This window comes from Coenobita brevimanus, chromosome 117 (assembly GCF_032717465.1).
Source record: "Coenobita brevimanus isolate Jiangsu-jjx chromosome 117, ASM3271746v2, whole genome shotgun sequence".
NCBI classification, from domain to species: Eukaryota; Metazoa; Arthropoda; class Malacostraca; order Decapoda; family Coenobitidae; genus Coenobita; species Coenobita brevimanus.
Genome location: NC_137070.1, coordinates 4,526,197 through 4,597,307, shown reverse-complemented (window position 1 = coordinate 4,597,307; position 71,111 = coordinate 4,526,197). Strand labels below are relative to the sequence as shown.

At 52.3% G+C, this 71,111-nt stretch overlaps 5 protein-coding genes across 5 annotated transcripts; 3 read left to right on the top strand and 2 right to left on the bottom strand.

Moving 5' to 3' along the window:
- The first annotated feature begins 1,617 nt into the window (after positions 1-1,617).
- Positions 1,618-2,889, top strand: LOC145419172 (Y-box-binding protein 2-like). Its single transcript, XM_080287412.1, has 2 exons — positions 1,618-2,028; positions 2,806-2,889. Exons 1-2 carry the CDS (start codon positions 1,618-1,620, stop codon positions 2,887-2,889), a joined length of 495 nt encoding a protein of 164 aa, XP_080143538.1.
- A 9,435-nt stretch (positions 2,890-12,324) lies between these two features.
- Positions 12,325-12,636, bottom strand: LOC145418982 (histone H4). Its single transcript, XM_080287233.1, has one exon. It carries the CDS (start codon positions 12,634-12,636, stop codon positions 12,325-12,327), a length of 312 nt encoding a protein of 103 aa, XP_080143359.1.
- Positions 12,637-27,535: 14,899 nt separating this feature from the next.
- On the top strand, positions 27,536-27,946 carry LOC145419102 (histone H3-like). Its single transcript, XM_080287342.1, has one exon. It carries the CDS (start codon positions 27,536-27,538, stop codon positions 27,944-27,946), a length of 411 nt encoding a protein of 136 aa, XP_080143468.1.
- A 2,821-nt stretch (positions 27,947-30,767) lies between these two features.
- On the bottom strand, positions 30,768-31,139 carry LOC145418903 (histone H2B). The gene has a single exon (XM_080287161.1). The coding sequence runs from the start codon at positions 31,137-31,139 to the stop codon at positions 30,768-30,770; it is 372 nt and encodes a 123-aa protein (XP_080143287.1).
- Positions 31,140-47,250: 16,111 nt separating this feature from the next.
- LOC145419171 (uncharacterized) lies at positions 47,251-49,608 on the top strand. Its single transcript, XM_080287411.1, has one exon. It carries the CDS (start codon positions 47,251-47,253, stop codon positions 49,606-49,608), a length of 2,358 nt encoding a protein of 785 aa, XP_080143537.1.
- The last annotated feature ends 21,503 nt before the right edge of the window (positions 49,609-71,111 follow it).

Genomic DNA, 71,111 nt, shown 5'->3' with positions numbered 1-71,111 from the left:
TTGCCATGTACGGTATCTGAGGGAGCGTGCTTCCACCCGAATGGCTGCTCTCAGATACCTCTCCAGGCGGAGTTTGGGGGCATCTTTTTCTGTCCTCCGGACCTTTTATATTCACGCCATCCGATCCTTAGTAGACTACAGCGCCATCTGCTTGACGGGCCTTGCTCCGCCAGTCGCTAGATCTCTGGAGGTCATCCAGAATGATGCCCTCCGCATTATGCTGGGTGCTCCACGCTGGACCCGACTGGTCAATCTGCATATGGAGGGTGGGCTGCCATCTCTGGCCCATCGCATTGTGTTACGAGCAGCAATTGTCACCCTGAAGCTGATCCAGTGCCTGCCTCACCTGCCTGTCTCTGCCCTCCTAAAACGCCTTCTCTGCCGCCCACCCGAGCCGGCCCCTCAGCGTGACTGGGCCCGCACCACAGCCGCTGCCATCCATGGATTGGGAGCTGCTGCGAGCCTCTGTCAAGATCCCGACTCTCCCTTTCCTGGATACGTTGATCCACCGCCATGGGATCCTCCTCTTTTTAATATTATTGGTCCATCGGAGGCTAAACCCCGCTCCTTGATTCCAGCACTCCTTCGCCAGGAGGGTCTCAGTAGGGTGGCAGCTCTGGCCTCACCAGACTCAGCCATCTACTACACTGATGGCTCTGTTTCCCCTAATGGCGCAGCTGGAGCGGCCTTTGTCTCTGGGCAACTAGTGGAAGCTTGGCGACTCTCTTCAGGCATATCTGCTTTCCAGGCGGAACTTGCGGCCATCCTGGGTGCATTGCGCCATGCTCACCACCATCGTCGCAGTCGAGTCATAATCCACACAGACTCTCTTTCCTCCATTCAGAGATTACGATCCTTCTCGCTGCATGACAACGTCTTTCTCCTAACAGCGATTCATACATTTGCATCACTCCTTGTCCATAGGGGCGCAACGATTAATCTTCACTGGCTCCCGGGACATGTGGGAATTAGCGGCAACGAGCGTGCTGATGACGCGGCGCGCTCAGCTTGCGATCTCCCAGACATCACATTCCCATTACGCCCTAGTCCTTCGCACCTCATCCGCACTCTTACTGCCACCATAGGAAGACTATCCCAAGAGGACCATCAACTCTGGGTCACGGAGGGCTCTTGCTCTGCAAAATGGTATGCTACTGCCACGTTGTATTCCCTTCTGTCGCTCCCCCCAGGACTACCTAACTTTATTGTAGTCCGACTTCGAAGATTGCGTCTTGGGTTTCCTTGCTACAAGCAAATTAGGGGTATGGAGCCAGACCCGTGTGAACATTGCTTGGCCAGCTGTGAGGAGCCCCTTTTGCATTATCTTCTGGACTGCCCAGCCACCACCAGGCTCAGGTCTGAGCTCGACTTGGCGCTAGCCCGTACTGGTGATGTTTTTCGGGACGCTGCTGGCATTGTTGCCAATGCTCCATTTAATATATTACTTACTACGGTAAGGAATTACCCTCCACCTCGATAAAGCAAGTTCGCACAAGTAGTGCGCACCTCTGACGGGCTCTCTGTTTGCCCGTGTCCCAGGAAACTGGGACGAATATCTCACAAACAAACAAAACGGCGGGTGACATTCCACTGTGCTTGGCCTGGCCAGTCGCCACTATGCCCGAGCCGACCGAGACACCTGCTTCACCTGCTCACTGCTTCGACCCGTTGAGGGGGGCACCCAGTAGCAGATCCGAGCCGTCAGGAGCCTCCACCATCCGGGAAACCGTGAAGTGGTACAACGTGAGAGCGTGTTACGGGTTCATCAGGCGCCAGGACACTGGCTCTGATGTATTCGTCCACGTCTCTGGGATCGCTGTACCTAATCCACGGTTTTTCCAGCGCTCTCTTGGCGATGGGGAGACAGTGGAGTTTCGTATCGTTCAGGCTGCCAAGGGTCCCGAGGCTACGGATGTCACTGGACCGGGTGGTGTTGCCGTGCAGGGCTCTGCTCATGCACGGCGCCGCCCCCCGGCCCCGAGACGCCAGCCTAGGGGTCCTGGGAGTTCTGGCGATACTAACACACTCGTTGCGATGTGTATCGCGACGGCTGAAGCTTTTAGTGGGGGTAGTAAGGCGGTTCTGGCTGTTCTCCTTCCTCAAATCTTTAAGGAGAACGGCCTTCCACGCCTTACTATCCCCCAGAGCTTCACCCGCGATCCTCGTCACCCCCCTCGTCAGGAGCGTCAGGCCCGGCGGCCGCAGCCTCCACCTCCCCGCACAACACCGCGGAAACGGCTGAGGCTGGATGCCCCTCTCAACAGGGCGACTGGCACCACCACTACCGAACCACTCCTTACCGACCCGGAACCGATACAGGCCATGGAACTAGAGCATGGAGAGACAGTCGTGGAGGTTCACCTCCCTTCGTCAGGAGCTGAGGGGGAGCGTGTCTCTTCTCCCGTCCCTTCCGTCCATCTGGACGAAGCAGAGCCGCCCTCCTTGACTTCTCCATCTGCTCCTGACGAAGAGGAGGTGCCTCTTCCTCTTCCTCCTCCACCACCGCCTGCTGCCATTGCTCGCCCCTCTTCTCCCCCTCCACCTAAGGAGAAGAGGAAAAAATCGAAGAAGAAAGGGGGGAAGGACAAGGCTGACCCCTCCACTGTCGCACGCCGCCTCAAGGCTCTTCTACCGCCCCTTTCTGACATCCCTACACTCGACGCCCGCACGGATACGGACTTAGAAGAACTTTTATACAACCTCACGGATCCTATTAACGACCAGGACACATTGCCACATGTCTATCGGCAATTGTACAAGGATTTCCGTGAGGTGTATCTTTCCAACTCCCTTTCTCCATCTCAGGAAGCCGTGATCCGTGAGGGCGTCGAGTTTGATCCACCTAGGGCTGCATTGGTCCACTACATCGCAGTCAGACTGCTATCTTAATCCTGCTGCCTTCCATCAGTCACTGCCCACTTCCATCCTCTGCAGTTGCCCCTTGCCTGTTTGCCGCCCTTGCCTCGTCTTTATTCTGGCTGCCGTTTCTGCTCTACTTTACTTTTTTTTTTTTTTTTTTTTTTCTCTGCTTTTTTTATTTTGCTTTTTACCGTGACGGGCTCTTTGTTTGCCCGTTCCCCACCATGTGTGGGGAGAATATTACACAACAAGGCGGGTGACGACACTCCTAGCTCAGACTCTGTCAGGTGAGGAGGTCTGGCCGATTTCGCTCGAGCTCTGAACTCTGGTTCATTTACTCTTGACGATTTTCGCCTGTTTTGCTCGTTTTTTTGCCTCTTTTAGACTTTGTCTCTGGCACTGAGGAAGAATTTTGCCCGTTTTCCAGGTTTTTTCCGAGACTTAGTCTCAGATTGCCTGGGTGTGAGTGGGAGTGTGTGTGTGTTGGTGACTGTGTGTGTGGGTGTTTTTTTTTTTCTTTCTTTTTTTTTTTTTTTTTTTTTTGGCCTGCCGTTAGTGTACCTCACCGTAGTACGACGCCGAACCCTGAAGGGGTGCCGTTAGGGCACTTCCATGACGGGGGGCCTTTAGGGCCTGGTTATAGGAGGCGGTGAGGGCGGCTCTGTTAGAGTAGGGAAGACCCGAAAGGGGCAGTGGCGGGGCCTCCCATCGCCCTTTAGAGGGCGGGGAGCATAGGTTGCCCGTCACTGTAGGGACCTGGCCACTTTTGCTGTTTTTTGTTTGCTTGTGCTTTTTTGAGTGGTTGTGTGTGTGAGGTGTGTGTGTGTGTGTTTTTGACAGAGTTTTTTGGCCTGCTCCGGTGAGCATGAAGGGATCCAGCATCCCTAGGCCCCAGGGGCATTCCCGCCTCCCGCTTCCTCAGTCGAGGCCCTCCATCCCGTGCCCTGCCACAGGCACAAAGAGGGAGCGTCACTGCTCTGACTCGAGCTCCCTCTCGTCAGCTCACGAGGCCGCGGGTGCTAACCCCTCTACCCCAACATCCACGAGAGTGGCACCTCGCTTGCGTGGTGACTCTACCCGCTCTGCCAAGGCGGCCCGCCGACATGAGGCTATGGAGGAGGTTACACCTGCTCCACCATCTCTCTCTTCCACCAGGGGCACTTCGGAGGCTCCTGCTGCTACTCAGCTCCCCCCCTCTGCTGATCCCGCTCTGCAGGGAGATGAGGGTATCACCCCCGTGACACGCCAGGGATCGAAGCGTGCTCGCCAGGGAAACGGCCCTTCTCCGGCAGTGTGCACTGGGCCTCCCCTCAGGGATCCCTCTGCTGCTCGTCCCTCCGTGTCGGTAGCTGTGCGTCCGCCTCCCCGCTCTGCATTTCCAGCTTTCCGTGTGCCGGTCCAGGACGGGCATGCGATGAGCTACGACGCCGTGGCTGCACTAGAGCATCACCTGCCAGGGCTACGCTGCTCCAATCTCATGGGTCGGGATGGAAGCTCAGTGTTGGTGCCAAAGGACGAGGGAGCCTACGACCTCTTAAGAACAGCCCTGCAGGACGAGGCCTGCCCTGTAAAGCTAGTAGAGCTGATGCCTGGTCAACAGTCTACGAAGGCAGTGGTCATGGGCTATCCCTTGAGAATGCCCATAGAGATTCTCCTTCACCACCCTCAAGTCGAGGAGGCAACCCGATGCCAAAACACGCGGACCCGAGAGGAGACTCGACAGGTCATTGTCACCCTGCGGGGTCCTCTGATCCCTGCCATAGACCTGGGGAACTGGGGAACATATCACCTTCGCCCCTTCACCCCAGAGCCTCTCCGTTGCTACCGCTGCCAGCGCTACGGGCACCACCGTGCCAACTGCAACCGCCCCGTCATCTGCGGCATGTGCAGTGGCGGCCACGACACGGCCGAGTGTCTCCAGCGGTACAAGGCGAAGCAACCAGTTGCGGCCAAGTGCCCCAACTGCTCCGGACGACACCACGCCTGGCACCCCAGCTGCCCCGCACGGGTTCACCGAGTGAACCAGGGTCGAGAGAGGCAGGTTGCTTTTGTAAAGGAAAGCCAGGCCACCAGCGCCACTCCAGCTCCCCCCGGCACTTTCATCTGGGGCCAACAGCGCCGCCCTCTCATCCAGCGCCCACCACCTCTCAGCGACCAGGAGTTCCCTCCATTGCCCTCAGCCCTGACTGTGGTCCAGACCACAGCCGAGGTCCACCGCCAGCAGCCGCCTGTCTCGCCAGCACTTCCACCTGTAGAGACCAGCCAGCCACTGCCTGTTCCACCACCAGTGCCTGGCTCCACACCCAGTCCACCAACCGCTCCTGCTCCTCCGGTGATCTCATTCACAACGGAGGAGCTCAGGACCTTTGCCACGGAACTGGCGCTGACCCTCGCCAAAACAGTCGCCTTAACCCTCGACATCCCTCTCCCAACAGAGCCCCTTGCCGAAGCTGCCAATCGCCTAGTGGACCAGGCGATCGAAAGGAAGATGGCGAGCCTAGGTGCTCCTCTGTCCCCTCGCCGCCCAGCTCGTTCGGCAGGGCGACCCCGTCCCACACTGCACAGGACAGCTCGCCCGTCCAAGAGGGTAAAGCCACGACCTCCCAATGCGCTGTCTTCCACCGCACAGCTGCCTCGTCAGCGTCATCGTTTGGGGCAAACCCTACCACCATCAGGGTCCAAAGTGATGGACAGGGCCTCACCACTGCTGCAGGAGAACGACTGTCCGCAACTGTCGCCGGATGGCCAGTAGACCGCTCTCTCAGGCTCCTCCAGTGGAATTGCTTGGGAGCACGGAGCAAGCTCCCCCTTTTGCAGGAGGCGGCCGCACGGGACCGCCCTCATGTCATTCTCCTGCAGGAGACCCTGCTCCCAGGCAATTCCACTTTCCATCTCTCGGGATACACCACCCATCTCCTCCCGTATATTCGTGGCGTTACACGGGGATGTGCCGTTCTGGTCCAGGACCACATCGCGTGCACGGATTGTGAGTCCCCTCCTTTCTGTGGACCTGATGTGGAGGTTCAGGGCGTGGTTCTCCATCTGGCGACGTCGCCCCTAACGGTATACAATGTATACCGAAGCCAGAGGAGCACCCTGGAGTTGGGGGAACTTTTCTCCCAAGCTGCCAGGGGGGCAGTGTACATTGGGGGCGACTTCAATGCCCACCACGCCCTTCTGTCATCCCCTCTTCAGTCCAATGAAGCAGGACGGCACGTTTCCTTACTTCTGGAGGAGATGGGTGGTGTCTCCCTCCTAAACAACACGACAGAGCCCACTCATATTGGAGGAGGTCGCCTCGACCTCTCCTTTGTCTCAACCCCTCTGTCAGGCCTGGCGTCATGGTCACTCCACCCACACCTTGCGAGTGACCACTTCGCTACTCTTGTTGGCTTGCCTCTCGCCCCCCTCCCCCCTCCCCCGCCTCCCACACCACGATGGGATCTACGCAAGGCGGATTGGGCGGCCTTTGACCGTGCTCTCACGGCGGCCTTTGCGACATCCTCTCCCGCCTCAGACCTCGAGAGCCGGGCAAATCAAGCAGCAAATATCTTTTCGCACGCTGCCTCTCTTGCCATTCCTTTGCAGCGGCGCTCGGCGAGATGCTACCGGGATGGCTGGTTTTACTGCGACAGGGTCAGGGAATTGAACCATAGGCTGAATGCAGCACGCAAGCAGTACCGGCGGCGCCGAACATCTCCGCACCGCCGGTACCTGGTTGCTGTGACTCGGCATGTGGTTACTGAAAAGCGTCGCCTTAAAGAGGAGGCGTGGATCGGATGGTGTCGCACCCTAGATTCTCACTCCACACTCCGTGAGATGTGGGGGAGAATCAGGTCCATCTCCGATCCACGTCCTCCTCGTCCGCCCTCCCACCCTGACCCTGCCGCTGAGGCCAGCCGTCTTGCCCAGCATTTCGCTGACCGCTCAGCCTCTTCCAATCTCCCGCAGTCTGTCCGAGCCTTACAAGTGCAGCTGTCCGCCTCTCGCATTGCGGCCATTCAGACGGCGTGTAATACATCTGACCCCGCTGACTGTCCCATCACCAGCGGAGAGCTTCAAAAAGCGCTGAGGCGCCGGGAGGACACTGCACCGGGGCTTGATGGGGTCACGTACTCCATTTTAAGTCATGCTGGAGATTGCGGTAGAGAACGTCTGCTTGATTTGCTCAACCTCTCGTGGTCTGAGGGGCGTCTGCCGAGGTCGTGGAAGATGGCGGTCATCCACCCGATTCCGAAACCTCGCGATCCCACTGCCATGCGCCCCATCTCCCTGCTCAGTTGCTTTGCAAAGACAGCTGAGAGGGTTGTGCGGGCTCGTCTTGCTTGGCGGCTGGGACCGCTGCACCCAAGGATTTATGCATATCACCCAGGCAGGAGTGCCACCCACTGCCTTGCATCATTCCTTGGGGAGCTGAGGGGCGGACGGGGGATGGCCATCTTCCTCGACCTCGAGAAGGCATTCGAACTGGCGAACCCCACCGTTATCTTGGCAGCTCTAGCAGCCAGGGGAGTAGGGGGCAGGCTCATATCCTGGGTCCGGGATTTTTTTAGTGACCGCACTGCGGGCGTCCGCTTTCAGGGGCACCTCTCCCCTTTTCACCCGCATACCAATGGCACCCCCCAGGGAAGCGTTTTGAGCCCTATCCTGTTCAATGTCCTGATGGAGGAGCTCCTTTTTGTTGAATATGGGCCTGGCATAACTCTACTCTGTTACGCTGACGATCTGGCCCTCGTGTTTACACGGAGAGACTGTTTTCAACAGGCAGACTTGGCCCTTTCTCGGTTACACGCAAAGTGCAACGAGCTAGGGCTTAAAATCAACTTTGCTAAGACGAAGTGTCTGCCTTTTGGCCTCCGCCCCCCCGACTTTCCACTGCTGCTTGGAGGTCATCAGCTCTCAATGGTCACCGTCCACCAGTATCTGGGGGTTTGGCTAGATGGGGGCCTCACCTTTGCTTGCCATGTACGGTATCTGAGGGAACGTGCTTCCACCCGAATGGCTGCTCTCAGATACCTCTCCAGGCGGAGTTTGGGGGCATCATTTTCTGTCCTCCGGACCTTTTATATTCACGCAATCCGGTCTCTGGTGGACTACAGTGCCATCTGTCTAACTGGTCTCACTCCACCAGTGTCTCGATCTCTGGAGGTCATCCAGAACGATGCACTCCGCATCATGCTGGGTGCTCCATGCTGGACCCGGCTTGAAAATCTGCGTATGGAGGGCGGGGTGCCGTCTCTGGCCCATCGCATTATGTTACGAGCGGCAATCGTCACACTGAAGATGATCCAGTGCCTGCCTCACCTGCCCGTCACTGCCCTCCTAAAACGCCTTCTCGGCCGCCCACCCGAGCCGGCCCCTCAGCGTGACTGGGCTCGCAACACGGCCGCTGTCATCCATGGACTGGGAGCTGCGGCGAGCCTCTGTCAAGACCCCGACTCCCCCTTTTCCGGATATGTTGATCCACCGCCATGGGATCCTCCTCTTTTTAATATTTTTTGTCCATCGGAGGCTAAACCCCGCTCCTCGATTCCAGCACTCCTTCGCCAGGAGGGTCTCAGTAGGGTGGCAGCTCTGGCCTTACCAGACTCAGCCATCTATTACACTGATGGCTCTGTTTCCCCCAATGGCGCAGCTGGAGCAGCCTTTGTCACTGGGCAAATAGTGGAAGCTTGGCGACTCTCCTCAGGTGTATCCGCTTTCCAGGCGGAACTTGCGGCCATCCTGGGTGCTTTGCGCCATGCTCACCACCATCGTCGCAACCGAGTCATAATCCACACAGACTCTCTTTCCTCGATTCAGAGATTACGATCTTTCTCGCTGCATGACAACGTCTTCCTCCTAACAGCGATCCATACATTCGCATCACTTCTTGTCCATAGGGGTGCAACGATTAACCTGCACTGGCTCCCGGGACATGTGGGAATCAGTGGCAACGAGCGTGCTGATCACGCTGCGCGCTCAGCTTGTGATCTTCCAGACATCACATTTCCACTACGACCTAGTCCCTCGCACCTCATCCGCACTCTCACTGCCGCCATAGGAAGACTATCCCTAGAGGACCATCAGCTCTGGGTCACGGAGGGCTCTTGCTCTGCAAAATGGTATGCTACTGCCACGTCCTATTCCCTCCTGCTGCCCCCCCAGGTCTACCTAATTTTATTGTAGTCCGACTTCGAAGATTGCGTCTTGGGTTTCTCTGCTACAAGCAAATTAGGGGTATGGAGCCAGACCCGTGTGAACATTGCTTGGCCAGCTGTGAGGAGCCCCTTTTGCATTATCTTCTGGACTGCCCAGCCACCACCAGGCTCAGGTCTGAGCTCGACTCGGCCCTTGCCCGAACTGGTGATGTCTTTAGGGACGCTGCTGGCATTGTTGCCCATGCTCCATTAAATATATTACTTACTACGGTAAGGGATTACCCTCCACCTCGATAAAGCAAGCTCGCGCAAGTAGTGCGCACCTCTGACGGGCTCTCTGTTTGCCCGTGTCCCAGGAAACTGGGACGAATATCTCACAAACAAACAAAACACAAACAAGGCGGGTGACACTCGCAGTCCACCTCTCGCCGAGGCAACACCTCCACCGCTGTTCCCGGCGGGACCAGCTCTCTACAGCAGCGGTACCAGCCGAGGGACGGGCCTGTCCTTCCATCATAGGGAGTGCCCTGGTCGGTCCATCAGGAGATCGAGGCTCCTTCGCCCTTTATACCCGGTGTACGACCCTCTCTCCATCACCATCAGGACCGGGGTTGTGCCCTTTTGACCACCAGGACCGGGCCTACCCTCCACGCTTCCACCTTCTGCTGTGGAGAGCTGGAGTGAGTCAGATGGGGGTTGAGGGCAGAGTTCGGGACTTTCGACCTGAGCTTCGGCGCCCTATCCACCGGCGCCGTTTTGTCCATCGCTCTCTCGTCCCTCTCTGCCCTCTGTTAACATCGGAGATTCCGGCCGCGAACCACCACCGAGACGTTTGGGGCTGTCCACCTGAGCATGCCGGCACCCTCTCCATCGGCGCCGTCCTGTCTACCGCTCTCCCCCTCGCCTCCTTGATCATCGGGTTGCCTCTACCATCGCCTTGTTCCCTTCCTCTGCCGCCCTTGCCCTGTCTGCCAGTCTTCGTCCCTGCTATGCTCCATTTTGGAGCCATATTTGCCTATCTCCCTGACGGGCTCTTTTGTTTACCCGTTCCCCACCATGCTGTGGGGAGAATATCCCACAAACAAAGGCGGGTGACGCATTAGTCTTCTCCTGAAGGTCTTCCTACTCCAGTGACGACGAAGACGATACTACTACCATGTCCGGACGTGGCAAGGGAGGCAAGGTGAAGGGAAAGTCCAAGTCCCGATCTAGCAGGGCTGGGCTCCAGTTCCCCGTCGGCAGGATCCACAGTCTCCTTCGTAAAGGCAATTACGCCGAGCGTGTGGGTGCTGGTGCCCCCGTCTACTTGGCTGCAGTCATGGAGTACCTAGCAGCTGAAGTGCTTGAGCTGGCTGGCAACGCAGCCTGTGACAACAAGAAGACTCGTATCATTCCCCGTCACCTGCAGTTGGCTATCCGCAATGACGAGGAGCTCAACAAGCTCCTCTCTGGCGTCACCATCGCCCAGGGAGGTGTCCTGCCTAACATCCAGGCTGTGCTGCTCCCCAAGAAGACGGAGAAGAAGTAAACACTTCCAAGAAATCCTTCTTCTTCTTCACCTCCATCGGCTTCTTTAGGAGCCACATTCGTTTCTTGAGAGAGAATAGACTTTGCCCAACATCATCATCTTTGTGTATGGATGAATGTGTTGGTATACTGTAATGTATGTGTCTGTCTGTATGTATGTGCGTATAATGTGGTATGTGTTGAATGCTGGCATATGTCTGTGGCTATATTTATTTACGTTCGGTTGCATGTAAGAAGATACTGACATCAGTGAAGGTCGATGAATAATAATAATAATAATAATAATAATATTCCCATTACTACATAGCGTCTTGTCCCGTTGCCAACTGCACCTACATAATAATACTGTACTGTATAATTATGCCTCCTAAATAACTGCCTGGCCGGGTGGATGAATGAAAACATAGGTGATGATCATGGCTATTCTCCCACCATCGAAGGAATGGACAAAGTCGTTCAGTGACAGAGGATATGGTGATGTATTCAACAGTATATATATATATCTATATATATATATATATATATATATATATATATATATATATATATATTATCCGTGTGGTGACGACCATGGTGGATTTAACACCCCCAAATAAGAGGAATAATTAAGAAAATACTATTCATTCATTTCTCTCGTCATTAGGAGTAGTATTACAACAACTAGTTCCTATAAAATCAAAAACCACAATCTATCTATTCATCCATCCATTCATTCATCATCATCATCATCATCATCATCAAGATTAATAATAATAATAATAATCATCATCATCATCATCAACAGCAGCAGCAGCAGCAGCAGCCATCGAACTGCGAGCTCCGGTGTAGGCCTGCTTAGTGAAGCTGTTGGGAGGCGAGTGTCAGCCACCTTGTCGACCACCTCTTCTATGTAATGCACTAGCGGTCGTGCAAGTACCAACCGGATCCATTTAAATTTGATTTCAGGCCTCAGCGGTTGTATGGCGGTTGATGCAATGCTTGTACGATGGGTGATTGGTGGGTTTTGGCACTTAGAGAAAACGGCCGTGACAGCGACAAATTCAAGGGATAACTTGTTCATATGCAGACATTCTGTCTGTCTAACACTTAGGCATTCATATCATGCACTGTGTGTGTGGTGCCTCACTGACGTGACTGACTATGTCTTCTATTCTCTAGGTGCATTCTTCAAGTTTGCTGCTTGTGCATATGAAGGCAGAAATACCTTGGAATAGTGGGATTTGCCTTCACGATTTATGGAGGCGACTCCCGGAGCACAGCAGAGGAGATGCTCTCGCAACAGGATGGAAATTGCCCTGGTAGGTATGGAGAAAGCTTTCCTGAAATGGGGGGGGGGGAGATCAGAGGGACAGAGAAAGCAATGGCCCAGCAAAATAAGTGATAATGTATATGTATGCAGACGTCCATTAAAATTAGAAGATGTAGAGGCAAAATTGACAGTTGCCTAACCCCCCCTTTTTTTTTTTTTTTAAACTGCCAGAGAGAGAGAGAGAGAGAGAGAGAGGGAGGTTTGGTATGGTTCAGTTAGGTTAGGGTTGGTTATGTTAGGTGTGGTAAGAGTTGGTTGGGTTGCATTACATGTCTTCCTATCCGTTACCTTAAAAAAAAAAAAAAAAAAAAAAGTGCTAGCTAACCTGCTCAACGTCTGCATTTACTTATACTACTATGCCTTCATTCATTCTCTTTCACAGAAATTAGGTGTGGACCTCTAAAAGAGGTTCGGTGGTGGTTGTTGTTGTTGTTGTGTGCTTTGCCGTGGCCAGGTGGAATAGTGCCATGCAGTTAGGCACGCACCCTCTTAACCGCCGAAGCCGTAAAGGGTGCGCCCTTGTCGCTTCAGGGCGTACACCACGTCCATCGCGGTCACGGTCTTGCGCTTGGCGTGCTCAGTGTAGGTGACAGCATCGCGAATCACGTTCTCGAGGAACACCTTGAGAACACCGCGGGTCTCCTCGTAGATCAGGCCCGAGATACGCTTCACGCCACCACGACGAGCCAGACGACGGATGGCAGGCTTGGTGATGCCCTGGATGTTGTCACGAAGCACCTTGCGGTGTCGCTTGGCGCCTCCCTTGCCCAGACCCTTGCCGCCTTTGCCTCGACCAGTCATAGTGTCTACAGCTGCTGCTCAGACCCAGTAGTAGTGAGTGTCCACTCCGCTCCCAGCACCAACAATGATGACGACCCCGCGTTCGTTCGTTCGTTCGTTTTAAGATTTCCTCCACCTATAGTGGAGGCCGGGCCATACATTAGCCCGGTCGGTGGAGTTAGGCTTTGGTGTGAATGGGGAAGACAGGCCGTGTGAACAGCGCGGACGTGCCGCCCTGTACACAGTCTGTTTCTTCGGCTTTATAAAAAAAAAAATAAATAGATAAAAAAAATAAAATAAAAATAAATAAAAAAATAAAAATAAGTAAATATAGATACAAACATATGTATATATATTGTTACGGAACAGAGAAAGATAATGTACACTTTAAGTGAGAATGCTAAAAATCACTACTGTCCCGTAAAGTTCCAGGTCCAAAACAAAAGAGTTAGGTAAAATTACAAGTTAAAGTTTAATGCTCAAACTAACAACAAAACATTCAGGACTCATAAGGATAATGTAATGGCAAATAAACAGGTTAAATATATGGTTAACTGCAATAGCCTCTATTAACACGAAATTAGCAAGAGTAAATTTATCTAAGTCAGCCCTGATAAAATGAGATACCAGATAATACTCAGTGAATGCCAGATAAATTATTACAGATACAAACTATTATCAAAAATGACTGACAAAGAACCCTACATAAATTACAAACTTCACTAGGCCTACAAATTAAACTTATGCTATACAGTACAAGAACAAAATGCAACAACGGTTATACTCAGATTACACACAGCTGCTAGATGTTTGGAGATTTCTTGAGCACTCACAATAATAATATCTGTACAGGGGAGGACAGAGATGTGAACAAAATGAGGAGCAGATCTAAGTGGCAATGATGCAGAGACTGAGCTCATTATATAGGGGCCAGCAGAGCTTGATACAACTTGTAATAAGGACGCGCAAATGAAGCGATGGGGACAAACGGTCGACAATCCCGCACTGAATAACAGAAAGGACGACTTACTCTACTATAACGGTAGAAGGGGGGGACTGAGGCAGAACACGCTCGTGATCAAACATGCAGCATACTGTGCGTTAAAATTACACAAAGGATGATGAAATCATAGGCTATGTAACACCTCCCCACAAAGAAAAAGAAATTTACAAAGGAAATTTCTTATTACTCTAAAACAATCTGTCTAAAGTCTAGATAAGCAATCTGCAATAACATTTTCTTTCCCCTTGACATGTTGTATGTCTAATGAATACTCCTGAAGAAGTAGACTCCATCTTGTCAATCTCTGATTTTTATCTTTAAACTTACTAAGGAATTTCAGTGGGTTATGATCGGTATGACTATGGGGTCAAAACCAGAACACGAATAAAATGAAAAATGCTGTAAACCCAAAATCAAGGCCAAAAGCTCTTTCTCAATAGTTGAGTAGTTCTTTTGAGGTGGAGTGAACTTCTTACTGTAATAAGATACAGGATGTTCAATACCCTGATCATCCTCTTGCAGCAAAACAGCCCCAGCTCCTGTATCACTTGCATCAACAGCCATCTTAAAAGGCTTAGCAAAATTTGGAGTAGCGAGCACTGGCTGACTTAATAGAATAGCTTTAAGTTTGTTGAAAGAGGATTCACAGTTATCGGTCCAGACGAATTCAACTCCCTTTTTCAGTAGGTCTGTAAGTGGTGATACAAGAATAGAAAAGTTAAGAACAAATCTCCGGTAATAACCTACCATTCCCAAAAATCTTTGTAGCTCTTTCCTACTTTTAGGTCTGGGAAGATCACTTATAACCTGAACCTTAGCTCCTGGTGGTGCAACATGTCCATCACCAATTACATACCCAAGGTACTGAACTTCAGCTTGACCAAACTCACACTTTGATAAATTAGCTACAAGATTAGCCTGAACTAAACGGTCAAGAAATTTACTGACATGGCATAGATGATCTTTCCAGTTGTCACTGAAGATTAATACATCATCAATATAAACAACACACCCTGCCAAACCCTCTGTTACAACATTCATGAGCTTCTGAAATGTGGCTGGTGCATTCTTCATACCATACGGAATTACAGAACATGCAAAAGCCTTTCCTAGTGTTACAAAACATGAGATCTCCCTAGCACGTTCAGTCATAGGTACTTGCCAGTATCCCTTTAACAAATCAAACTTACTTATGTACCTAGCCTTTCCGATCTTGTCTATGCAATCTTCCACACGAGGGAGAGGGTAAGTGTCTGTTTTGGTTATCTGATTAACACGTCTGTAGTCGATGCAAAGCCTCTGTGACCCACCTGGCTTAGGGACTAGAGTGACAGGAGAACTCCACTCGCTCTGACAGGGCTCAATCATCTTGTGGTCCAACAGGTAGCCAAGCTCCTTCTGGATGAGAGGAACTTTCACTGGGTTCACACGGTAAGGAGGCAATTTAATTGGCTTTGCGTCTTCAACATCGACATCATGCATCAACACAGTGGTTCTTCCTGGAGTGGCACGGAACACTTGCGGGTACTCCTGCAGTAATGCCGAAAACTCCTGCCTTTCCTTGGGTGGTAGATGAGAAAGCTTAGTCTGGAGATCATTCATGATATCAGGATTCTTCCCCAAACTATCACTCAGGCTCATACTGCATGGGAGAGCTTCACTTGCAGACTCGGGTGGAACAGCTACAGTGCAGACTGGATTATTTTCGTCCCGCCTGTGATATAACTTTAGCATGTTGATGTGACATAGTTGCTTGCTCTTTCTACGATCTGGTGTGGCGATGACATAGCTGACATCACTGAGTTTCTTCTCCACGAAATAAGGGCCACTAAACTTGGCTTGAAGAGGTTGCCCATGAACTGGTAGCAGAATCAAAACCTGATCTCCTGGCTGAAAGTGGCGTAACCTGGACTTCTTATCATACCAAGTCTTCATCTTCTCCTGAGCAGCTCCTAAATTCTCTCTCGCCAGCTGTAAAGCAGTGGACAGCCGTTCTTTGAAATTCATCACATACTCCAGCAGGTTGACGTCATCTTCCTCCGACAGCCAGCATTCCTTGAGTAGCTTAAGGGGTCCTCTTACTTCATGGCCAAACAGTAGTTCAAAAGGTGAGAAGCCCAGTGATTCATTTGGAGATTCTCTTGCAGCAAACACAACGAATGGAAGACCTTTATCCCAGTCTTTCTGATGTTCCAAACAGTATTTCTTGAGCATCGATTTGAGTGTTTGATGATATCTCTCCAACGCTCCTTGGGTCTGGGGATGGTAAGCTGAAGACGTGATCTGGGTGATGCCCAACTCTTTCAGAGACTGTTTGAAAACGTTTGACATGAAATTACTTCCCCGGTCTGACTGTACCTCCTTGGGCAGACCAAACTTTGTGAAGAACCCTAGCATTTCCTTAACCACGTTCTTTGCTGAGATATTTCTAAGTGGAATGGCTTCAGGATAACGAGTAGCCATATCAATCATGGTCAACACATAAGAAAATCCTGAAGAAGTCTTAGGAAGAGGGCCCACAATATCCACCAACACACGGGTGAAAGGCGCCTCAAAAGGAGGAATGGGAACTAGAGGTGCAACCTTTTCGGTCTGATTACACTTCCCCACAACTTGACAGGTGTGACAAGACTTACAATACCAGGAAACATCCCTGAAGATACCTGGCCAGTAGAAGTGTTTCAAAATGCGTGCCACAGTCTTCCTCACTCCAAGGTGTCCTGCCAAACTGGAATCATGAGCCACTCTAATGATATCCTGCCTACAAACACGAGGGATGACAAATTGATGTACAACCTCCCATTCACAGTCGGCTGATGCTGTTGAGGGTCTCCACTTCCTCATAAGTACTCCTGACTTTACATAATAACAAGTAGAAGCACCGGCTGACTCTTCTTCACTGCAAGCAGAGTTAGCTAGACCTTTCAACTCAGGGTCAGCAACCTGCAACTCAACCAACTCTTGACGAGACAAATTATCAACACTACGGGGTACTGCCTCATCTGGTGAATGGTCCAGATTAGCAAGAAAAGTGTCAGCTAGGATAACATCATCATCATCATTATCCTCTAAATCACCAGTAACTTTAGACTTAGCCCTAGTGACAGCACATGCAGGGAACACATCAGGGACATCACAATCCTGGGCCGCAGCCACTGGCTCTCTAGACAACTGAGGAGCTGGACACACTTGACTTCCACCAATATCATTTCCAAGTAAGAAAGTTACACCTGACATTGGGAGTGTCTCAACCAACCCAACCATAACGGAACCATTAACAAAACCAGACTCTAAATTCACTCTGCACAGAGGGACAGAGAAGTAATTATTCCCTACACCTTGTAAGATTACAGTTTCATCAGAGGAATTAACATTAGAGCCTAGAACACTGGTCAGCATAAGGGATTGGCAAGCACCTGTATCACGATATATTTTAACTGATTTCCTGTCATTACTGTCCAGAGGACTGACAAAACCATCAGACAGGAAATTAGCACATGAACTCTTGAGAGTGTCACCCACGTTACTGCTCAAAAGAGGAGCTCCATCATGAGAATTTAAGTTACCCCTCAAAGCAGGTTCAGTTAACTCAGTTAAAGAATTCTGGGAACTCTCAAGAGTGGACACTAGACCAATTGACTGAATATTTAAAGACTCCTTTTTGTTCACATCACGCTGTCTCCTGAAACATCTCTCCGTAGTATGACCAAGCTTACTACAATAAGTACATTTACTTTTCTGAAATCTAGAGGTGAAGCTGGTATTTACTTCCTGAGAAACATCATCCTTATTCTCTTTCCTGTTACCTGTACTCTGAGTAGAGGCAACGTACTTACTCTCAGCTTTCCCTTTTTCTCTAGAATATCTCTTGTGAGTGAGAACATATTCATCAGCTAAAACTGCAGCATCAGACAAATTATCTATTCTTTTCTCATCGAGATATAGGCTTACATCTTTATAAATACACCTCTTGAAGTCCTCCAGCAAAATCATCTGCTTAAATTTACCAAAATCAGAATCCACATTCTTAGAATTTAACCACTGCTCTAACAGATCTTCTTTGATTTTTGCATACTCAACATGGGATTGCTTATCTTGCTTGTAAGTTGTCCTAAATTTTACTCTATAGGCTTCAGGAACAAGCTCATAGGCCTTAAGAATCAAGCTCTTAACTACATCATAATTATCAGATTGATCCTGAGGCAAAGATGCATAAGTTACTTGAGCTTTACCGGTGAGAACAGTTTGAAGGAGTACTGGCCAATACTCCTTAGGCCAATTAAAACCTGTAGCTACCCTCTCAAACAACTGAAAATACTTCGTTAAATCAGATTCATTAAAAGGAGGGACAAGTTTAACATTTTTAGCAACATCAAAATCATCAGAGCTAGATGATCCAGTTCCACCTTGTTTCATACGATACTCATGGTCTGCCTGAATCCTGGCAAGTTCAACTTGTGCCTGAGCCTGTATCTGTGCCTCCTGAATCCGAACCTGAGATTCCGCCTCCTTAGCCTGAGACTCAGCCTCCTTAGCACGTGCTTGAAATTCAGCCTCCTTAACACGAGACTCCGCCTCCTTAGCACAAGCCTCCTGCAGGGCTAGCTGTAACTTAGCTATTTCAATCTGCGTTTGCTCATTTGGAGGAGTCACATTAAACAAGCTCTTATTAATCATGCCAACAATTTGATCTTTAGAATGATGAGAGCGAACAGCAATTCCCAATTGTTGAGCAACAAGCTTAAGTTCATTCTTTGTTCTGTGTTCTATATCACACACTGTTTGCACATTTGACAAAAAATCTTTGGCTTCATCAAGTGTAGTAATAGTAGACATAATTAATAAGTAACAGTCACAAAATATCAAGCAATATCCTTATGATAATATCCTGATTATCCTGATATGAGGTCGCCAAATTTATGTTACGGAACAGAGAAAGATAATGTACACTTTAAGTGAGAATGCTAAAAATCACTACTGTCCCGTAAAGTTCCAGGTCCAAAACAAAAGAGTTAGGTAAAATTACAAGTTAAAGTTTAATGCTCAAACTAACAACAAAACATTCAGGACTCATAAGGATAATGTAATGGCAAATAAACAGGTTAAATATATGGTTAACTGCAATAGCCTCTATTAACACGAAATTAGCAAGAGTAAATTTATCTAAGTCAGCCCTGATAAAATGAGATACCAGATAATACTCAGTGAATGCCAGATAAATTATTACAGATACAAACTATTATCAAAAATAACTGACAAAGAACCCTACATAAATTACAAACTTCACTAGGCCTACAAATTAAACTTATGCTATACAGTACAAGAACAAAATGCAACAACGGTTATACTCAAATTACACACAGCTGCTAGATGTTTGGAGATTTCTTGAGCACTCACAATAATAATATCTGTACAGGGGAGGACAGAGATGTGAACAAAATGAGGAGCAGATCTAAGTGGCAATGATGCAGAGACTGAGCTCATTATATAGGGGCCAGCAGAGCTTGATACAACTTGTAATAAGGACGCGCAAATGAAGCGATGGGGACAAACGGTCGACAATCCCGCACTGAATAACAGAAAGGACGACTTACTCTACTATAACGGTAGAAGGGGGGGACTGAGGCAGAACACGCTCGTGATCAAACATGCAGCATACTGTGCGTTAAAATTACACAAAGGATGATGAAATCATAGGCTATGTAACAATATACACATATACATATATATATATATATATATATATATATATATATATATATATATAATATATATACATATATATACATACACATACATATATATACATATACATAAATTATATAAATAAATAAATTAAAATTAGGGTGGAGGGTGCGTGCTGTGCACCACTTGAAGGAGGGCACTGAATGTGGCGGTGGCAACGATGCTGGCTGCGGTCTTTCGGAGGGTGCTGAGTGGGATTGCTGCAGTGTGGGCTCTAGGAATGTCAGGATTAGGGTAGGTGGATTTTGCCCTGAGGCGGGAGGTGACTGGGCAGCGAAGAAAGTAATGGAGCAGTGGGTAAGGGGTGTCGACTTGGCAGTGCTCGCATTCTGTGGGAGGGGGGTCGCTTGCTGTTTCTAGTTCAGAGAGGCTGGGGTATCCCAATCTGAGGTGCCGGAGTTGGTTAAGCAAGCGATTGTCTTTTGGCAGAGGTGGTTTGAGTGGCGCGTATTGGGTGGCCTGGGCAAACCACATTGCAGAAGGAGAGCCGAGCTGTACTTCCTGATTGTGGTCTTCTCGACTGAGGGCTTTTGCGCGGTGTTGAATTTGCCTCTTGATGTTTGAGAAGCTCTGTGCTGTCTCTATGTCAATGGTGGGGCGTAGTGTTGCTTGTCTCGCAGTGTCATCTGCCTTTTCATTACCCCTGATGCCTACATGACTGGGGATCCAATGTATAATGACTGATCCCCCTGCATCCTGTATTTGCTGGGTTGTAGCAAGTAGGTCTGTGACGATGAAGATGTTGTCGTTGGGAAGAGGCTGTCTAAGGGTGTGGATGGCTGCCATAGAGTCAGAGTGAATGATGATAGTTGATGAAGGGTTATGGAGCAGGGCATCCTTTAGTGCAGCCGCTATTGCCACCAGTTCCGCTTGTAGTGTGGAAGCTCCGTTGGTTAGGCGGAAACCCTGTGCTCTTTGTTCACAGACAAAGGCTGCAGCTGCTCAACCATCAGAGACAGAGCCATCAGTATAGTAGGTGACTGCATCCTTTGGGGTGATGGTGTGGATGTGCTGTAGGCCTTCTTGGCGGAGTTGCTGGGTGGGGGTGTGTGATTTAGGAGGTGTGTTGGTGATGATTGTTTTGCACAAAGGGGGGTCCCAAGGGGCTTGGGGGCGATAGTGGGGGCAAGGGAGTCAGGGGCTTGATTTACGAATGAGGATGTCTCGAGGGCGTGGATGGCTCTGGCTGTGCTGTGGAGCCAGCTACCCGTGAGTATATCAGGGTGGAGGTCTACTGATGTTTTGATTCGTGATAAAAGGGGGAGTGGAGATGCACTGCGGGCTAGTTTGGTGGCAAGGGTAGCAACACGAGTTTGGATGCGGAGGTAAGGCTAATGAGGTCACACTCGAGGCGGAGGTTGGCAAGCTTTGTCCACCTCGGAGAGCCGGACGTGATCCTCATGGCTTCATTCTGAATGACTTCTAGTTTTTGGGAGTGTCCTGCATCGATTGCTGGGAGAACAGGTGCGGAATAGTCTATGACTGATCTGATGGTCTGCATATAAAAGAGGCGGAGGACCTTAAAGGTGGCTCCGCCCCCTTTACCTGCTAGAGCTCTCAGTGCCGAGATCCTGGTTTTGGTTTTATCTCTCAGGCGTGCAACTTCGGGTCTGAAAGAGAAGTGGGAATCGATGGTCACGCCCAGGTATTTGTGTGTTGTAACGTATGCAATGGGCGTTTGACCGAGGCTCAGTTGGTTGATGGGAGGTCTGATGTTGATAGGGAGGGCCTTTGTTTTGGAGGCGTTAATTTTGAGGCCGAGTTCTTGGCACGCTGAGTGTATTTTAGAGAGGGCTTTCTGGCCTTGAGCATGGTAAGGACCTCTGTGGATGGCGAGGGCTAGATCATCTGCATAACACAGCAGTCTGATCCCAGGTCCAAAGTCGATGTGTAGGAGGCACTCCACAAGGGCATTGAATAGGGTTGGACAGAGAATGCTGCCTTGTGGAGTGCCATTTTGGTGTTTGTGGGGGGAAGAGGTGAATCCTTGGAAGCGGACAGCAGCTTCACGATCTCGGAAGAAGTCCTCGAGCCAGCAAAGGAGGCGACCCCTCACTCCCCTGCGTGCCAGGGTTGCGAAGATAGCCTCTGGGCATGCTAGCTCGAAGGCCTTCTCGAGATCTATGAAGACAGCTAGACCTCTGCCTCCTCGGAATTCAGACAGGAAGGAGTTGAGGCATTCTGAGGCACCTTTGCCCTTGATGTAGGCGAAGATGTGGCTGTGTGGGGGAGGCAGTGACCAAGTCAGACGGTGGAGAACCATTCGCTCCGCAGTTTTGCCAAGGCAACTGAGAAGGGAGATAGGACGGGGGTTGTTGGGGTCGTTTTGTTTAGGGATGGGGTGGATTACAGCACGCTTCCACTGCGAGGGTATACGTCCGAGGGTCCAGGAGTGGTTGAAGAGGTCAAGGAAGGCCTTCCTAGTCACTGGACCCGCATGTGAAAGCATGCTGTAAGTAATCCCATCTGAACCTGGAGCGGTGTCGGTGCTAGTTTTGTAGGTGTGTGTTAGTTCGTGTATGGTGAAAGGGCAGTCTGACTCGGCTGGGGTGTTTTTATTAATGTGGATCAGGTGTGCTCTGTGTTGGTATAGGTCATCTTGTTTGCGTCTGGTGGAGAGCGGGAGTTGTTGGGGGGAGGTTCTAAGGGCAAAGGCCTCAGCCATGTCATCAGCTTTCCCACGGGGGTTGGGGTGGGTTGGGGGGTGGGCAGTGGGAGGGCTAGAGACTACTTTTAGTTTCCTCCAAATAGATCCGAGATTGGTGTGAGCTCCCAGAGATTGGCACCACTCCAGCCATTTCTGCTCTTTTATGCTGTTCTTCTCCGCTATAGAGTGCCTGATAACACTTTGGAGATAATCTTAGTGCATCGGGGGTGGTGTTGGAGCGGTAGATCTTTTTAGCTCTGTTTAGATGGTGGTTGAGCTCTTTGACCCTGGGGTTATAATACCAATGGTCTTTGTGGAAGTGTTTTGGAGGACCGGTGATGGGGATTGCTGTGTCTGCCGTCGCCTGGAAGGCCTCCGTGATTTGGTTGGCATGGCTGTCAAGGTCAGGTGAGGGGTCTAGGGTAAGGAGGTGGTGGTCTAGGGTGTCTGTAAATAAGCCCCAGTTTGCTTGTTTCGTGTTCCATCGTGGGGGGGGGCCCAGGGGGCTTCGGTAGAGGAGTGATTCCTAGGGAGCAGAGGATGGCGTGGTGATCTGATGTTAAGGTGGGGTGGATCTCCCAAGTGGATCGAGGAACGAGAGTGGAGGAAACAAGGGAGAGATCCAGCCTACCTCCCTGTAGGTGCGTAGGGGTGTTGGTGTTGTTGAGGAGGGATATGGTCGGGGTTTCTTCAAGTACTAGAGCTATGTGGCGTCCTGTTGGGTTAGCTGGGCTTCGGGATCCGAGGCACATGTGATGGGAATTCATGTCCCCCCCTATGAATATTTCCTCTGATTGTGAAAGGGAGAAAAGCTCTCCCAGGTGTAGATCGGCTGCAGGCGGACGATAGACATTGAAAATTTTTAGGTTTCCATTTGTCAGGGTAAGTTCTACTCCCTGAATTTCAGTTCTGGGTCCACAGTCTGGGAGGGGGTTGATGGCTATTGCAGGGATGTGGTTTCTGACGAGGATGGCACAGCCTCGGGGACCGCCATGAGCACAGGGAAGAAGGAAGGGGATAAAACCCCGCAACCGCAGTGGTTGGCGCTTGTTAAGAAGAGTTTCCTGCAGGAGGAAGACATCGATGTTGTCTTTATGGGCAGCCTCCTCGAGCAGAGAACGTCTTGCAGAGGCACCGTTGATATTCCACTGCAGTATGCGAAGAGATGTAGAAGGGGAGGTGATTTGTTGTGAGGTAGGGGGATGGCTTGCAGTGTTTAGGTCATTCCGGTTGATGGAGTGGATGTGGGAAGTGGTGATCTGGATCGAGGTCTCCCTTTCTTCCCGGAGGGGGTGTGATGTTGGTGGCTGGGGGCTCCTGCATGCTTGTCCAGGTGTTCTTGAGGCCTGTCGATGGAGATGGAGCGGCTTCTGTTTCTTGGATCCTGTGATGTTAGTGTTGCACGGGATCGTGAGTTTTGGCGGTGTCGGTGGCGTGGTTGGTGGGCAGTGGCTGGGTTGGATGGGGTTGGTGGGGGTTGGAGTGGCGCCTGTAGTGTGGGGGTGGCTGGGGGGAGTTTGTTGGGGGTGGCGTTGGTCCGATCTGGATGCTCGATCCACTGTTGTATGGCTTGGTGGGTTACCTGGAGGAGGGGTTTGGGGTCGAGCTGTTGTCCCAGGATCTTTCCGAGTTCCTCTGCTATTGTGGTGCATAGGTGGCGGCTTAGGGATCTGAAGTCCTCTATGCTGGTGGTGGCAAGGCCTGGGAGATGAGTGGTGTCTGGTGAGGTTTGGGTGGAGGAGTCTATGTTGGTCTGTGTGCTGGCGTCGGTGTGTTGTGGGGTGGAGGGGGGGTGGCGAGGTGGCTGCGGGGTTAAGGTTCGTGGTTGGCGAGCTGGGTTTCTCTGTGGGTGGAAAGCCGACGGGGATGGGGTGGGGTTGCGTAGTGGGGGAAACTCGGTGGGCTGTGGAGGAGGGAGAGGGAGAGACGAGGTTTGGGGGATGATGGGGGGCACGCCCCAGGCGTTGGTGGTTGGAGAGGCTAGGGGTACAGGGAGGTGGTCTTGGACCCAATGTGTCTCCCTCTCTATCCCCCACTGCACACGTTCCTTCCTGGCAGGGCTAATCTTGTTCCAAGCATGGTGCTTCCCGCCGCAGTTCGGGCAATGTGCAGCGACCGGCTGCTTGGCCTTGAATTTGTCTAGGCACTCCTGGGTGGCATGGCGGCCACTGCACATGGCGCAAACTGGGCGGCGGGAGCACCGTGATTGGTGGTGTCCGTATTGCTGGCAATTGAAGCAGCGGAGGGGTTCTGGCATGAAGAGGCGTAGGTGGTATGAGCCCCATTGTCCTAGGTCGAGGAGTGGAGGGACAGTTCCCCTGATAGTGACAATAACTTGCCTGGTATTTTGTCCCTGTACACTGCATCTCCGGGCAGTTTCGACTGAGTCGTGGTCTAGGACTGCCGCCATGGGAAAATTTGTCGGGTATTTTGTGAGGACAAATTTATGCGGGGTGAGGTTAGGGTCGCGTCTTTGGATGCTGATGGGTTTTCCGGCAACAGTGTTCAAGGTGTGGAGGATGTCATGAGAAGCATCATCAAGGGGAACGATAGCAGTGTCCTGGTTTTTAAGCTGGACCATTTTGAATTTTAAGGAGGGGTGTGCTGCTGCAATTGCGTTGGTGATGTCGTAAGTAGAGGAAAAGTTCTCATTGGGAGTGATAATGAAGCCTAGGTATTGATGAGGGGGCTGAGAAGTGGCAGGAGGTGGCGGCATCTGCAGGCGCGTGGAGGATTGGGGGTGAGGGTGTGAGGGTGGTGAGGTGCGGTTGTGGGGTTCAGAGGATGAGGTAGTGGGGGGCTCAAGGGGGAGCGTGGTCTTGGCAGCAGAGCGGCGTTTTTTTTTTACCAGGGTAAAGCCATCAGCATCATCAGTGGGTTGAGCAGGATCTAAGGCAGAGCTCTCGGAGGCCCTGGGGGCGTGGCTTGTGTCTTGGGCAGGTTTGGAGGTCATGGCAGAGGCAGAGGCACGATCCACTTCGTCAGAGTCTAGGTCGGTATTCATAGCCGGGGTAGATTCAAAAAAATCTTCTGGGTCATACTCTGGACCAGTGAGACGAGGTTTCTTAGCCTGGGATGTCTTAGGGGAAGACGTCAGAGCAGGCTTGGGTGGAGGCTCCATGTTACAGACACACGGACATGCAGACACAGAGCTTGAAGAATAAAAGTAAAAATAGAATAAAAGTGAAAGGATGTGAAACTAAAAATAAAAATAGAATGAGGTGAGCTAAAGGGGATAGGTAAAGGGATATATATAGCTGAAGAAAGAAAAGAAAAAGAAAAGAAAGAAAAAAAAATAGAATCAAAACGAGCGAAAAAAAAAAAAAAAGAGAGAGAGAGAGAGAGAGAGAGAGAGAAGGGCAAGACTCTCCGGCGGTTCCCCACAGTAACGGGGGCCTAAACTCCCCGCCCTCTAAAGGGCGATGCAGGAGACCCCGTCACTGCCCCGTGAGGGACTTACCTAACCTAGCCCTAACAGTGCCAACCCTTGCCGCCTCCTATAACCAGGCCTCTAAGGCCCCCCCTCATGGAGATACCCTAACGGTATTCCTTCAGAGTTCGGCGTCGTACTACGGCAGGGACTCTAAGACGGCAGCCGGAGAGTAGCTGAACAGGAAGAGAAAAGAAAAAAAAAACTGAAAAGAAAGAGCTGGGAGAAAAGGATAGAGCCAGGAAAAACTCGAAAGCTCTGTGAGGTGCGATGGTGAAATTGCTGAGAAAGTCTATGGAGCCGGGAATCCACGTTTCACTAAGCAGAGATGTTGCCTTGGCGAGAGCTCGGCTGAGAGTGACGACCCCGCGTTCGTTCGTTCGTAGATTTCCTGCACCTATAGTGCAGGCCGGGCCATACATTAGCCCGGTCAGTGAAGATGCTGTATTCTCTCGTGTTCGATCCGGTTCACAATGTAGTTCATAATCGCTGTGTCGTCGGGGTGAGTGTCTATTATCTCTTCCAGGCATCGTTCGTGATGTTCTTGGAATGGCACTGGAGTAGCGAGTCTTAGTAGGGCGTCGAGTGCATCTGAGAAGTTCTTGTCCCAGTAGCTGTCTCTCTGATCGAAGAGTTCGTCGAAGGATAGTGAGTCGAGACGTTGCTTGATGGTGGGATGGAGGGGTGGCAAGATGTCTCGGATGCGGTCTTTTGCTTTATCCTGAGGGCTGACGTTCGTGGCGGTGGTGGGTGCAGGCAGGTCGAGTGTCGAGTTGATGGAGGGGGCAAGTTGTTCTGCCTTCCTCTTCTTATTCTTCCCCTTCTTCTTCTTCTTGGTGGTCTCAGTTGATGGCAGAGGGGATGCAGTGCCTGTCTCCATGGTGGTGTCTTCATCACCGTTGTCAATGGCAGCAGGATCTAGGGTGTCTGGAGGGTCGGGGATGGTCTCCGTGTCCTCCTCAGCTGCCGGTGACGAGGCGTGATCTTCAGTAGTCGGTTCGAGGTCCAAGTTTGGTGCCGGGTCGTCGGGAATGGTGGCAGTCCCTCTGTTGAGAGGAGCATCCAACTGCAGCCGTTTTTGCGGTGTTGTGCGAGGTTGTATAGGCTGCTGAGGACGGGGCTGACGCTTCTGACGAGTGGCGGGACGGACATCGTGGGCGAAGCTTTCGGGGATGACAAGGCGTGGCAACCCATTCTCCTAAAAAATCTGAGGGAGGAGAATGCGCAGGGCCGCCCTGTCATCACCGCAGAAAGCCTTCGCCGTCGCGATGCACATCGCAACAATTGTGTCCATCTTCCCGGATCTCCCAGGATTCTGAGGCCGGCGTCTCTGGGCCGTGGGGTGCCGCCATGCATGGACAGAGCCCAGCACAGCTACACCCCCCGGCCCAGAGACATCCCTGGCCACAGGACCCTTAGGAGACTGTGAAAGACTGAACTCCACCGTCTCACCTTCGCCAAGAGAGCGTTGGCGGTGCTTTTCGTTTGGTACAACGATCGAACGGCCAGGGACGAAAACATCAGCACCAGTGTCCTGGCACGTGATGAAACCGTACCCAGCCTTCACGTTGAACCAACGAACGGTTCCCCTGATCTTCTGGGCTCCCGGTAGCTCCGATCTGCTGTTGGATGCCCCCCTCAACGGGTCGTAGGAATTAGCAGATGTGCGAGCCATGGTGAAGTCCACAGGATCACTGCGCCAAGGTTCACTAGCTCGCCTATGGACTTGCTGGCACGGTGGCTGGACCAACTGTGACGACCCCGCTCGCCAACCACCCTTATATAACCCTGTGTCGGTCGTGCAAGTACGAATCTTATCCATCTAACCTTGATTTCAGGCCTAGGCCCCACCCCACCTCCCAGGAGGCCAATCCTAGAGAGGTGTCGTAGCCAGGTCACGCCACAGGGCATGCCAAAATTTGCAAGCAAACCAGGAATTGCATCGAAAAAGCATGAACAGTAAATCACCGCCATGTACATCACACCCCGACCATTCACATGCCGCCAGTCCTGAGACAGGGAGCTTATTTAGGCAGCTGCCAGGCGCGGCGCGCCAACACTCTTGTTCTTCTCGCTCGCTCAGTCACGCTCAGCCATGGCTCGTACCAAGCAGACTGCACGCAAGTCCACTGGGGGCAAGGCCCCTCGCAAGCAGCTGGCCACCAAGGCCGCTCGCAAGTCCGCCCCTGCCACTGGCGGCGTCAAGAAACCCCATCGTTACAGGCCTGGCACTGTGGCCCTGCGTGAGATCCGCCGCTACCAGAAGAGCACTGAGCTGCTTATAATGAAGCTGCCATTCCAGCGTCTCGTCCGTGAGATTGCCCAGGACTTCAAGACTGACCTGCGCTTCCAGTCCTCTGCCGTCTTGGCTCTGCAGGAGGCGTCTGAGGCCTATTTGGTCGGTCTCTTTGAGGACACCAACCTGTGTGCCATCCACGCCAAGCGTGTAACAATCATGCCTAAGGACATCCAGCTGGCCCGCCGCATCCGTGGCGAGCGCGCCTAAGGCGAGAGGCCCCTCACCTCGATCGAAAGAAATCTCGGCCCTTTTCAGGGCCAAAACCCTTTTTCAAAGAGAGATGACGACAGACCCTCAGTTTAGGTTTCCATATATCAGCTCTTGCTTTTCCGCACACACACACACACACACACACAAATGAACTCCATTACTTACCTACATGCATGCATTCATTCATTCATTTTTTTTTTTTAATGATTTCCTTTTTTTTTTTTTTGAAGGGGGGGGAATACTTGCCTATTCGTTTATTTCTTTTTTTAATCTATTGTTCACGTCGCAGTTTTTATTTTCGTTATTTGCCTGTTTCTTTTACTTACTCATCGATTCACTCACGCCCTCATAAAGGTACACAGGTTTGCACAACGAGAAAAGTCATTCCCGCTGCATATTAGATGCTCTCTATATCCGTCATGAACGCACGGTGAATCCTTCAGTTACTATGCTGGAAAAAAAAAAAAAAAAAAAAAAGGTTAACCTGAACCCATCGATTTTCGCCTGCTGCAGTTGTGCTCGTGTATGTATGTTTATACTGTACCTATGTATTTGTGTGTCTTTGTGAGCATGTATGTCTGTGTGTACGGACGTATGAGGACGGACACACACACACACACACACACACACACAAACGGACGAATGAACTGTACTTATATAGTTACATACATGCATTCATTCATTCATCCTTTTTTTCAATCATTCATTTCCTTTTTTGGGGGGTTGGGGTGGGGGGGGAGGAGGGGCAACTTGCCTATTCGTTTATTTCTTTTGTTGATCTGTTGTTAACGTCGCAGTTTTTGTTGTCGTTATTTGCCTGTTTCGTTTACTTCCTGATCGATTCAGTCACGCCCTCATAAACGTACACAGGTTTGAACAAGGAGAAAGGCATTCCCGCTGCATATTAGGAGAGTCTCTGTACCCGTTATGAAGGTTTGACAGTGGCCACGAACGTACATTAAATCCTTCCGTTAATATACTGAGGAAAAAAAAAAAAAAAACCTGAACCCATCGATTTTTACCTGCAGTTGAGCGTGTGTATGTATGTATGTATGTATGAATGTTGTATGTTTATACTGTACGTGTGTGTGTGTGTGTGTGTGTGTGTGTGTGTGAGCATGTATGTCTGTGTGTACGGAGGTATGAGGGCTTGTGTGTATGTGTGCTTGACTTAGTGTGTACGTACATGTGTAGGTCACTGCGTACACAGTATAAATGTATTTGTGCACATGTGTTGGTGTATGTACGTACAGATTGTAGACTGACATGAATATGCATGATACGATGTCATGCCTGTATTTACTGTACGCCTGTTGAGTGTGTTGGTTGGTACAGTCGGCCTAAGAAGTGCCGGCGGAGTATCCAGAAGTTTTCGGTCAGCGATAGTGTCCATACTCTTCCTTATATCTGTACGAGGTGAAACCTAATACGTAAAATTGTTACAAAAAACAATAAATCCATGGCCAGTTATCTGTATATTTCCAAATTATTGTAGGAAGCAGTTGGTTAGTTACGATAATAGGAATTCCTAAACGGAACTAATTGATGTTTCACAACTGTCGCTCAGGGAGAGTCGGGAATAATGATTTTGTGGCGTTCAAATCTAGCATGGTAACAGGCAGTGATTTTTGGGTAGCGTAAGACTGAACCAAAGGGAGCTTCAATAAACATTGGAAATGATTAATTATTAGTTATAAAATAATTTCCGTTAAAATACTAGGCAATAATTTCAAGCCATTTATTTCCGTTTCCAATGTCTCCATGGACGACGACAGAAAGCGGGAAGGAGGCGTAAGCCAGTAAGCTATTTTAAATGTTTCGATCAACACGCACGAAAGGAGATAACATTCATTCAAGGACATGCAGTTATTACACTGCCTTTGGCCAGTTTCCCATGAAGAAAAATCTCAGGATTATTTCATCTAAGACAGAGGGCTATCGATGGAAAAAAAAAAAAAAAAAAAAAAAAAGGCCTACCGTACATCAGAGTCGGAGCTCCTTGGAGAATGCTACCTTCTGTCAGTGTCTGATATCCTCAGTGGATAATCGATTCGCAAGAGTAATAAAATGCAGAGGTGCACAAACAAATAATTGAGTTCCAAACTTCCAAATAAGCATTTTCTATTGAGCAGGACATTAGTGTTTATTAAAAAAAAAAAAAAAAAAAACAGTGACTGGGAGTTATAGGCGTACTGGCCACCGCGCGCGAAGTTAATACATTTCACATTCATTCAAATCGGGAAAGATAACTAAGTGTTACCATCTAATATATCACTGCCTCCTGTTATTCATTTTACATCATTATTTTCGCGATATAATATATACGTTATTTGGCATGACGTGATGAAGGCATTGAATGTTTACCTTATATTCACTGTTTTCATAGAACGTATGGCAGTGGAGAGTGACCGAAGCAATCTGAAACTGTGTCGTCACTTCTTGGGGCGACGGTACGTTGTTGTTGTTGTTGTTGGTTCTCCAGATGAATTAGAAGGCGCGCACGCCCATATTTACTCTTTTATTTTGACTCTATTGTTTTAACCCCCAACCCTAGTTCAAAACATTTCGATTGTGCCTACGTGCCCATCCCAAACCACCGTTGCGGAAAAGGAAGAAAGAAAGAAAGACATGAAGGGAGAAAAGAAAAGAAAGAAACACATGAAGGTAAAAAAGAAAGCGAGAGAGAGAGAAAAAAAAAGGTTGATAAACCCGAGTTCCTGAGAGGATAATTTGTAAGTCTGTCTTTCCCCTTTTTATCGAAAATCTTGTGGCTTCGATTGGAGCCAGAAATGTTGAAATGGCCAAGAGCGTAATCTCTCTACTTTGAGGAGGTGTACTTGGTGACAGCCTTGGTGCCCTCAGACACGGCGTGCTTGGCCAGCTCGCCCGGGAGGAGCAGCCTGACGGCCGTCTGGATCTCCCGGCTGGTGATGGTTGAACGCTTGTTGTAGTGTGCCAGGCGTGAAGCCTCTGCAGCAATGCGCTCGAAGATGTCATTCACGAAAGAGTTCATGATAGACATCGCCTTGGAGGAAACGCCGGTGTCAGGGTGGACCTGCTTGAGCACTTTGTAGATGTAGATGCTGTAGCTCTCCTTCCTCCTACGCTTCTTCTTCTTGTCTCCCTTGGCAATGGCCTTCTGGGCCTTGCCAGCCTTCTTAGCAGCCTTTCCGGAGGTCTTGGGTGGCATGGCGTCGCTGACGAGTCAGACGGTATTACTACTACTATGTGCACGGTGCGGGAGCGAGCGAGAGACTGAGTCGACATGGGGGACGCAACAACAACAACAATGACGTATAGAAAAGGGGGGGAAAGGAAGGAAGGTAAAGAATGATTGTGTATATGTGTGATGAGTGTAATGCAACCAGGACGACGACAACACGTGGTGGCAGGAACTAGGCCTTAGTTTTTTCTCCCGGCCTTACTGAGAGATCAGGTTCCTGGTTGCATTGTGTAATGTGCATGTTTTTTTTTTTTTTTTTTTTTTTTTTTTTTTTTTTTTTTTTTTTTTAATATAATAGTAGGAGAGGAAGAATTTAGACGAAGAGAAAGAGTGTCGGGGCTTAACCCAACGTGCGTGTGTTTGGTGTTGGGGAGGGGGGGTGGGGTCTCGCACGTGCACAGTGTTGTTACTTAAGGGAGGGAGGAGTGAGTCGCTACGGCTTTCTCGGCCAAGCATTGGCTTATTGGCTGCCTCTCAGGTTCATCTGATTTCCGGCTCCAGGAGCCTGGGTAGGATAATAGGATAGGGGTGTTGGGTAAGGTGTTGTAGCCCTAGGGGGCTTGGGTAGGGGATTAAGGAAAGGGGAGGGGTGGAGGAAGGTGGTTATCTTGATGGGGTGGTCAAGGTCGGGGTCTGGGGTGCTGGATATGAGGATGGCGTGTGAATGCGTGGCTGCCGTGATTGATAGTGGGTGTAGGGGTGGTTTAAGTTTAATGAGTTGCTGGGTGTGAATTAATAATTAATGAAAGGGTCAATAATAAATAAATTAGTGTTAATTAAGTGAAGAATGGGGTTGGTGGAGGTCTTGCGTCAGGGTGGAAGAGGTTGGCTAGAGGTCGTGTGGGGGGTGTGATCCGGGTGAAAAAGTCGATGAAGTCAGTGTGAACGTCGGTGAGTTTGGTGATTTGTTTTTGTTGTAGGTGGTGAAGGTAAGTGTTGATGGGTGGAATGTTGGCGCGTTCATGACAGTGTATGTTGGTGATAAAATCATCCCACCGTATGCTCAGTGCCCAACGTATGGCTTTATTTTGAACTTTCTGTAAATTTAGAATGTTGCTTTTGGCCGAAAGAGATAGACTTAATGGTGAATACGTGAGCAGTGGTCTGATCAGTGCTTTATACAAATGAAATTTAGTTGATGGTGTTGCACTACGAAACCTATATATTTGTGTTAATGCAGTGCCAGCCACGCCTGCTTTGCCTCGTATATGATGATGAAATTTGAAGTTTTTATCGTATGTAAGACCAAGTACGGTGCAAGTATTCCTAATAGGAATGGGAACGCGATCTGGATCACGCGAATTTAGAAAAAGTGGGCGGGGATTAGCTGATTTAATACGAAAATATGTTACTGTGCATTTCAAGGGATTCGCTTGAATCCGCCACTTCTGCTCCCATCGTGCAATTCGGTCCAGCTCTATGTTCGCTTTGTTGGTAATTCCGTCAATTGTTGTTGATCGTACAAGTTGAGTAATGTCGTCTGCGTATTGAATGGTGAGTGAATCGTCATGTAGTGGGGTGGGGATGTCATTTGTGTAGAGTGTGTAGAGGGTGGGTGCAAGGACGGAGCCCTGAGGTACACCTGCGTGAAGTTGGAAAAAGTCTGAGTAATTATTTTTAAATTTAATGCGCATTGTGCGGTTGTCTAGAAAATTGCAAAGTAGTTTTTTAATGAGTGAAGGAAAGTTGAATTGTTCGCAGATTTTGTACTTCAGGCCTGCGTGCCAAACAGAGTCAAATGCACGTTTTACGTCACGAGTAATAAGGGCTGTCTTGTATGCATTGCGGATGTTTTGGTTGATATGTAAGTAATTGGTGATGATGTTTAGGGCGTCCTGTGTGGATCGTCTAGGTCTGAAACCAAACTGTCTGGGGGAAAGAAGGTTTTCGTCTTCTAAGTATTGCCGTAATCTAATGTTGATGATTCGTTCGAAAGTTTTTCCTAACACTTCTAGTAAACTAATGGGCCTGAAGTTTAAAGGGTCTGTTGTTGTCTTGTCTTTTTTAGGGATTAGAGTAGCTGTCGCGGTCTTAAACGAGTCCGGAAAGTAGCCGGATGCCAAGGCAGCGTTGTATAAGTGTGTAAGTGCATTTATGAATGTGTCTGGGAGGTGTTTGAGTATGTGATGTCCGATGCCTGTGGCACCCGGCGCCTTCTTTGGAGTTCTAGCGAGCATAGACTTGACTTCTTCGACTAGTATGGGAGCAGTGAGGGGGTTATGTATGTCTAGATTATTTATGTGTATGTTTGCGTCTGGTGTGATATGTTCGTGGATAGTGTGAAGGTGTTGTTCTATATGTCTTATGTGACGTGTTGCGGCAGGATGAGGAGGGTTAGGGTGGTATACTTGTTGCCATGCGTTTTTAAATGTGTTTGTGATTTCCCTGGGATCTGTGATTTCTCTGTTGTTAGCAATTAATTTTCTTACTGTAGGTAAGTTACAGCCCTTGAGTCGGCGAATGTGTTTCCAGAATTCCCAGGGTTTTTTTTAAATCAAGATGAGAATTAGATGTATAGTTGTAGTAGAATCTTCGTATGTTTGGTGCGTGGATAACAGTATCAGTAAGATATCATGAATACTCCTACACCAATTCCCATCTTCTAAAACTCAAGCTTAGAACATAAAATGCAACTCATTCACTGTAAACCATGTATCCTAAAAGTAAGCCTAAAGGTGCTAAAACATGCATCATGCAACTGCTCTTCCTTGTCGTCCTGTATTGAATCCCTCCTCTCATTCTCCTTACATGTACCGCTCTCAAGTGAATCTACATACCGTGCACTACATGCATCCCCAGAATCACTCCAACCACTATCATGCATACATTCTTCCAACTGACTAGTTTGATTGCCCAGGGTCCTCGAAGCAGGTCCGTGGTTGTCCTATGTTGTACTATGCCCTGCCGATTCACTTGAGTTATTCTAGGGGACTGCATCGGGGTTGGGTCCTGGCTGTGGTTGTGGAGGTGGTTGTGGTGCTTGTGGAGGGGGTTGTTGTCCGGGGGGAGGTCCTTGTGGAGCTGGGGGTGGTCCTTGTTGAGGTGGTCCTTGGGGTGCTGGTCCGGGCCCTTGTTGTGGTGGTGGAACATTGATGTCGAAGTTGAGGAGAGTTGCTTGTACAGCTTGTGGAATTGCTGCACCTTGTACGGGGGTCAGTGCAACTTGGTTGTTGACAAAGTTGTCAATGATGTCATCCAACCATCCTTTGAGTTTGGGAGTGCGAGTGAAGCACTTGGCCGATCGAAGTGGCCCCTCTCCACCGGCGCGTATCAGCAGTTGTTGTGCTACATACCCGAGCTCACGATAGAGGGATGACTTGACGAGGTCAAGATTTCTGCGATATCCATAGTATGGCCTTCCGGCGATTTCATTAGCGGCTATGGTTGCAGCATTGAACTGGCTGGGAAAGTTGACGTATATAGCTATCCAGTTGAAAGCTCGGAACTCTTTGAAGGCCTTAATGATGGACAATATACATGTCAACCCTTCCCCTGGAATCTGTTCCAAGGTGATCCTTGCACGAAGAGCAGTATGAGGCATTAGTGCCAACCACCTCTGAATCACTTCCTCCACATTATCATCCCTAATATGGTGTCGTATCATCATCCAACATGCCTGAATTGAATCTGGGTCCATCTCGACTGTAACCCCCACGTCTTGCTGTATACCATTCTGGATCTTGTCTACGAAAGCAGTGGTTGCTGTGCCTCTCTTGGATAATGCACATAGCGTGTTCATCAGAACCTGAATAGGCCTCCCGTCTAGATGAGCACCATACGTCGTCAATAGGTAGAGGATGGTTAACGCACCGTCGACAGTCCTCGCCGGTTCTGGCACATTGTCAGCCACAGTGTTAGGAATGTCAACTCCTAGGGTACCATGCGGCCAATGGTTTTCCAGTTGGAGTCTCGCAATAGCCTGACGATACATGTCGTCCGTCATAGCAGGAATCGTCGTCACGAACGGAATACTCCGATACATGATACGGATGATCTTGGCAGAAGCTTGCGCGTGATCCAAATACCGTGTATCGTGAACTTGCGGACAAAACACCTCCATCATAGTCCACACAAGTGTTGGCTGTGCGATCCATACAACCCGATCCACAGCCACAATCCTGGATGACAAGACCCATGCAGCTCTGAATGCAAACACCACCTCTTCCTCATCCAGCTGTTCTACAACTGCCCATGGTCCTGCACCAAGATTCCTCAGAACCAACGTCACAAATGGATCTGTTTGCCGTAACACCGCAGTCCAGGTATTACGAACATCCAACACCCCATCAACTAGAACAGGCACGTGATCCATTGAAAGCAAGAAGCAGCCAACAAAACAGAACCAAAAAGAATGGGTAAAAGTAGAATAAAAAGCCTTAGGAGTATGTTATTGGCGAATCTTCGGGGGACGCGCTGGCTGAAATCCTTATATGTGATTGCTGTCAGATCGCAGCCCGGCTTCTGCCTCGTTCCCATTCGCGGGTGGGATGGGGCCGGATCGGGAAGACGGGTATTTAAGGGAAGGTCGCGGGCGAGTGACGCTGATCCAGTGCCTGCCTCACCTGCCTGTCTCTGCCCTCCTAAAACGCCTTCTCTGCCGCCCCCCCGAGCCGGCCTCTCAGCGTGACTGGGCCCGCACCACGGCCGCTGCCATCCATGGATTGGGAGCTGCTGCGAGCCTCTGTCAAGATCCTGACTCTCCCTTTCCTGGATACGTTGATCCACCGCCATGGGATCCTCCTCTTTTTAATATTATTGGTCCATCGGAGGCTAAACCCCGCTCCTCAATTCCAGCACTCCTTCGCCAGGAGGGTCTCAGTAGGGTGGCAGCTCTGGCCTCACCAGACTCAGCCATCTACTACACTGATGGCTCTGTTTCCCCTAATGGCGCAGCTGGAGCGGCCTTTGTCTCTGGGCAACTAGTGGAAGCTTGGCGACTCTCTTCAGGTGTATCCGCTTTCCAGGCGGAACTTGCGGCCATCTTGGGTGCATTGCGCCATGCTCACCACCATCGTCACAATCGAGTCGTAATCCACACAGACTCTCTTTCCTCCATTCAGAGATTACGATCCTTATCGCTGCATGACAACGTCTTTCTCCTAACAGCGATTCATACATTTGCATCACTTCTTGTCCGTAGGGGCGCAACGATTAACCTTCACTGGCTCCCGGGACATGTGGGAATTAGTGGCAACGAGCGTGCTGATGACGCTGCGCGCTCGGCTTGCGATCTCCCAGACATCACATTCCCACTACGCCCTAGTCCCTCGCACCTTATCCGCACTCTCACTGCCACCATAGGAAGACTGACCCTAGAGGACCATCGGCTCTGGGTCACGGAGGGCTCTTGCTCTGCAAAATGGTATGCTACTGCCACGTCGTATTCCCTCCTGTTGCCCCCCCAAGGACTTCCTAACTTTATTGTAGTCCGACTTCGAAGATTGCGTCTTGGGTTTCCTTGCTACAAGCAAATTGTGGGTATGGAGCCAGACCCGTGTGAACATTGCTTGGCCAGCTGTGAGGAGCCCCTTCTTCATTATCTTCTGGACTGCCCAGCCACCACCAGGCTCAGGTCTGGGCTCGACTCGGCCCTAGCCCGATCTGGTGATGTCTTTAGGGACGCTGCTGGCATTGTTGCCCATGCTCCATTAAATATATTACTTAGTATGGTCAGGGATTACCCTCCACCTCGCTAAAGCAAGTTCGCGCAAGTAGTGCGCACCTCTGACGGGCTCTCTGTTTGCCCGTGTCCCAGGAAACTGGGACGAATATCCCACAAACAAACAAACAAAAGGCGAGTGACCCACTCCTAGCTCAGACTCTGTCGGGTGAGGAGGTCTGGCCGATTTCGCTCGAGCTGTGAACACTGTTTCATTCACTCTTGACGATTTTCGCCTGTTTTCCTCGTTTTTTTGCCTCTTTTAGACTTTGTCTCTGGCACTGAGGAAGAATTTTGGCCGTTTTCCAGGTTTTTTCCGAGACTTAGTCTCAGATTGCCTGGGTGTGAGTGGGAGTGTGTGTGTGTTGGTGACTGTGTGTGTGGGTGTTTTTTTTTTTTTTTTTTTTTTTTTTTTGGCCTGCCGTTAGTGTACCTCACCGTAGTACGACGCCGAACCCTGAAGGGGTGCCGTTAGGGCACTTCCATGAAGGGGGGCCTTTAGGGCCTGGTTATAGGAGGCGGTGAGGGCGGCTCTGTTAGAGTAGGGAAGACCCGAAAGGGGCAGTGGCGGGGCCTCCCATCGCCCTTTAGAGGGCGGGGAGCATAGGTTGCCCGTCACTGTAGGGACCTGGCCACTTTGCTGTTGTTTTTTTTTTTGTTTGCTTGTGCTGTTTGAGTGGTTGTGTGTGTGAGGTGTCTGTGTGTGTGTGTGTGTGTTTTTGACTGAGTTTTTTTTTTTTTTTTTTTTTTGGCCTGCTCCGGTGAGCATGAAGGGATCCAGCATCCCTAGGCCCCCGGGGCATTCCCGCCTCCCGCTTCCTCAGTTGAGGCCCTCCATCCCGTGCCCTACCACAGGCACGAAGAGGGAGCGTCACTGCTCAGACTCGAGCTCCCACTCGTCCGCTCACGAGGCCGCGTGTGCTAACCCCTCTACACCCAAATCTACGAGAGTGGCACCTCGCTTGCGTGGTGACTCTACCCGCTCTGCCAAGGCGGCCCGCCGACATGAGGCTATGGAGGAGGTTACACCTGCTCCACCATCTCTCTCTTCCACCAGGGGCACTTCGGAGGCTCCTGCTGCGACTCAGCTCCCCCCCTCTGCTGATCCCGCTCTGCAGGAAGATGAGGGTTTCACCCCCGTGATGCGCAAGGGATCGAGGCGTGCTCGCCAGGGAAACGGCCCTTCTCCGGCAGTACGCACTGGGCCTCCCCTCAGGGATCCCACTGCTGCTCGTCCCTCCGTGTCAGTAGCTGTGCATCCGCCTCCCCGCTCTGCATTTCCAGCTTTCCGTGTGCCGGTACAGGACGGCCATGCGACGAGCTACGACGCCGTGGCTGCACTAGAGCGTCACCTGCCAGGGCTACGCTGCTCCAACCTGATAGGTCGAGATGGCAGCTCGGTGTTGGTGCCGAAGGACGAGGGAGCCTACGACCTCTTGAGATCAGCTATGCAGGACGAGGCCTGCCCCGTGAAACTAGTCGAGCTGACGCCCGGCCAACAGTCGACGAAGGCAGTTGTCATGGGCTACCCCTTGAGAATGCCTTTGGAGATCCTCCTTCACCACCCTCAGGTCGAAGAGGCGACCCGCTGCCAGAAAACGCGGACCCGGGAAGAGACTCGTCAGGTCGTTGTTACCCTGCGGGGTCCTCTGATCCCTTCCATCGACCTAGGGAACTGGGGAACATATCACCTTCGCCCCTTCACCCGGAGCCTCTCCGTTGCTACCGCTGCCAGCGCTACGGGCACCACCGTGCCAACTGCAACCGCCCCGTCATCTGCGGCATGTGCAGTGGCGGCCACGACACGGCCGAGTGCCTCCAGCGGTACAAGGAGAAAAACCGGTTGCGGCCAAGTGCCCCAACTGCTCCGGGCGACACCACGCCTGGCACCCCAGCTGCCCCGCGAGGGTTCACCGAGTGAACCAGGGTCGGGAGAGGCAGGTAGCGTTTGTGCAGGAGAACCAGGCCGCCAGCGCTACTCCAGCTCCCCCTGGCACTTTCATCTGGGGCCAACAGCGCCGCCCTCTCATCCAGCGCCCACCACCTCTCAGCGACCAGGAGTTCCCTCCATTGCCCTCAGCTCTGACTGTGGTCCAGACCACAGCAGAGGTCCACCGCCAGCAGCCACCTGTCTCGCCAGCACTTCCACCTGTAGAGACCTGCCAGCCACTGACTGTTCCGCCACCAGTGCCAGGCTCCACACCCAGTCCACCAACCGCTCCTGCTCCTCCGGTGATCTCATTCACAACGGAGGAGCTCAGGACCTTTGCCACGGAGCTGGCGCTGACCCTTGCGAAGACAATAGCGTCAACCCTCGACATCCCTCTCCCAACCGAGCCTCTTGCCGAAGCTGCCAATCGCCTGGTGGACCGGGCGATAGAGAGGAAGATGGCGAGCCTAGGTGCTCCTCTGTCCCCTCGCCGCCCAGCTCGTTCGGCAGGGCGACCCCGTCCCACACTGCACAGGACAGCTCGCCCGTCCAAGAGGGTCAAGCCACGACCTCCCAATGCTCTGTCTTCCACCACACAGCTGCCTCGTCAGCGTCATCATTTGGGGAAAACCCTAACACCATCAGGGTCCAAAGTGATGGAGAGGGCCTCACCACTGCTGCAGGAGAACGACCGTCCGCAACTGTCGCCGGACGGCCAGTAGACCGCTCTCTCAGGCTCCTCCAGTGGAATTGCTTGGGAGCACGGAGCAAGCTCCCCCTTTTGCAGGAAACGGCCGCCAAGGACCGCCCTGATGTCATTCTCCTGCAGGAGACCTTGCTCTCAGGCAATTCCACTTTCCATCTCTCGGGATACATCACCCATCTCCTCCCGTATATTCGTGGCGTTACACGGGGATGTGCCGTTCTGGTCCGGGACCACATCGCGTGCACGGATTGTGAGCCCCCTCCTTTCTGTGGACCTGATGTGGAGGTTCAGGGCGTGGTTCTCCATCTGGCGACGTCGCCCCTGACGGTGTACAATGTATACCGGAGCCAGAGGAGCACCCTGGAGTTGGGGGAACTTTTCTCCCAAGCTGCCAGGGGAGCTGTGTACATTGGGGGCGACTTCAATGCCCACCACGCCCTGCTCTCTTCGCCTCTTCGGCCCAACGATGCAGGACGACACATCTCTTTAATACTGGAGGAGGTGGGTGATGTTTCCCTACTAAACGACACCACCGAGGCCACACACATTGACGGGGCGCCTGGACTTGGCGTTTGTGTCCTCCCCCCTTGCGGGCTCGGCAACATGGTCGCTGCACCGACACCTCGCCAGTGATCATTTTGCCCTAGAGGTCACTTTGCCAACTGCTCCACTCCCACCGACGCCGCCCCTCCTTTGCGGTGGGACTTCCGTAGGGCCGACTGGGCGGCTTTTGCACAGGCCTTAGCTGGGGCCTTTGCTGCATCTCCTCCCGCCTCAGACCTCGAGAGCCGAGCAGAACAGGTGGCGAGTATTTTTTCACAGGCTGCCTCTCTTGCTATCCCCCTGCAGAGTCGATCCGCGAGGTGCTATCGGGACGGCTGGATTTACTGCGACAGGGTCAAGGAATTGAACCGGCGGCTAAATGCGGCACGCAGGCAGTACCGACGGCGTCGCACATCGCCACACCGTCGGTACCTGGTGGCAGTCACGCGACACGTCACCACAGAGAAACGCCGCCTCAAGGAGGAGGCGTGGATTGGATGGTGTCGTACCCTAGATGCTCACTCCACACTCAGGGAGATGTGGAGGAGAATCAGGTCCATCTCCGATCCACGTCCTCCTCGGCCGCCCTCGCATCCTGATCCTGCCGCAGAGGCCAGCCGCCTCGCTCAGCACTTCGCGGATCGCTCTGCTTCAAGCAATCTCCCGCAATCCGTCCAGATCCTGCAGGCTCAGCTATGCACCGCTCGTGCCACGGCAGTTCAGGCTGCCTGTGATAGGCCAGACCCAGCTGATTGTCCCATCACCAGCGGGGAGGTCCTAAAAGCACTGCACCACAGCGGACACTCTGCGCCTGGACTGGACGGAATCACATATTCACTCCTGTCACACGCTGGGGATAGCGGCAGCGAGCGCCTAGTTGATCTGATCAACCTCTCGTGGTCTGAGGGGCGTCTGCCAAAGTCGTGGAAGGCGGCTGTTATTCACCCGATTCCCAAGCCTCATGATCCTACCGCCATGCGCCCCATCTCCCTCCTTAGCTGTATCGCTAAAACGGCTGAGAGGGTTGTGCGGGCTCGTCTCGCTTGGCGGCTGGGACCACTGCACCCAAGGATCTTCGCATACCACCATGGTAGGAGTGCCACTCACTGCCTCGCGTCTTTCCTTGGGGAACTGAGAGGGGGAAAGGGGATGGCCGTCTTCCTCGACCTGGAAAAGGCTTTTGAACTAGCCAGCCCTACGGTTATTTTGGCTGCCCTTGCAGACAGGGGTGTGGGAGGCAGGCTTTTATCCTGGATCAGGGACTTCTTTGCGGATCGCTCTGCAGGGGTCAGATTCCAGGGGCACCTCTCACACTTTTGCACACATTTTAATGGCACGCCCCAGGGGAGCGTACTAAGCCCCCTCCTGTTTAATATCCTTATGGAGGGGCTCTTAACCATCGATTATGGGCCTGGCGTCACCCTCCTCTGTTATGCAGACGATCTTGCCCTCATTTTTACTAGACGGGATTGTTTTCGACAGGCAGACTTGGCCCTTTCTCGGCTCCATGCCAAGTGTGCCGAGTTAGGCCTAAAAATTAACATCCTGAAGACCAAGTGCCTGCCATTTGGACTCCGCCCCCCAGACTTTCCACTGCTACTCGGTGGCCATCAGCTCTCCATGGTCACTGCACATCGGTACTTGGGGGTCTGGCTTGACACGGGTCTCAACTCTGCCTGCCATGTTCGGTACCTGAGGGAGCGTGCATCCACCCGCATGGCTGCTCTCCGCTATCTGTCCAGGCGGAGTTTGGGGGCATCATATTCCGTTCTACGGACTTTTTATATACACGCAGTCCGATCCTTGGTGGACTACAGCGCCATCTGCTTGACGGGCCTTGCTCCGCCAGTCGCTAGATCTCTGGAGGTCATCCAGAATGATGCCCTCCGCATTATGCTGGGTGCTCCACGCTGGACCCGACTTGTCAATCTGCGTATGGAGGGTGGGCTGCCGTCTCTGGCCCATCGCATTGTGTTGCGAGCGGCAGTAGTCACCCTGAAGCTGATCCAGTGCCTGCCTCACCTGCCTGTCTCTGCCCTCCTAAAACGCCTTCTCTGCCGCCCACCCGAGCCGGCCCCTCAGCGTGACTGGGCCCGCACCACGGCCGCTGCCATCCATGGTTTGGGAGCTGCTGCGAGCCTCTGTCAAGATCCCGACTCTCCCTTTCCTGGATACGTTGATCCACCGCCATGGGATCCTCCCCTTTTTAATATTTTTGGTCCATCGGAGGCTAAACCCCGCTCCTTGATTCCAGCACTCCTTCGCCAGGAGGGTCTCAGTAGGGTGGCAGCTCTGGCCTCACCAGACTCAGCCATCTACTACACTGATGGCTCTGTTTCCCCTAATGGCGCAGCTGGAGCGGCCTTTGTCTCTGGGCAAATAGTGGAAGCTTGGCGACTCTCTTCAGGTATCTCCGCTTTCCAGGCGGAACTAGCTGCTATCCTGGGTGCTTTGCGCCATGCTCACCACCATCGTTGCAATCGAGTCATAATCCACACAGACTCTCTTTCCTCCATTCAGAGATTACGATCCTTCTCGCTGCATGACAACGTCTTTCTCCTCACAGCGATTCATACATTTGCGTCACTCCTTGTCCATAGGGGCGCAATAATTAACCTTCACTGGCTTCCGGGACATGTGGGAATAAGTGGCAACGAGCGTGCTGATGACGCGGCGCGCTCAGCTTGCGATCTCCCAGACATCACATTCCCATTACGCCCTAGTCCCTCGCACCTCATCCGCACTCTCACTGCCACCATAGGAAGACTATCCCTAGAGGACCATCAACTCTGGGTCACGGAGGGCTCTTGCTCTGCAAAATGGTATGCTACTGCCACGTTGTATTCCCTTCTGTCGCTCCCCCCAGGACTACCTAATTTTATTGTAGTCCGACTTCAAAGATTGCGTCTTGGGTTTCTTTGCTACAAGCAAATTAGGGGTATGGAGCCAGACCCGTGTGAACATTGCTTGGCCAGCTGTGAGGAGCCCCTTTTGCATTATCTTCTGGACTGCCCAGCCACCACCAGGCTCAGGTCTGAGCTCGACTCGGCCCTAGCCCGAACTGGTGATATCTTTAGGGACGCTGCTGGCATTGTTGCCCATGCTCCACTTAAAATATTACTTACTACGGTAAGGAATTACCCTCCACCTCGATAAAGCAAGTTCGCGCAAGTAGTGCGCACCTGTGACGGGCTCTCTGTTTGCCCGTGTCCCAGGAAACTGGGACGAATATCTCACAAACAAACAAACAAACAAAAGGCGAGTGACCGACTCTCCTCTTCAGTTCTGGCCTAGCAGTCGTGGTGACAACACCTCTTCCCCTGTCTCCCAGATACTGAAACGCGGATAGCTCTTACCGTAGACTTTCGCAGTCGTTTTTCTATCGTAGCCAGATCAAGGAGTCCTCACCACAGCGTTGAGTGATCTCGTGTTTTTCTTTTTCTTTTTTTTTTGTTCCGATAGCTGCTTTTCTGGCTGCCACCTTAGAGTCCCTGCCGTAGTACGACGCCGAACCCTGAAGGAATACCGTTAGGGTATCTCCACGAGGAGGGGCCTTAGAGGCCTGGTTATAAGAGGCAGCAATGGTTGGCTCTGTTAGGGCTAGGTTAGGCAAGACCCTCATGGGGCAGTGACAGGGTCTCCTGCGTCGCCCTTTAGAGGGCGGGGAGTTAGGCCCCCCGTTACTGTAGGGAACTGCCGGATTGCAGCTGATAATTTGTTTATTTTCTTGTTTCTCTCGTCGCTCTGTTAAAGTATACACATAAATTCATGCACATACATTCATGTATATTCGAAGTATACATGGATGTATGAGTATGTACATGTTTGTATACTAGAAATGAGCCATGGATAAACAACTGAATAAATAAATACCTAAGTATATATATATATATATATATATATATATATATATATATATATAATTTATTTTTTTTATTTATTTTTTTTTTTGAGATCACTTTCGCCATGAGCTCCGACGTTCAGCGAGCCACACCCACTTCGGAAGCAGAGTCAGCAGAGGCTCCACCCACATCTCCCAGAAAGCGCTCCTCTGCTTAGAAACCAAGACTCACTGGCCCAGAATACGACTGTGACGACTTCTTTTCCTCCACTCCTGCTATGGAAACCGAGGATCTCCCTGCCGACCAACCCGGACCTGATCCAGACCTTACTGACAATGCCGCCTTGCCCTCAGTTCCTGAGCACGCACCCTGATCCGCCGCCACCCTGGCGCCCTCAGACACTGACGACGGTTTCACCCTTGTCACAAAAAGAAGAAGGCAGGAAAAAAGACTCAACCACCTGTCTGATGCCAACACCTCACATCCTGCAACCCACCACCCCCGTACCCACCCACAAGCATCCCACCCCATCACAGACACTACCAGAGCTCCACCCCAACCTCACTCCAAACTCCCAGCATTCCTCATTGCTCCTAACGATGCCTTCCCCATGACCTACGACATAGTCACTGCCATCGAGACCGAGCACCCCCACCTCAAATTCAAACTTGAAGCCACTAAAAACCTGAATACCATCATTATTCCCCTTGACGAAACCACCTTCCATGCCCTTAACGACTTGAACACTGTTGCAGGCAAAACCATCGATCTAAAGAAGACCCAAATCTCGCAACACGCAAATTTGTCGTACAACGCTATCCCCTAAATTTTCCCCTACAACCCGTCCTCAACCACATCCAGGTGGAGACAGCCCAGCGGTGCGAAGTCAGGGGGGAACCCACCAGACAGGTACTCATCACACTGAGAGGCCCTATCCCACCAAACCTCAATTTAAACTCATGGGGCACTTTCGACCTTCGTCCCTACACCCCAGAACCACTTCGGTGTTTCAACTGCCAAAGGTTTGGACACCACCAAACAAGGTGCACCCGCCCTCCGACATGCGCCAGATGCAGCAGGCGCCACCCCACGCAACAGTGCCTCGACAAACCCGTCATAGCCAAGTGCCCAAACTGCCAAGGGAACCACCATGCATGGAACAAGATCTGCCCTGCCCGGAAAGAACAAGTTCAGAGGGGCATCGACAGGGAGCAACGCTGGGTCCAAGAAAGGGTAATAACATCACCTGCACCACCTGGAAACTTCACATGGGGTCAGCAAACCACCACAGCCCCTCAAGTCCTCACACATGCAGACTTTCCACCCCTACCATCAGACAAGCAGATTCCCCCAGAGACCCATCACCGCCGGCTGAGCCCACCAACCCATCAAACTGCAACACCAGCTCTGTCCTCCCAACAGCCCCCCATCACACATCCAAAGCTGGACACTGGCACTCAGACCGAATCCGAGGTCTCCACCCAAACCCCCACACCGACAACAGACCACATGATAATCACCAAAGACGACCTCCGAGTCCTAGGTCAGCAGTTAGGCGAAGCCATTGCAATCGGGATCGCCCTACAGATAGGCCGCCCCATCAACCCAGAACCAATCCTCCTGATTGCCGACAGAACAGTCAACGACTGGATGGAAAATCCCCTACCCCCCGACACCTCCAGCTCAGATCTACTGTCCACCACCACCCCGACACAGACAACAGAGCAACCCACCACGACCCCCACCACTACCGAACACACAACCCCCCACAGCACACTCCGTACACACAAACACAAGCAGCCAGCACCACAACCCTCTACACGTCCAGCCCCTGAAAACCCAAGGAGCCGATCTTCATCCAAAAACAGATCCCGCAAACACGCACACAGTGCCCCCACAGACACGAGCAAACCAACACACACTATGAACAAGTCACCACACAGACAGCGCTCACGATCCCCCATACTGACACCCACAGACAGAGAAATAACAAGTTCCCTCCCCTCTACTCACGGTCAATCACGCCCCCCCTCCACCTCAAAGCTTCGTATTCTACAGTGGAACATCCTCGGTGCATCAGGCAAGCGCTCCTTGCTGGAAGAAGCAGCACACCAAGACCATATCGACATCTTCCTCCTCCAGGAGACGCTACTTACCGAACACCGCCCACTACGTCTACGAGGCTTTAACACCTTCCTCCTGCCACGAGCCCACGGAGGCCCTCGGGGATGTGCCATCCTGGTGCGCAACCACATCCCCACCTCTGCCATCGACCCCCTCCCAACCTGCGGCGGCTCCATCGAACTCCAGGGAATCACCATCACCCTCGCAAACGGCCATCTCAACATTTACAATATCTACCGTCCCCCCACAGCCGAAGCAAACCTCGGGGAGCTCTTCACGCTCTCCACCACCGAACAGATTTTCATCGGTGGCGACCTAAACGCTCACCACCCCTGTCTCGGCTTAAGCAGAATAGCAAATGCCACCGGACGTCACATCGCCGAGCTGCTGGAAGACATACCTAACATCCACCTCCTTAATGACCCTCAAATTCCAACCCACTTACGTGGCGGCAGGCTGGACCTCTCCTTTGTCTCCTCAGATCTTGCCACCCTCACAAAATGGGAGGTACACCCCACCCTCACCTCCGACCACCATGCCATCATATGTACCATTGACGTGGCTGTAATTCCCAAACCCCCCGGGCCCCCACCCAGATGGAACACCAAGCAAGCCAACTGGGCCCTCTTCTCCTCCAAACTAGAGGAACTAACTTCCTATACTCCCCCTCTCGACCTCGATGAACACGCTGCCTGTCTGACAGATGCCTTCCGTGCCGCCGCTGAAACATCCATCCCGAAAACCAATGTCCCTTGAGTCCACCACAAAGACCATTGGTTCTTTTGTGACAGAGTGCGCAAACTCAATCACCGGCTTAACAGGGCAAAAAAGCTGTACAGAGCCCACCCCACACCTGAAGCACTCCATTACCTGCAAGCAGTCATCAGTCATTCAATAGCAGAGAAAAATGATATAAAGGAGAAGAAGTGGTTGGAGTGGTGCCAGTCGCTCGGGGCTTATTCAAAACTTGGGGACATATGGAAAAAATTATGAGCTGTCTCGAACCCCTGCCCTGCTCGGCCTCCCTCACACCCGGATCCACAAGGCGAAGCCAAAAGGCTGGCTGTAACTTTTGCCCGCAGAACCTCTCCCACTCAACTCCCAGAAGGCACTAGACTCCGGCAGGAAGCGTTACACGAGACAAGATCAGAACTCATCCTGGAGAACAAGACCAGCCCAGGTGACACTGACCACCTCTTCACCATTATGAGCTTAATCAGGCCCTCAAGTCCAGTTCAGACACCGCCCCAGGCCCCGACGGAATTACCTATTCTATGATTGACAATGCTGGACCCACAGCCAAGTCGGCCTTTCTAGACCTTATCAACCACTCGTGGTCTCTGGGCAAGCTCCCCACACAATGGAAACAAGCCATTATACACCCCATTCCAAAACCACACGACCCTACAATCTTCAGGCTCATCTCCCTCCTAAGTTGCCTAAGCAAAACTGCCGAGAGGATGGTCCTAGGGCGACTCGGCTGGCACCTTCCTGCCCCTCACAGCCATATCTTTGCCTATACCAAGGGCAGAGGGACAGCAGAGTGCCTGAGTTCCTTCCTCTCGGAGTTACGCGGTGGCAAAGGACTGGTCGTCTTCATCGATCTAGACAAGGCTTTCGAGCTGGCATGCCCCGAGGCTATCCTGGCAACCCTGGCAAGCAGGGGTGTTGGGGGCCGCCTCCTTGGCTGGATCGAAAACTTTTTCAACGACCGAGAAGCGGCAGTCCGCTTCCAGGGTCATACATCATCAGCACACCAACATACAAATGGTACTCCTCAGGGCAGTGTAATCAGCCCCACCCTGTTCAATACTCTGGTAGAACGCCTTCTGCAAATCGACCTCGGTCCTGGGACACGGCTGCTATGTTACGCTGACGATATCACACTAGTTATTCACGGTGGCCCCTATCACACCAAAGCTCAAAGAGCCATATCCAAGCTCTATCAGGGATGCGTCGAACTAGGGTTGAAAATCAATGCCACAAAAACAAAAGCCCTACCCATCGGCATCTACCCCCCCAAAGACAAATTATACCTCGGTACAAAGCCAGTAGAATACGTCACCACCCATCGATACCTGGGGGTGATATTTGACCACAAACTCTCCTTCCAAGCAGAAGTCCAGCTCCTCAGGGAGAGAACCAGGCTGCGCCTCAGTGCTCTTCGAGCCCTAGCAGGAAAGGGAGGGGGTGCCTCCTACAAAGTTCTCCGTCTGTTCTATGTTCAGGCCATCAGGTCCATAGTGGATTACTCTGCCCCAGCCTTACCAACCATTGGCCCTCCCTTAATCAAGAAACTGGAAGTAATCCAGAATGAGGCCCTGCGCACCATGACTGGCTCCCCAATGTGGACCCGACTTTGCAATCTCCGTATGGAGTGCAATATTGAATCCCTACACCTCCGCATACAAGCCAAAGTCGCAGGCCTTGCTGCCAAACTTGCCTACATCTTATCCCCTCTTCCTCTCCTGCCACGGCTCAGAGCCGCATCCAACCTTCACCCCGAGGTACTATCCAACAACTGGGTACACTCTGCTGCACGTGCCATTCACACCTTTGAACTCAACCCATTCATTACACAAGCCTCCGACACACCCAGCTCGTCCTACCATCCACAACCACCGTGGAACACCCCATTGTTAAATCTCCTTCTCCCTCACTCACCAACCAAAGCCCAAACTCCCACCCAACAGCTCCGTCAGGAGGGCCTCCAGCGTATAGCCCTCCTCACTCCACTGAACTCCACCACCTACTACACTGACAGCTCCGTTGCTGCATCGAGAGCCGGTGCTGCCTTCGTCTGCGGAGACAGAACATGTGGCTTTCGCATCACCAATGGAGCCTCCACCCTACAGGCTGAACTGACTGCCATCTCAGCCGCCCTTTCAGATGCCCTTGCCAACGCCCCTGCATCCACAGTCATCATCCACACAGACTCTGCAACTGCTATCCACACACTACGACGATCCCACCATACCGACAACATCCAATTAACCTCTGACATCCTAGCCACCGCCCAAAAAATCCACGACACTGGAGGATCAATCACCATTCACTGGGTCCCCAGCCATGTTGGCATAGCTGGAAATGAAAAAGCTGACAAGATCGCAAAGAGCGCCATTGAACACCCTCACATTGACATCAACATTTCTACTAGCCTAAGCCACATAAAGCGCACCATAAAACAGAAGGCGCTCATTCTCAACCGCGAAGATCACCAAGTACACGTACAACTGGGCTCACCTTCTGCCACGTGGTTTGCCATGGCCACACAATACAAGCCACTTAAAATTACCAAATCCATTGACAACAAAACACTTACCTTTGGCGTACACCGTCTTCGCCTGGGATACATGTGCCGGAGTAACCTTATCACCACAGATAACGACCCCACCACTGAATGCTCACACTGCAAAATGATCACGCCCTACCCACTCCTACATTACCTCCTCCGCTGTCCAGCCACTTCCCGCATCAGAACAAGCTCCCGATACCCAAACCCCGACATCCCTCGGTCCCACACTGCAGCAAAACCTGAAAGCACACTTAGAAACACTGCCGCCACAGTTGTTGCCACCTCCCACCTTCCCACTCTTATTGAAGTAGTGCGTAGCACTCCCCCTCCAACTTAAAAAAAAAAAAAAAAAAAAAAACTGAACAAACAATTACTCTCAGCCCATAACCCACCAACTGGGCTAATATATGGCCCGGTCCCCTCTACAGGGGGGGAAAATCTTTGAACGAACGAACGGCGGGTGACCCACCGACGGACAGTTCCTGGCCAGCGCTTGTAGCAGCAACATCTCGTCCCCAGTCTCTGGATAGTGAACTTTGGATTACATTTCCTAAGACTTTCTCGTCTATCGTGACTATTTCACAGTTACCTACCGACTGTTCTGGCTCATTTTTCTGTCTCGTTTTGTCAGCTGGCTTTCCGGCCTGCCACTTAGAGTCCCTGCCGTAGTACGAAGCCGAACCCTGAAGGGGTACCGTAGGGTACTTCCATGAAGGGGGGCCTTAGAGGCCTGGTTATAGGAGGCGGTAAGGGTAGGCATTTCTGTTAGGGCTAGTGTTTAGGTAAGTCCCTCACGGGGCAGTGCTGGGGTACTCTTCGTCCCCCTTTAGAGGGTGGGAGTAAGCCCCCCCCGGCACTGTAGGGAACCGCCGGATTGCTCGCTGACATTTGTTTGTTTCTTTAATTTAATTGTTTATCTTCTCTTATTCATATATGTGTACATAGGCGTACGTACATGTGTACATTACTAGTGTACATGTGTATGTGTGTGTATGTATATGTGTACATGTTAGTTAATGAGGATGTAAACAAATAAATAAATAAAATAATTATATATATATATATATATATATATATATATATATATATATATATATATTGTTTTACACACACACATATATATATATATATATATATATATATATATATATATATATATATATATATAGATATATAGATATATATTTTTTTGAGCCATGAACACGTCTGATTCCCACCGCACCTCCGACCCAGAGGATGGGTCAGCAGACCCTCCACCCTCTGCTACTAGTCTGCGCTCCTCTGCCAAGAAGCCCAGACTCACTGGACCAGACCACGACCCTGACGACTTTTACTCTTCCACCCCGGCCATGGACACTGACGACTCTCCCACATCTGACCTCAACCCAAGCCTTAACCCCACACCCTCAACTGATGCAGCTGCTACCACAAGCCAAGCACCCACTGACTCTCAGGATAACAATGACGGCTACACCCTTGTCACCAACAGGAGGAAGACTGCAGGCAAAAGGAACAGAACACCAGCAGGTAACGCCACTGAGAACACCCAGAATCGCTCCACCCCTGCTGCACCTTGTCAAGACAGCCGCCAGCACACCACCGACTTCACCAGAGCCCCCCCAACCAAGCACCCAGCATTCCTCATATCCCCAAATGACGACTTCCCCACGCCCTATGATATAGTGGCAGCCATTGAGACAGAGCTCCCCCACCTCAACTTCAAGCTAGAGGCGACTAAGAACCTCAACACCATCCCAGTCCCTCTAGACGAAGACACCTACGAAACACTTGACCACACCAACACAGTCGCAGGCAAACCCCTCCAACTTACAAAACTCGACCCCAACCTCTCCACCAGGAAACTAGTCATCCAACACTATCCCTTAAATTTTCCCATTCAAGCCATCCTCAACCACGCCCAAGTAGAAGAGGCCAAAAGATGCGAGGTCAAGGGAGAACCCACCAAGCAGGTTATTGACACCCTTCGAGGACCCATCCAGACAGCTCTCGACCTCAAATCATGGGGCACCTTCAAGCTGCGCCCCTACACCCCAGAACCCCTAAGGTGCTTCAAGTGCCAAAGATTTGGACACCACCAATCCAAATGCACCAGACCCCCAACATGTGCCATTTGCAGCAACCGCCATGCCACCCAACAATGCCTCGACAAGCTCAAGGCAGGGCAGTCCATCACAGCGAAATGTCCAAACTGCCAGGGGAACCACCATGCGTGGAACAAAGCTTGTCTGGCCCGAAAGGACCAAGTCCAAAGAGGCATGGCAAGGGAGCACCGCTTGATCCAGGAGAGGGCGGCCTTGATACCAGCACCACCAGGAACATTCACATGGGGCCAGCAGAACACCCCCCACTCCCTCACACCCTCACATCCTAACCCAGACAGACTTCCCTCCACTGTCCACAGGCACTCGACAGCCTGCAAAGTCGCTGCATCAGAAACCAGCAACACTAACACATCACAGCACCACCCCAACCTTGCCTCTTCCCCAACAAACACGCCATTCCAATGCAAAACAGAACACCAGCACTCAAACGGAGCCAGAATCCTCCACTCAAACCCCAACTCCAACCCCCACTGCACCTCCTGGTTGCATGCTGGTCACAATAGAGGGCCTCCACCAACTTGGGCAGCAACTAGCCGAGGCCATAACCACCACTCTAGCAATGCAGCTCGGCTGTCCCCTCAACAAGGAAGGAATATCCCTTGCAGCCACCAGGGCCATCGACAAATTTGTAGAAAATCCCCCACCGGATTGCCACGTCGAGGCTCCTCAGCAACACAACACCCCACAGACACAAACACTGGCTCCCCAAACAACAACATCAGTCTTCCCAGCCAACTCACCTCTGAACACAGCACCACAAATACACACTCAGCCAGCACCACAACACCGCTTGAACCAGGAGCCAAGCGAACGACGGAGCCGATCCCGGTCGAGGGAAGGCAGGACAAAACACAGAAGCCGACACAGCTCCTCCAAAGACACTCACAGGCACACACAAAACACAGACAAGACACCACACAGACTACCCTCACGATCCCCCATGCCCAGCAAAGACAAGCGCAAACCAACGCAAACCACCAAGGAGACGCCACACAGAATACGCTCGTGATCTCCCATACCAACACAGACAGACATGGATGCAGAGAGCTAACAATCTCCCCTCCCATCCCTGACAAACAATAGAAGCCACCTCCCACCTCCGAATACTCCAATGGAACATTCGAGGTGTGGCCTCCAAGCGCTCCCTGCTAGAGGAAGCAGCTCACAAAGATAACATCGACATCTTCCTCCTCCAGGAGACGATCCTCAGTAAACAACGTACACTCCGTCTGCGTGGCTTCACCACCTTTTTCCTTCCTAAGGCAGTTGGAGGCCCCAGGGGCTGTGCCATACTTGTCCGTAGCCACATCCCCACCAGATCCATCAACCCTCTTCCAACCTGCGGTGACAACACTGAACTTCAGGGCATAACAGTCACACTGGCAAATGACAGCCTCCACATCTACAACATCTACCGTTCCCCAAGCACCGAAGCCAACCTTGAAGAAGTGTTCACCCTCTCCAATTCCTCTCAAATATTTGTCGGATGAGACTTCAACGCCCACCACCCCTGCCTCGGCTCGACATCAACAACAAACGCCACCGGTCGCCACATAGCTGAGCTGCTACAAGAGGTACCCAGCATCTCGCTCCTGAACAACCCACAAACGCCAACTCACTTACAAGGAGGCAGACTCGATCTCTCTTTCGCCTCCTCTGGCCTAGCGAACCTCACAAACTGGGAATTGCACCCCACCCTCACCTCTGACCATCATGCCATCATCTGCTCCATTGATGTCGCTCTCCTTCCCAAACCCCCAGGCCCCCCACCCAGATGGAACACCAAGCGAGCCGACTGGAACCTTTTCTCCAGCACACTGGAAAAAACAACATCATTTCCACCTCCAGTAGACCTCGATGACCATGCCACCCTCCTCACAACTGCCTTCCGCACTGCGGCCAAAGCATCCATCCCCAAAACCACTGTGCCAAATGTACACCACAAAAACCACTGGTTTTACTGTGACAGAGTGCGGGAGCTCAACAGGAGGCTAAATAGAGCCAAAAAACTCTATAGGGCTCACCCTTCCCCAGAGGGCCTCCGTTACCTTCAGGCAGTGATAAGGCACTCCATCTCTGAGAAAATGACATCAAGGAGCAAAAGTGGACAGAGTGGTGCCAATCCCTGGGGGCCCACTCCAAACTGGGTACCATATGGAAGAAACTGAGAGCTGTCTCCAGTCCCCATCCCATTTGCCCACCCTCTCACCCTGACCCACAGGCTGAAGCTGAAAGACTAGCCTCCACATTTGCACAAAGAACCTCCCCCACTCAACTCCCAGAAGGCACCAGGCGATGGCAGGAGGAACTGCACCAAGCCAGAGCAGACCTCATCACATCCAGCAAGACCAGCGCAGCTGACTCAGACCATCTTTTCACCATCGATGAGCTCAACCAAGCCCTGAAGTCTAGCGCCGACACAGCCCCAGGCCCCGATGGCATCACATACTCTATGATCTCCCACGCTGGCCCCACTGCCAAGGACGCCCTCCTAGACCTTCTAAACCACTCCTGGCACCTTGGCAAACTCCCCAGCCAATGGAAGCAAGCCACCATCCACCCCATCCCAAAGCCACATGAGCCCAAAGCCTTCAGACCCATCTCTCTTCTAAGCTGCCTCAGCAAAACAGCTGAGAGGATGATCCACAGACGCCTCCGCTGGATTCTCCCCACCCCTCACAGTCACATCTTTGCCTACACCCAGGGCAAGGGAACAGCGGAGTGCCTGAGTTCCTTCCTCTCAGAGTTGCGAGGTGGCAAAGGACTTGCCGTCTTCATCGACCTGGAGAAAGCCTTCGAGCTGGCTTGCCCTGAGGCCATCCTCGCCACCCTGGCAGGCAGGGGGGTGAGGGGTCGCCTCCTAAGCTGGCTCGAGAGCTTTTTCGAGGGTCGAGAAGCGTCAGTCCGTTTCCAGGGTCACATTTCAACTGCACACCATCATATAAATGGTACTCCACAGGGCAGTATACTCAGCCCCATCCTTTTCAACACACTGGTTGAGTGCCTCCTACATACCAACCTAGGCCCTGGTACACGCCTCCTGTGCTATGCAGACGACATAACCTTAGTCACACAGGGTGGCCCCTACCATGAAAAAACCCAGAGAGCCCTAACCAAACTCAACCAAAAGTGCACTGAACTTGGCCTTAAAATCAATGCCACCAAAACCAAAGCCCTACCCTTCAGAATACAAGCCCCCACAGACAAGCTACACCTTGGCAACACTCACATAGAGTACGTCACCACCCACCGGTACTTAGGGGTCATATTCGACCACAATCTCTCATTTGAACAAGAAGTCCAGTACCTCAAAGAAAGAACAAAACTTAGACTCAGCGCCTTAAGATCCCTGGCAGGAAAGGGAGGGGGAGCCTCATACAAAATTCTTCGCCTCTTCTTCATCCAGGCAATCAGATCGATAGTGGACTATGCTGCCCCAGCCCTACCAACCATTGACCCAAAACTTGTCACCAAACTTGAAGTGATCCAAAACGACGCCCTACGCACCATGACTGGCTCCCCAATGTGGACCCGATTATGTAACCTCCGCCTAGAGTGTAACATTGAGTCCGTACACCTTCGCAATAAGGCAAGAACAGCAGGCCTGGCAGCAAAGCTTGCACACTCTGCCTCCCCCCTCCCTGTCCTGTCACGACTTACAGCCGCTTCCAAACTCGACCCTGAAATACTGTCAAACAGCTGGACACACAGTGTCGCCAAAGCCACTCACACCTTTCAAACCAGCTGCTTCATGCACCAACCTCCCGACCTGCCAAACACACCCTACCGACCACCACCACCATGGAGCCCCCCACTACTAAAACTCCTCATCCCACACTCTCCAGCCAAAAGTCGAACACCAACACAACAGCTAAGACAAGAGGGCCTTAAACGCATAGCTTCCATCACATGCGCAAACTCCTCCACCTACTACACTGATGGGTCCATTTCTGCACCGAAGGCAGGAGCAGCTTTCGTGTGTGGTGAAAGGACCCAAAGCATCCGAATACCTGACGGAACCTCCACATTACAAGCTGAGCTGGCAGCCATCTCTGCAGCCCTGTCTGACGCCCTGAACAACGACCCAACAGCCAACATTATCATTCACACAGACTCCACCACAGCCATACACTCACTAAAAAGACCCACCCCAGCTGACAATGTCACACTGATCAGCAACCTCTTAAACACTGCTCAACAAATATGCAATGCTGGGGGATCAATCACGATTCACTGGATCCCCAGCCATGTCGGCATTGCGGGGAATGAAAAAGCGGACCAATTAGCAAAGAGTGCCACCAAACATCCCAACATCGAGATGCACATCAATACCAGCCTAAGCCACATCAAACACGATATAAAAATTAAAGCAAAAGTCCTAAACCGAGAAGATCACCAAGGATATGTACAACAAGGCTCCCCCTCTGCTAAATGGTACGCCATGGCCACCCTGTACAAAACAACACCATCTGAAGGATGCAAAGACAACAAAACCCTCACACGACTACGCCGCCTTCGCCTTGGATACAAATCCTACAATGAAATAAACACAAACACAGGCCCCACCGAATTCTCATATTGCGACACCAACACGCCCTACCCCCTACTGCACTACATCCTTCGTTGCCCTGCCACATCCAGTTTAAGACCCAGACCACTTCACCTCAACCCCGACATTCCCGTAAACGACACCTCCGCCATGTCTCCCACCTCACTCCGGAATGCTGCCGCCACTATCATCGCTACCACCCACAACCATACTCTCATGGAGCTAGTATGCACCAAACCCCCACCGACATAGCTGCATATGACCCTCGACCCCCCCAGGGGAGTCGAGGGCCATATACACAGTACTCACAAGTATGAATGTGTGTGTGCGTGTGTGTGTGTGTGTGTGTAAATGTGTTGTCCCCTTGATGTCAACATATGCGCTTGCACATGCGGTGTACACATGTGTGCATGCCTAAGCATGTGCACATGTCTACATGGAGCTGCATGCACATACATTTTATTATAAGCACCCTCAAGCATAGAGGCACTTAGCTGCCTCTACCACCTATCTTATAACAGCCAAAAACCCACTAACTGGGCCAATAAAAGGCCCGGCCCCATCTACAATATGGGGATATCTTCAAAAAAAAAAAAAAAAAAAAAAGGCGGGTGACTGACTCGCGCTGCTGCAGTCGTGCTGTCAACACGTGTCTCCCAGCTCTCCAGCTCTTGCCTTGTGCCTTCTTCTATCGCCACGTGGTCTTGTTTCTGGTGTTCTCTTGGAGGCTTGCTTCCTTCATCACCACTGCTCGACACTGGAGCTGTGATCGGCCTTGCCGGTGCTGCTAGAGCTGTGTGTTTGCTCTCTACTGCACAGCGTTTCTCCCTGCCTTTTTTAAGAGCCCTGCTCTTGCTCTAGGGAGTTTTCGTTCTTGCTTTTTTTTTTTGTTTTTTTTTTCTGCCGTTAGTGTCCCTCACCGTAGTACGACGCCGAACCCTGAAGGAGTGCCGCAGGGCATTTCCATGAAGGGGGGCCTTTAGGGCCTGGTTATAGGAGGCGGTGAGGGCGGCATTCTCTGTTAGGGCTAGGGTTAGGAAAGTCCCTCACGGGGAAGTGACGGGTCTTCCCTCGACGTCCTTTAGAGGACGGGGAACCCCCCCCCCGTCACCGTAGGGTTTTTTCTCGGCCGTTTTCTTTTTTTTTTTTTCGCCTTATATTTAGTTTACTTCAACTTGCTATGTCTTTCTGAAGAATTAATTTGCATTGCAAGTTAGTTCTGTGGCTGCCCCAGCATAGTTCTACTAAACTAAATATCACTTTAGTATTGTGCTCTTGGCTTCCCTCTGCCCAGTCTTATATTTAGTTTACACTAACTCGTTGGGTTTGTCTGAGGAATTAGTTTGTATTGCAAATTAGTTCCGTGACTCACCTAACCTATTTTTCTAAACTAAATAGCATTACCATTGTTCTTATTTAATTTACTTTCTCCTGCGTAGGTCTGTCCAGGTGTTCTGATTTATTTAACAAATCAGTTCACACTGATAGATCTGCTCAGGTTGAGACTAAATTAAATTCCTATATAATTAATTTGCTTCAATTCTGCTCATCTGTTTACTGTTGAGTTGACTTGTTCTGTCAACCCAACAGACGAATTGAGCGCATATTGTAAATTAATCACTTTGTGTGTGTGTGTGTCTTGAGTTGCCTTTACGTTTTCTGCACTGCCTGGTGCATATGCCATGAAGGTGACATGCACCTCCAGGCCCAAGGGGCCTGCCCGCCTCCCCCCCCCCCGCCCTCGAGGCCACCCCCTACCAAGCCCACTACCGGGGAGAAGCGAGAGCGTAAACTCTCCTCCAGTAGCTCTTCCTCATCCTCCTCCGGGGCCCCCCCCCACTGCTCCCCCCGCTCCAAGGCCTAACGGACCTGCAGCACACCCACGGTATGCTGCTCCCACCACGTCCTCGTCCGCGCGAACTAAGATCGCGCGGATTCACGAAACCATGGATGGGATCACGCCTGCCCCAGCTCCCACCTCTTCAGGCTCCCAGGCTTCTCCCCAAGTAACTCGCAGCCCCTCCAGCACTCACAAGCGACCGCCTTGCCCCCCCTCTGCAAGTGCATCACAGCCTACTGCCAAGGCCCTGCCGAGTGTTCGAGCACGCGACAGCACCACAAAGGCCACCACTGCTGCCAGAGAAACTGCCCCCACAGGCACCCCGCCTGCCCCTGCTGCCACCACTGCTGTTAACCCTCCTGATGAAGAGGGCTGGACCCTCGTGTCGCGCAAAAAATCACGAGCGACACAGGGAAACGACCGAGTCCCGGCCAGCCGCATGACTGCTCCCCAGCAGCCAACACCTGCACCATGCCCCTCAGCTCCTCAGAGGCCCCCTTCTGCGCCACGCCCCTCGGTCTCAGTCCGGCCTCCTCCACCACCCCCTTCCAACTTCCCAGCCTTTCGTGTCCCAGTCCAACCGGGATTCATGACCAGCTACGGCGCGGTCCAAGCCCTGGAAAACCACCTAAAGGGCCTAGCTGTCACAAACCGCTACGGCCGCGACGACAGCTGCGTCCTCATCCCCCGGGACGAGGAGACCTACCTGCGACTGAGGGCATTGGCGGAGGACGAGGCCCCACCTCTGAAGATTGTCGAGCTGCAAAGGGGCGAACAGCTCACCAAGGCCACTGTCATGGGCTACCCCAGGCGTATGCCGGTGGGAATCCTCCTACAGCACCCCCTAGTGGAGGAGGCCAAGCGCTGCCAAAACCAGCGCACGCGGGAAGAGACCCTTCAGGTCACAGTCACTCTGAGGGGCCCGCTAATACCTTCCCTCGATCTAGGGAACTGGGGCGAATTTCACCTGCGCCCCTTCACGCCAGAGCCGCTCCGTTGTTACAGGTGCCAAAGATACGGACACCACAGGGCCAACTGCCACCGCCCCCCAGTATGCGGCATTTGCAGCGCCAGCCACGACACCGAGCAGTGCCTGGCAAGGCTGAAAACAAAACAGCCTGTAACTTCCCGATGCCCCAACTGCTCAGGATCGCACCATGCCTGGCACCCTAGCTGCCCAGCCTGAACGAGGAGAGTAATGAAAGGCCGCGAACAGCAAGTGGCATGGGTACAAGAGCAGCAGGCCATCAGCCTGACTCCAGCCCCTCCAGGTACCTTCGTTTGGGGCCAACAGCGCCGCCCCAAGGAAAAAGTCCCAGCCACCAGCGAGGCAGAATTCCCTCCGCTGCCTACCACGCCGAGCCCACCGCTACGCACCACGACAGCAGTCCCCCCACCACCTGCTCTCACCCAGGTCGTCACGACTGCAGAGGTACACTGTCCAGCCTCGCCACCGCAGCACCCATCCGCCGGGGCTACTCACAGTCCCTCCCAGGCCCCCATTCAGCAAGAGCCTGTATTCACCCTCGTGGAGCTCCACTCCATTGGGAAACAGATTGCCGAGGCCTTGGTTGTGGGGATCAGCCAATGCCTGGGAATAACATGCTCCACAGCCCCTGTCTCAGCCGCAATCGATGGGATCATCAAGCTGGCCATCGAAAAGAAGCGAAGCGGCACACCTCAGCCTGCACCCCCTCCAGAGACTACCAACCCCCCACCGCGCAGGGCGGCTCGCCCGAGACGGAGGGCACGGCCTCGACACACCGCTACCTCATCCCAGAGGGCTCACGAGCTTCGTCTCCCACCTCTCCCATCAGAGGAAGCGCCGGCACCAGTGGCAGTCGACACGGTGGTCGAGGCCCCGGCCTCCCTCTCGGGCGACAGCCCCATGACCTGCAAGCAAACCCTGCAGACATCCGATTAATACAGTGGAACTGTTTGGGGATCAGACACAAGCTCCCCCTCCTGCAGGAGGCAGTCGCCAGGGATCAGCCCCAAGTCTTCCTCCTGCAGGAGACCTTACTCCCAGACAGTTCCTCCTTTCGACTACCTGGATACACCTCCCATCTCCTCCCCTACGAACGTGGAGTCACACGAGGATGTGCTATTCTCGTCCAGGATCACGTCCCCCACACTGTTTGTGACCCCCTGCCCTTTTGTGGACCAGGTGTAGAGGTGCAAGGTGTTGTGTTACACCTGGCATCCTCCTCACTAACTGTGTACAATGTCTACAGAAGCCAGGGGGGCGCTCTTGATGTGGGGGAGGTGTTCTCCTACGCTGCCTCCCGTTCTGTCTTTATCGGGGGCGACTTTAATGCCCATCACGACATTCTTGCATCGCCCCTTCCATCCAATGAGGCAGGACGGCACATCTCTCTCGTTCTCGAGGAGATGGAAGGTGTCTCCTTAATAAACAACATCCAAGAACCCACCCACATTCGGGGAGGACGCCTGGATCTGTCATTCACCTCCACCCCACTTGCTGGCCCGGCGCAATGGTCACTCCACCCGCGCCTAGCCAGCGATCACTTTGCCATACAGATCAGGCTGCCACTCACACCCCTCCCCCCGCCCCCACCTCCCCCACCGAGATGGGACCTCAGCAAAGCTGACTGGGCTGCCTTTGCCAGGGCCTTATCCACCATTTTTGAGGCCTCCCCTCCCGTCCTGGACCTCGAGGGTAGAGCGGATCAAGTTGCCAGTGCTTTTGCACAGGCTGCCTCCATATCCATCCTGCAACAGCTACGTTCCGAGAAGCGTTACCGAGACGGCTGGATCTACTGCGACAGGGTCAGGGAACTCAACCACAGACTCAATGCTGCGCGAAAGCAATACCGGCGGCGCCGCACATCTCCGCACCGCCGACACCTTGCTGCTGTCACGCAACACGTCGTGTCAGAAAAACGCCGGCTGAAGGAGGAGGCGTGGATCAGATGGTGTAGGACCTTAGACTCTCACTCCACTCTCAGGGAGATGTGGAGGAGAATCCGGTCGATCTCTGACCCACGTCCCCCCCGTCCTCCCTCTCACCCTGACCCAGCCGCTGAAGCCAGCCGTCTCGCTCAACACTTCGTGGATCGCTCTGCTTCCCACAATCTTCCACAGTCCGTCAGAGACAAGCAGGAGCAGTTGTCTACCTCTCGTCTTGCAGCAATTCAAACTGCCTGTGAAAGGCCTGACCCCGCCGATGTTCCCTTCACCAGTGGGGAACTACATAAAGCGCTGCAGCACAGAGGAGACACTGCTCCGGGGCTCGACGGGCTAACCTACTCTCTGTTATCACATGCTGGAGATTGTGGGAAAGATCGGCTTCTTGATCTGCTCAACCTCTCGTGGTCTGAGGGGCGTCTACCGAGGTCGTGGAAGATGGCGGTCATCCACCCGATTCCGAAGCCTCGCGATCCCACTGCCATGCGCCCCATCTCCCTGCTCAGTTGCATTGCTAAGACAGCTGAGAGGGTTGTGCGGGCTCGTCTTGCTTGGCGGCTGGGACCGCTGCACCCAAGGATTTATGCCTATCATCCAGGCAGGAGTGCCACCCACTGCCTTGCATCATTCCTTGGGGAGCTGAGGGGCGGATGGGGGATGGCCATCTTCCTCGACCTCGAGAAGGCCTTCGAACTGGCAAACCCCACTGATATCTTGGCAGCTCTTGCGGCCAGGGGAGTAAGGGGCAGACTTATATCCTGGGTCCGGGATTTTTTTAGTGAACGCACTGCAGGGGTTCGCTTTCAGGGGCACCTCTCCCCTTTTCATCCTCATCCTAATGGCACCCCCCAGGGAAGTGTTTTGAGCCCTCTCCTCTTTAACATCTTAATGGAGGGGCTTTTAACCATCGATTATGGGCCAGGCATCTCTCTCCTCTGCTATGCAGATGATTTGGCCCTGGTCTTCACACGCCGAGATTGCTTCTCCCAGGCGCACTATGCCCTGTCTCGACTCCATGCCAAATGCAACGAGCTTGGATTAAAAATCAATCTGGAAAAAACAAAGTGTCTGCCATTCGGCCTCTGTCCCTCAGAGTTTCCACTGCTTCTCGGGGGTCACCAGCTTACTTTTGCCACTACACACCAGTATCTGGGGGTCTGGTTTGACCAGGGCCTAACCTTTGCAAGCCACGTCAGATACCTACGGGAACGTGCTTCCACCCGCCTCGCTGCTCTCCGGTACCTTTCAAAAAGGAGCTTGGGGGCATCGTTTTCTGTCCTCCGCACGTTTTACATTCACTCTATACGATCCCTGGTGGACTACGGAGCAATCTGTATGACTGGTCTCTCCCCACCTATCTCCAAGTCCTTGGAAGTTCTACAAAACAATGCTCTACGTATCATGCTCGGAGCTCCACCTTGGACCCGTCTAGTGAATTTGCGTTTGGAGAGTGGACTGCCATCACTGACGCACCGCATTGCGCTACGCGCAGCAACAATCACACTCCAGCTGGTGCAGCGCCGGCCTGATCTACCTGTCTCAACCCTGCTCAAACGACTTTTGGGCCATCCACCTGAGGCGCTCCCTCAACGTGACTGGGCCCGAACCACAGCTGCCACCATTCACAATTTGGGAGCTGCTCCAAGCTTGTGCCAAGACCCTGATTCTTCTTTCCCTGGCTTTGAAGATCCACCACCTTGGACTCCACTCCCTTTCCATATCAGTCCATCAGAGGCCAAACCTCGCTCTTCTATTCCCGCCATGATTCGTCAGGATGGTCTTAGTCGGGTGGCTGCATTAGACTCCCCGGGTTCGGCCACCTACTTTACTGACGGCTCTGTTTCTCCTGATGGCTCTGCTGGATCTGCTTTTGTCGGGGGGAATTTGGTTGAATCATGGCGCCTCTCCCCAGGAGTGTCTGCCTTCCAAGCAGAGCTTTCAGCCATTTTGGGTGCATTGCGCCATGCTCATCACCACCATTATAGACGTGTCATTATCCATACGGACTGTCTTTCCTCCCTTCAACGGCTACGCTCTTTCTCCCTCCATGATAATGTGTTCCTCCTAACAGCAATTTACACTGTTGCAACTCTTCTTGTCCAAAGGGGAGCCACTATCATACTTCACTGGCTCCCAGGTCATGTCGGGATTACTGGCAATGAAAGAGCTGATGCCGCGGCACGCGCTGCCTGCACTCATCCAGAGATAACATTCCCCCTCCGCCCCAGCCCCTCATACATTCTTGGAGCACTAAAGGTAACCATAGGCAGGCTGTCCCGGGAGGAACACCAATTCTGCATCTCGGGGGGCTCTAGCTCTGCAGACTGGTATGCCACTGCTACAGTATACTCTCCCCTCCTGCCTCCTAAGGCCCTGTCTAATTATTTAGTGGTGAGAATACTGAGATTGCGCCTGGGGTTCCCCTGCTTCAAACAGATCGCTGGTACGGAGCGTGATCCGTGCCCTCACTGCTTGGCCAGGTCCGATGTGCCTCTCGTACATTACCTCCTTCACTGCCCCGCTACATCTCTGCTAAGGTCTTGCCCCGATGGTGGCCATGCCCGATCGGGTGATGAATTTAGGGATGCTGCTGGCATTGCTGCCAGGGCACCTTTTAATGTGTTACTTAACATGGTTAGGGACTACCCTCCACCACGTTAATCTCTGAATGAGCACTATATGTGCAACTGTGATGGGCTCTTTGTTTGCCCGTGTCCCAGTTCAACTGGGACGAATATCCAAAAAAAAAAAAAAAAAAAAAAAGGCGGGTGACCACTCCTAGCTCAGACTTTGTCGGGTGAGGAGGTCTGGCCGATTTCTCCCGAGCTTTGAACTCTGGTTCATTTACTCGTGGCGATTTTCGTCCGTTTTCCTCGTTTTTTTGCCTGTTTAGGACTTAGTATCTGGCATTGAGGAATAATTTTTGCTGTTTTCCAGGTTTTTTCTGGGACTTAGTCTCCGATTGCCTGGGTGTGAGAGGGGGTGTGTGTGTGTTTGTGACTGTGTGTGTGGGTGTTTTTTTTTTTTTTTTTTTGGCCTGCCGTTAGTGTCCCTCACTGTAGTACGACGCCGAACCCTGAAGGGGTGCCGTTAGGGCACTTCCATGAAGGGGGGCCTTTAGGGCCTGGTTATAGGAGGCAGTGAGGGCGGCTCTGTTAGTTTAGGGAAGACCCGAAAGGGGCAGTGGCGGGGCCTCCCATCGCCCTTTAGAGGGCGGGGAGCATAGGTTGCCCGTCACTGTAGGGACCTGGCCACTTTTGCTGTTTTTTGTTTGTGCTGTTTCAGTGGTTGTGTGTGTGAGGTGTGTGTGTATGTGTGTGTGTGTGTTGACTGAGTTTTTTTTGGCTGCTTCTGTGAGCAGATGAAGGGATCCAGCATCCTTAGGCCCCAGGGGCATTCCCGCCTCCCGCTCCCTCAGTCGAGGCTCTCCAACCCGTGTCCTGCTACAGGCACGAAGTGGGAGCATCACTGTTCTGGCTCGAGCTCCCACTCGTCAGCTCACGAGGTTTCTTGTGATGACCCCTCTCTACCAAAGCCTACGGGAGTGGTACCTCGCTCGCGTGGTGCCTCTACCGGTTCCGCTAAGGCAGCCCACCGACATGAGGCTATGGAGGAGGTTGCACCTGCTCCACCCTCTCTCTCTTCCACCAAGGGCACTTCAGCTTCCCTACGTGCAGTTGCCAGCCCTAATCCACGGCAAGGCACCCCTGTGAACCGAGCCCTCGGTCCGCAGCCTCGCGCTGCCACCTGCACACCCTCTCATGAGCCTAGGCTGGCTAGGTCTCCTCGTACTCTCAAGCGGCTGGAGGTCTCGTCGGAGGCTCCTGCTGCGACTCAGATCTCCCCCTCTGCTGATCCTGCTCTGCATGATGATGAGGGTTTCACCCCCGTGGTACACAAGGGATCGAGGCGTGCTCGCCAGGGAAACGGCCCTTCTCCGGCAGTACACACTGGGCCTCCCCTCAGGGGTCCCTCTGCTGCTCGTCCCTCCGTGTCAGTAGCTGTGCGTCTGCCGCCCCGCTCTGCATTCCCAGCTTTCCGTGTGCCGGTACAGGACAGGCATGCGACGAGTTACGACGCCGTGGCTGCACTAGAGCGTCACCTGCCAGGGCTACGCTGCTCCAACCTGATAGGTCGGGATGGAAGCTCGGTGTTGATGCCGAAGGACGAGGGTGCCTACGACCTCTTGAGAACAGCTCTGCAGGACGAGGCCTGCCCTGTCAAGCTAGTCGAGCTGACGCCCGGCCAACAGTCTACGAAGGCGGTTGTCATGGGTTATCCCTTGCGAATGCCTATGGAGATACTGCTCCAGCACCCTCAGGTCGAAAAGGCAACCTGCTGCCAGAAAGCGCGGACCAGGGAGGAGACTCGACAGGTCATCGTCACCCTGCGAGGTCCTCTGATCCCTGCGATCGACCTGGGGAACTGGGGAGAATATCACCTTCGCCCCTTCACCCCGGAGCCACTCCGTTACTACCGATGCCAACGCTACGGGCACCACCATGCTAACTGCAACCGCCCCGTCATCTGCGGCATGTGCAGTGGCGCCCACGACACGGACGAGTGCCTGCAGCGGTTCAAGGCAAAGCAACCAATTGCGGCCAAGTGCCCGAATTGCTCAGGACGACACCATGCCTGGCACCCCAGTTGCCCCGCGAGGGTTCTACGAGTGAACCAGGGTCGAGAGAGGCAGGTTGCTTTTGTTCAGGAGAACCAGGCTACCAGCGCCACTCCAGCTCCCCCCAGCACTTTCATCTGGGGACAACAGTGCCGCCCTCTCATTCAGCGCCCACCACCTCTCAGCGACCAAGAGCTCCCTCCATTGCCCTCAGCTCTCACTGTGGTCCAGACCACAGCGGAGGTCCACCGCCAACAGCCGCCTGTCTCGCCACCACTTCCCACTCTAGCGACCAGTCAGCCACAGACAATTCCGCCAGCAGTACCTGGCTCCACACCCAGTCCACCCACTGCTCCTGCTTCACCAGTCCTCGCGTTCACGGCGGAGGATCTGCGGGACCTGGGCTCACAGATTGCAGTGGCTGTTGCCCAAGCAGTGTCCCTCAAACTGGGGATCACCCTCAAGGCGGCCTCAATCGCCTCTGCAGCCGATCGCATCGTCGATCGTGTAATCGCCAGAAAGCTGCATGGTCCCGACACCCGTCCTGCCCCTCGACGTCCGGCTCACTCAACAGGGGGACCACGGACTCCCCCACGCAAGCCGGCTCGCTCTTTCAAGCAAGCCAAGCCCAGGAAGGCCGCTGCCCTGTCTTCCACCCCTCAGCAGAGTCGGCCTCGCCCCCTTCCAGAGCAACAACCGATGCCCGTCGTGGCACCCTCGACAGCCATGGCCTCACCTCCGTTGCTGGAGGACGTCCGTCTCTGTCTGTCTCTGGACAGCGGGACGGCTCCCCCCTTCGACTCCTTCAGTGGAACTGTTTAGGAGCACGGCACAAGCTCCCGCTTCTCCAGGAGGCGGCCAACAGGGATCGTCCCCATGTCATCCTACTGCAAGAAACCCTGCTCCCGGATAGTTCCACTTTTCGTCTCTCGGGTTACACCACCCATCTCCTCCCGTATGTTCGTGGCGTCACACAAGGGTGTGCCGTTCTGGTCCAGGACCACATTGCATGCACAGATTGTGACCCTCCTCCTTTCTGTGGATCTGATGTGGAGGTCCAGGGCGTGGTTCTACACCTGGCTACGTCACCCCTGACGGCATATAATATATACTTGAGCCAGAGAGGCACCCTGGAGTTGGGTGATCTGTTCTCCCAGGCTGCCAGGGGAGCCGTGTATATAGGGGGTGACTTTAACGCCCACCACTCCCTTCTATCATCGCCTCTTCAGTCCAATAAAGCAGGACGGCACATTTCTTTACTTCTGGAGGAGATGGGTGGCGTCTCCCTCTTAAACGACATGACAGAGCCCACCCACATTGCGGGAGGTCGCCTCGACCTCTCCTTTGTCTCAACCCCACTGTCAGGCCTGGCGTCATGGTCACTCCACCCACACCTTGCGAGTGACCACTTCGCCATTCTTAATGGCTTGCCTCTCTCCCCCCTCCCCCCTCCCCCGCCTCCCACACCACAGTGGGATCTACGCAAGGCGGATTGGGCGGCCTTTGACCGTGCTCTCACGGCGGCCTTTGCAACATCTTCTCCCGCCTCAGACCTCGAGAGCCGGGCAGATCAAACAGCAAATATTTTTTCGCACGCCGCCTCTCTTGCCATTCCATTGCAGCGGCGCTCGGCGAGATGCTACCGGGACGGCTGGTTTTACTGCGACAAGGTCAGGGAATTGAACCAGAGGCTGAATGCAGCACGCAGGCAGTACCGGCGGCGCCGAACATCTCCGCACCGCCGGTACCTGGTTGCTGTGACTCGGCATGTGGTCTCTGAAAAACGTCGCCTTAAAGAGGAGGCGTGGATCAGATGGTGTCGTACCCTAGATTCTCACCCCAATCTCCGTGAGATGTAGGGGAGAATCAGGTCCATCTCTGATCCACGTCCTCCTCGTCCGCCCTCCCACCCTGACCCTGCCGCTGAGGCCGGTCGTCTTGCCCAGTATTTCGCCGACCACTCAGCCTCTTCCAATCTTCCACAGTCCGTCCGAGCCTTACAAGTGCAGCTGTCTGCCTCTCGCATTGCAGCCATTCAGACGGCGTGTGATACACCTGACCCCGCTGACTGTCCAATCACCAGCGGAGAGCTTCAGAAAGCGCTGAGGCGCTGGGAGGATACTGCGCCGGGGCTTGACGGAGTCACGTACTCCATTTTATCTCATGCTAGAGATTGCGGTAGAGAGCGTCTGCTTGATTTGCTCAACCTCTCGTGGTCTGAGGGGCGTCTACCGAGGTCGTGGAAGATGGCGGTCATCCACCCGATTCCGAAGCCTCGTGATCGCACTGCCATGCGCCCCATCTCCCTGCTCAGTTGCATTGCTAAGACAGCTGAGAGGGTTGTGCGGGCTCGTCTTGCTTGGCGGCTGGGACCGCTGCACCCAAGGATTTATGCCTATCATCCAGGCAGGAGTGCCACCCACTGCCTTGCATCATTCCCTGGGGGAGCTGAGGGGCGGACGGGGGATGGCCATCTTCCTCGACCTCGAGAAGGCCTTCGAACTGGCAAACCCTACTGTTATCTTGGCGGCCCTTGCGGCCAGGGGAGTAGGGGGCAGGCTCATATCCTGGGTCCGGGACTTTTTTAGTGACCGCACTGCAGGGGTCTGCTTTCAGGGGCACCTCTCCACTTTTCATCCTCATCCTAATGGCACCCCCCAGGGAAGCGTTTTGAGCCCTCTTCTCTTCAACGTCCTGATGGAGGAGCTCCTAACAGTGGAATAGGGGCCTGGCATAACTCTTCTCTGCTATGCTGACGATCTGGCACTCGTCTTTACGAGGAGAGATTGTTTCACACAGGCGGACTTGACCCTTTCTCGGCTGCATGCCAAATGCACCGAGCTAGGCCTAAAGACCAATTTCGCCAAGATGAAGTGTCTGCCCTTTAGCCTCCGCCCCCCCGACTTTCCACTGCTGCTTGGAGGTCATCAGCTCTCCCTGGTCCCCATCCACCAGTATCTGGGGGTCTGGCTAGATGGGGGTCTCACTTTTGCGTGTCACGTTCGGTATCTGAGGGAACGTGCTTCCACCCGAATGGCTGCTCTTAGATCTCTCTCCAGGCGGAGTCTGGGGGCATCATTTTCTGTCCTCCGGACTTTTTATATTCACGCCATCCGATCTCTGGTGGACTACAGCGCTATCTGTCTGACTGGCCTCACTCCACCAGTGTCTCGATCTCTGGAGGTCATCCAGAACAATGCCCTCCGTGTCATGCTGGGTGCTCCATGTTGGACCCGGGTTGTCAATCTGCAAATGGAGGGTGGCTTGCCATCTCTGGCACGTCGTATTGCGCTACCAGCGGCAGTCATCACTCTACAGCTGATACGGTGCCGGCCCCATCTGCCTGTCTCTGCCCTCCTACGACGTCTTTTGTGCCACCCACCCGAGCCTGCCACTCGGCGTGACTGGGCCCGGACTACAACTGCTGTTATCCATGAACTGGGAGCTGCTGCGAGCCTCTGCCAAGATCCTGATTCTCCCTTTCCTGGGTACACTGATCCGCCACCATGGGACCCGCCTCTTTTTAAATTTGTATGCCCCTCTGAAGCGAAACCTTGAACTTCCATTCCTGCGCTCCTCTGTCAAGAGGCTCTTAGTCGGGTTGTGGCTCTAGATTCACCAGACACAGCCACTTATTTTACGGATGGTTCAGTATCCTCTGATGGCTCTGCTGGGGCGGCCTTTGTCTCTGGGCATACAATTGAATCTTGGCGACTCTCTCAGGGTGTATCCGCATTTCAGGCAGAGCTTCCTGCCATCCTGGGTGCTTTGCGCCACGCTCATCACCATCATTATCACCGTGTCGTAATTCACACAGACTCCCTTTCCTCCCTTCAGAGGCTAAAATCTTTCTTCTTGAAGGACAATGTCTTTCTTCAGACTGCAATTTTTACTTTTACATCCCTTCTCGTCCGTAGGGGTGCCACTATTATTCTCCATTGGCTCCCAGGTCATGTTGGAATCAGCGGCAATGAGCGTGCTGATGACGCAGCACGCTCAGCTTGCTCGCTTCCTGACGTCACATTTCAACTGCGCCCCAGCCCATTGTACGTCATTAGCACTCTCACTGCTACCATTAGCAGGCTCTCTCGAAAGGAACATCAGCTTCTGGTGATAGAAGGCTCCCGCTCTGCTACATGGTACGCCTCCACCACTTCATATTCTCCTTTGTTACCCTTTAATGGCATCTATCTATCTATATACCTAGGCTGCTTCCCCCAAGGAAAGGGAGGTAGCCGAGACAGGACGACTCACTCTCCATTTACTCATCCATTCAAACACATTCATTCGCATCTTAGCCCCCAAAGGGGAGAACGGACAGATCCTCACCGCATCACACCGCACAAGGGTCAACTGTGCAATGCAAGCAGTGACATCCACAGCAGGGCCCGACAGCAGAACTGGTTTACCCCTGCCACATCATAACAGACCCATCCCCTTACCCGCACCTGACCTGACTAGCTGATCAGACCAAATGCGGGAGAATATCCCCTCAGGGCTGCGTCATCACTTATTCATTCACAATTTCTCTCCATTTATTTCTGTCACGCACAGCCACTCTTCCTTGCTCAACAGACATCCCTCTCGCATCCAGCGCTCTTCACATTGTCCATCCATCCTATTCGTGGTCTTCCTCTCAGTCTTACACCTCTCACATCAGATCTAGTTATCTTTTTCACCAATCGCTCATTATCCATTCTCTCCATATGCCCAAACCATTGCAACACCCTCTGCTCAACTCTACCAGCCATCTCCCGAACAACTCCAGTTCTCCTTCGCACTTCATCATTTCGCACTCGATCCATATGCGTCACTCCACACATACTCCTCAGACATCTCATCTCCATTACATTCAAACTTTTCCTCTCTGCTACACCCATATTCCATGTTTCAGCCCCATATAACGCAGTCGGTACCACAACACCCTCATACAGCCTTCTCTTTACATCCATTCTAAGCGAACGACATTTAAACACTTTTTTCATTCCTCCCAGCATCTTTCCTACTTCATTTATTCTAAACTTCACTTCTGCATCTATTCTTCCATCCACAGCAACATGTGACCCTAGATATTTAAAACAATCTACCTCCTCAAGCAACTCACCATTCAAAACTATATTCATCCCCCTACCATCTATCAACCTCGTACACTTCATCACTTTACTCTTATTCTCATTTACTTTCAATTTCCTCCTTTCACACACCCTTCCAAACTCCTCTACCAACTGTCTCAATTTCTCCTCTGAATCAGTCACCAGTGCAGTATCATCTGCAAACAGCAGCTGCTTCAGATTCCACTCTCCTCCATCAACATTTACCAGACTCAGACCACCTAAAACTCTTGCATTCACCTCCCTTACAACACCATCCATGTAAATATTAAACAACCAAGGCGACATCACACATCCCTGTCGTAGCCCCACTCTCACGGGAAACCAATCACTCACAGCATTTCCCACTCTTACACACGCTCTACTATTTACATAAAAACTTTTCACCCCTTTTAGTAACCTACCATCAAGTCCATACAATCTTAAAACAGTCCACAAAGCCTCCCTATCAATTCTATCATACGCTTTCTCTAAATCCATAAATGCCCAAAACACATCCTTGCCTTTCGCTAAATACTTTTCACACACTTGTCTCACAGCAAACACCTGATCAACGCATCCCCTCCCTCTCCTAAAGCCACACTGCTCATCACTAATCACTCCCTCTGTACCCTCTCTAACTCTCATAATTAACACTCTACCATACACTTTAAAGGCATACCCAACTATAT

What these genes read in the sequence shown, in the direction of transcription:
- LOC145419172 (XM_080287412.1), top strand. Translation starts at nt 1,618, where the DNA reads ATGCCCGAGCCGACCGAGACACCTGCTTCACCTGCTCACTGCTTCGAC. An exon ending in CTGGCGATACTAACACACTC is followed by an intron (nt 2,029 to 2,805) that starts GTTGCGATGTGT and finishes TCTCCATCTCAG; the next exon opens with GAAGCCGTGATCCGTGAGGG.
- LOC145418982 (XM_080287233.1), bottom strand. Translation starts at nt 12,636, where the DNA reads ATGACTGGTCGAGGCAAAGGCGGCAAGGGTCTGGGCAAGGGAGGCGCC.
- LOC145419102 (XM_080287342.1), top strand. Translation starts at nt 27,536, where the DNA reads ATGGCTCGTACCAAGCAGACTGCACGCAAGTCCACTGGGGGCAAGGCC.
- LOC145418903 (XM_080287161.1), bottom strand. Translation starts at nt 31,139, where the DNA reads ATGCCACCCAAGACCTCCGGAAAGGCTGCTAAGAAGGCTGGCAAGGCC.
- LOC145419171 (XM_080287411.1), top strand. Translation starts at nt 47,251, where the DNA reads ATGATTGACAATGCTGGACCCACAGCCAAGTCGGCCTTTCTAGACCTT.